Source organism: Enhydra lutris, unplaced genomic scaffold (genome assembly GCF_002288905.1).
Source record: "Enhydra lutris kenyoni isolate GAN:26980312 unplaced genomic scaffold, ASM228890v2 scaffoldscaffold37, whole genome shotgun sequence".
Classification (NCBI taxonomy): domain Eukaryota; kingdom Metazoa; phylum Chordata; class Mammalia; order Carnivora; family Mustelidae; genus Enhydra; species Enhydra lutris.
Window position 1 is genome coordinate 14081561 of NW_019154121.1, and position 72089 is coordinate 14153649.

The 72089-nt window shown below is 38.8% G+C and overlaps 1 protein-coding gene across 3 annotated transcripts; it reads right to left on the reverse strand.

Annotated features, from left to right (window-relative positions):
* Positions 1-2753: 2753 nt before the first annotated feature.
* Positions 2754-31840, reverse strand: LOC111154493 (embryonic ectoderm development). Of its 3 annotated transcripts, XM_022514107.1 has the most exons (13): positions 31444-31817; positions 26041-26193; positions 23577-23669; positions 21043-21108; positions 19861-19986; positions 19121-19202; positions 17224-17315; positions 15388-15521; positions 13508-13613; positions 12296-12370; positions 4644-4802; positions 3846-3919; positions 2754-3089 (listed from the first exon to the last, which is right to left on the reverse strand). In XM_022514107.1, the coding sequence occupies exons 1-13, from the start codon at positions 31555-31557 to the stop codon at positions 2963-2965; spliced, it is 1401 nt and encodes a 466-aa protein (XP_022369815.1). In that variant the 5' UTR covers positions 31558-31817; the 3' UTR covers positions 2754-2962. The 3 variants fall into 3 exon arrangements, with proteins under 3 accessions (XP_022369815.1, XP_022369817.1, XP_022369814.1); XM_022514109.1 differs by lacking the exon at positions 12296-12370 and having other exon boundaries at positions 31444-31840; XM_022514106.1 differs by lacking the exons at positions 12296-12370; positions 13508-13613; positions 15388-15521 and having other exon boundaries at positions 31444-31630.
* Positions 31841-72089: the final 40249 nt, after the last annotated feature.

Sequence of the window (72089 nt, forward strand, 5' to 3'; positions counted from 1 at the left end):
AACTAGAGGGTATTATGGTGAGCATAAGAAGTCAATCAGAGAAAGACATTTATCATATGATCTGATACGAGGAATTTGAGAGGCCAGGCAGAGAATTGTGGGGTTAGGGAAGGAAAAAATGAAAGAAGATGGATTGGGAGGGAGATAAACCGTAAGAGACTCTTAATTTCACAAAACAAACTGAGGGCTGCTGGGGAGTGGGGGGGGGTAGGAAGAGGGTGGTTGGGTTATGGACATTGGGGAGGGTATATGCTATGGTGACTGCTGTGAAATGTGTAAGCCTGATGATTCAAATACCTGTACCCCTGGGGCAAATAATACATACGTTAATAAAAATAATTTAGAAAAGTAAAATAAGAAAAATGGGGAAAAAAAGAACATGCCCAAAGCACCAACTCTCTCCCCACCCACTCCTACCAAGTCGAATTATTACTTCTTCAAACATTGCCTTGCCTTGCTTTTTTTTTGGATATGCAATTACCTCTGGACCTTTTCATTTTATGCAATATAGTTTTTAACTCCTCATATTATTTCCTTCTTTAACACAGTGCAAGTAATTTCTCAGGATCTCTTCCAGTTCACTAACCTCTATTCAGTTGTGTCTAATCTAATTAAGATTCACTTTTACTTCAATCATTTTTCACTTCTGAAAGTTCTACTTGTTTCTTTTATAAATCCTCCTGGTCAGTCTTGGTATTCTCTAACTGCTTGCTTATTTTTGTAATTTCAGCTTTTATTCATTTCATTCATTCAAGTATTTATTATTTATTATGTGCAAGGCACTGTCCTAAGTGCTGGGGTTATACCAGCAAAACAAAGCAAAAAAAAAAAAAACAAACAAACCACAAACCACCTTTATAACGACTACATCCCCGTGGGAGGAGAAATACAGCTAACCAAAGTAAATTATATAGTATATTAGATGATCATTGAAATGTTCACTAAGCAAGCCAGTAAAGGGTGGAACAAAGGGTGGAGTATAAGTGAAGAGAAGCAGTTTTAAATATGGCTTTTACATCTTCTGATAACTCCAGTATCTGAAGTCCTTGGTCGTCTAAGTATATTACGTACTGTTTCACCTATCAGTCATAGCATGATTCATTGCCTGATGATCTTTGTGAGCTATTTGGCTGACCTAAATTTTCAGCCATCTTAGAGACCTCCTTAAGTGTTTAGTTTCAATATCTAGTATCCACAGCAAGAGTGGGCAAACTGTGGTTTATGAGCCAAAAAATGGCCCACTGCATGTTTTTGTTAATTTTATTCAACACAGCCAGGCCCATTCATCTATGTATCATCTGTAGTTGCTTTCACACTATGGTAGCAAAGTTGAGTGAATGTGACAGAGAATGTATGGCCTTCAAAGCCTGAAATATTTACTATCTAGCTGTTTACAAAAAAAAAGTTTGCCAACTGCTTATCTACAGATATACACAGGAATTAAAAAAAGTAAAATGGGTACCAACATACACTGCTGGAGCAAGTGAATCTGGTAGAACCTTAATAGAAATATTCTTCCACTGACTAATTCTGACAGACGAGTGTGGAAATAATCAGAGGTACATGAAGACTTGTATCCTGGGCTAGAAGTCTAAATATTATTTATAATAGCAAACAACCAGAAATAATGAACACATCCAGAAAGGTATTAAATACTATTAGATCCATGGAAATGCATGAAATTTATAGGAACAAGGCTCATGAATCTGAATATTTGATAAAATTCAGTCTTGTATTTTACCTGGCACCCCTCATTTTACTTTCTCCCTTCTCATTACTCAGGTTTTCCTTATTCTCTCTGCTTCAGGTTAACTCCTCCACGTCATGTTGGTTCTATCTCTTTGGGGATTTTCTGGTCTTTTATATCAGTCTCATTCTTGCTGTTTCTTCTTGTTCATAAATATTTACAAAGCACCTTATGTTTGGAACAAAAGATCAACTACTCTTAAGTCTGATTCCCACAAACATAACACTGTACATATTCCCCATTTCTTTCATTTTCCATTCACCTGCATTCAAGCTTCTATGTTCTCTTCTCACTTGCTCTTACGGTAATATTTCAATTAAGATTTCTAGGGGCGCCTGGGTGGCTCAGTTGTTGGGTGTCTGCCTTGGGCTCAGGTCGTGATCCCAGGGTCCTGGGACTGAGCCCTGCATCGGGGCTCCTTGCTCAGCGGGAAGCCTGCTTCTCCCTCTCCCACTCCCCCGCTTGTGTTCCCTCTCTCGCTGTGTCCCTGTCAAATAAATAAATAAAATCTTAAAAAAAAAAAAAAAAAAAAGGATTTCTAATGGTCTACCTGCAAACCAAATAGCAGTATTTTTAAAAACCATTCAATCATTATATATTCCAACTCTATAAATTTTAAACACAATTACTATGAAGTTATTACAGAAGAAATAAGAAATAAAAGACATAGTTAATACAATTTCCAGTAAAAATAAGTATTAATATTTAGGGTTTAATGTATGTCAAGTACTGTTCCAGCTGCTTCACTTTGATCATTTGATCCTTAAAAACCCTGTAAGGTAGGTATTTTCTTATCCCTGTTTCACACAGGAGGTAACTGAGGTAGATGTTAAGTTACTTAGCTCAGCTCATAGATGCAGAGCCAAGAATTAAATTCAGCTTAGTTCTAGAACTTAACTTAATCACATTAAAGAGCTTTCTTTAGTTAAAAGAACTACAAAAATGATCATTACAAAAAAGGATGTACATTTCTTTTTCTCACAATGAAAACAGACTAACACAGAGCTTTACAAAAATAAATTTTTATTAAAAGCAGTAGAGTCTGAGCAGGAGACAGTACAAAGAATGTAAACAATGTAAACATCACTACATTCAGCTCAGCCTGATTGAATGCTGAAAGACAACTCTAAATGCTCTATGTGCCCTTACTAGCAAGATACAGTAATTCTATTATACACAGAAAACACACTCTAATTTTGATTAAGAAAAAGTATTTTATCGAAGTCGGTCCCAGCGCCAAATACTGGCATCATCACAAACAGCTATAAGAATACTGCTATCCCTGCTAAAACTGGTTTGTCTAATAGCAGCACCACATTTATGATGAGTCAATGTTGTACATCTAGGAAAAAAACAAAACAATAGTTTAAATGCCAGTCATTAAAAATGTTGTATCAAATTAAACCAGTGAATTAGAAAACAAATAGATGTTCTGAGTCATATGGAAAGCATTTAAAACATCACTAAGAGCTCAATCTCTAATTTCATAAAACTTGGGTATATTTTTAATTAAAAAAAAAAATTTGTCACCACAGTACTTATGATAAGCAGTCATTATGAGAACACAAAGTATTTTAAAATAACTGAGTCATGTAAATGTTAAAAATGATTTAAGAATGGTACTTCAAGTATTAATTACTTCCTATCTATTGGCATTTGAGTAAAAAGACAGAAATTATCAGTAAAGGGACACCTGGGTGGCTCAGTCGGTTGAGCATCTGCTTTTGTCTTGGGTCATGATCCTAGGTTCCTGGGATTGAATCCTGCACCGGGATCCCTGTTTGGTGGGGAGCCTGCTTATCCCTCTACCTGCCACTCCCCCTGCTGATGCTTGTTCTCAATCTCTCTCTGACAAATACATAAAATCTTTAAAAAACAAAACAAAACAAAAAAACCCCACTTTATTTTTCCCAGAGAGAGAATGCACACAAGCAGGGGAGGGGGGCATGCCAAAGGAGAACCAGACTCCCCACAGAGCAGGGAACCTAATGCAGGACTCTATCCCAGCACTCTGGGATTATGGTCTGAGCCGAAGGCAGATGCTTAACCAACTGAGCCACCCAGGCGCCCCTATCAATAAATAGTTCTAAATACTTACTTGGCTTTATGAGGATCTTCTACTTCTAAATCCCAAACATAAAGTTTGCCAACCTGATTGCCCAATGCAAGCATCTGTATAAACATATTTTTAAAAAATTCAAATTATTAAATAGGCTACAGGGCCTTCAAGCATTCCTAAGACATGTTCATATTTCAGAAAAACCTCAGCTTTAGCCTATGGCTATGCTCATGATTAGTTCTTTGCATCTTGTATTTCTGTAAATGGGGATAATAGCAACTAATACTTCAGAGGTGTCCTGAGTAAATTAGAAGGCATTTTACAAATTTATGAAGGACTTTACCATTTACATAGTTAGAATGTACTCTTTATTCTGCCTTAAAGAATTATAGCAACAGCTACAGACAGCTTCTCCAGTTTTCTGAGAAATAAATACCCAGATAATTTGTTACTACAAATTCTTAACACAAGTCTCTTTAAAATTTTAGATAACTATTACTTTGCCCCACCTTCCACGCTGATTTTTCTCCAAGCTTTTATATAAAAAAATCTACTTAAAAAGTTTAACACTCCAATCACCAAACATTAAATCTTAGTAACAGATGTTATGGAAAGTAAGCACCTCACTGCCACCACTGACACCTGTTAACTACATTTAAAATAAACATTGCAGATGGTGAGCAGAACCACAAAGATAGAATAAATAATATCAATCGCCAAAGTAATCAATATAAAAGATCAAGGTAGATTCTTAGAGGAAACTGAAGATGGATGCACAACAGAGAAAAGTGAAATTTTCAATGGTCTTAAGTTTAAAATGTAAAAATATGTTGCTACCTTTTGCCAGAAATCCATAGAAAACCTCATGTACCAAATGTCACACTGGCTGTAATCGAATCGCCCAAGAATAGTCACATTAGACTCACTGGGTTTAATTTTATCTATATCATCTTCCATTTTCCCAGGTTTCCAGCACACAATGGCATTTTCACAAGACTTTAAAAGAGAGAAATGAGAAAACAAGAAATGTTACATACAGAACTGAATTTTAAATATTAAAAACAAAGCCCTTCTTTATTATCTTTTTAGAATTGACAGTCTTAAAACCTGGTTACCCACCTACTAAATACAGTGATATACATTCATTTATATTTACAGAGTCAATGTCCACACTTGCAGACAAGAAGTCATATTACAACAGAATTTAACAATATTCAAAAGCATTATGTATCTGGAGTATTCATTCTGAAGTCACAATTTCTCTTCCAAACCAAATTCAGCTCTAGATACTGTGGCATCCAGACTTGAGTGTTCTATAATGAAGGTAAAATTACAGAAACTCTATACAAATGCATAGCTCTTCAATATGGCCCCTGCTTAGAGGCCTTAGAGATCAGATTATACAGAAGGCAATAAACTCAGTAGTTTTAACATCAAGACACTTATATGGCGATAGGACTGAGCTAGACTAACTTACATCTTCCTCATTCTATAATATCATTATCTTTGCATACATTCTCGTTAAGCAGCAAGTGATAAGGAATACAATGGAAGAAAAACTGCAACACGGTGGGCACTATTTATATTAAAGGCCAGTGGTGTGATAATGAGGGACATTTGGCAATGTCCCTGGCCTTTGGTGGGTGGACAAGGAAAGATGCTGCTGAGCATCCTACCATGTACAGGATGGCCCCTCCCATTAAAAAAATGATCTAGGCCAATTACCTCAACAGAAACTGAACTGAGAAATGCCTGTGTAGTGAAAGAGTGCCTGCTGGAGTGTTACAGGGCACACAGTCCAGGCGATTCTGGTTTGGTCCCCAGCTGTGTCTGGTTCACTGACATATGAACAGTTTAACAGCAGGGCCATAGGAAGATTAGGGAGACAGTACCCCCCCTTTTTCCTTTCTCTGCCTTTTTTAGATTATATAAAATCCCAGGGCTATATATCTGATACATAAGTTTTTTAAAAAGTACCTTAGATTAGAGATCATCTACTTTGATAACCTAACTAAATGCACAATTGGACTGATAGCCCATAGACTTCCCTCAAAAAACTCATCTTGATCCCAACCCTACTGTATCAGAATCTCTACAAGGGAAGGCCGAAGCAGAACTATTGTGACAGAGTTCTTCAAGTGCTTTGCACTGATTACACTGGTAAAGGATTCTTAATTAGTCAAGTCCCCTCATGAACTAAAAACTGAGGTAAAGAGAATTTGTTCACTATAATGGATGACTGCATTTGAAAATTATCTAGATGGGTGCCTGGGTGGCTCAGTGGGTTAAGCTTCTGCCTTCAGCTCAGGTCATGTCTCAGGGTCCTAGGATCAAGCCCCGCACGGGGCTCTCTGCTCAGCAGGGAGCCTGCTACCCGGCCCCCCGTCTGCCTCTCTGCCTACTTGTGATCTCTGTCAAATAAATAAATGAAATCTTTAAAAAAGTCATCTAGAGAGCTTTTTAAAATTACAGATTCCCAGGTCCTTTTGCCAGATTTAGAATCTCTGGGACTGAGGCCTAAGAATCTATTTTTACAATGTTCTCCTAGTGATTCTGATGCAGAAATAGATTTGTGACCACCAATATAGTTCATTCAGGTCAGCTTCCTGAAACCTAAAGTGCAGAAATCTCTTCCTATATTTGACAAAGGTCTAAGAAAAGAATTTTAGAGCTAGTGGCTTTTTACTTCTACTTCCAAAACGATGGGGTAGGTGTACTTTTCCCCATTTATCCTCACTACAGCTTAAAAGACTAAGTATCAAATATAAAGCAAACATAAGACTTTGAAAGGTAGAGAGAAGGCAGACTGGATAGGAACCTTGGGACATGAAGGATGCTGAGTTCCTTGGTTTTCTTTGCCTAATTTATGTATCCCAGACTAGATGCTAGAGAAGGCAGCAGCTCAGCAATCAATACCCATGGGTTAATTACAAAACACCCACAACAAAAGCCTGCTCTAACCAAAGAACCAGGAAAGTGACAACCTAGCAGGAGAGAAAATTTTCAAACATTCTATTCCAGGAAAACACCACAGAAAAAAACTGTGGGCTCACCCTCGCATGAACCACCAATGGCCCATTGGGGAGCACTTCTCAGGTGGTACCTATGTACCTCAAATGCATACCCAACCCTCCCTACTCCTGACTCTACCTGCCCCTCATCATAATGAGGTAACTTTGGTCTTCTTCTCTTTGCCTGGGGTGGTATCAGAGGAGGCCCAGCAAGAGTCAGCTTGTTTACAATCATCCACAGCCCTCAGTGTCAGTGGAGACCACTTGGGAACAGTAATGAGACGCCATCATCTCGACTTCCCCACCACTTGCCAATGATGAAGCAGTGCTCCCCTTCTCCAGCTGAAAATTTATCAGAGGAAGACTGCTGCAAAAGATCTAAATAAAATAAGATGCAGTCTTGTAGTGTAACACTCAAAATACCTAGATCTCAATAAAAAATTCACTTGTCATACCAAGACTCAGAAAAAAATCTCAACTTTAATGCTAAAAGACAATAAATGCCAACAATGAGATGCATAGATGTTCAAACTACCTGACAAGGATTTTAAAGCAGCCATAATAAAAATGCTTCAATGAAAAAAATGCTTCAATAAGCAATTACACACTTAAAATAAAAAGGTCTCAGCAAAGAAATAAAAAGAATCAAATTGAAAATTTAGAATTGAAAAATATAACCAAAATAAGAAAATCACCTGAAAGGCTCAATAAAAAAAGAGTCAATTTAACGTCTGAAAAACAGAAACTACCCAATCCAAACAAAATGAAACAAACCTAAAAAAATGACAGTCCCAGGAGTCAAATGAAAGATCTAACATTTACATCATTAAAGTTCCAAAAGGAGAAGAAGAGAATTTGAATAATGGCTGTAAAACTTCCAAATTTGGGACAAACTATCTCCAAAAGTCATAAATCTATTACAAATATAAGGTGAGTGAACTCCTAAAGATAAACTCAAAGAAATCAAGGTACATCATATTCAAACTTCTGAAAACTAAAAAGACAAAGAAAAAAACCCTGAAAGCAAGTAAGACAGAACACCTTATGATTAGGAAAAAATAATTCCAATGATGGCAGGTGTCATCAGAAACCACAGACCCTGGAGACAGGGAACCCAACATTTTTCAAATGTGTAAAGAGAATAACTGTCTATGTAAAATCCCATTTTGAATGAATATACCTTTCAGGAATGAAGGAGAAATGAAGACATTCTCAGACGAAGAAAAATGAAGAATTTGTCACCAGCAGACCTTTCCTAAAAGAATGGTTACAGGCAATTTTATAAACACAAAGAAAATAATATGAGAAGGAATCTTGGAACATCAGAAAGGAAGAAAAAACAATGGAAAAAGCAAAAATGAGTAAATATTCTCCTTTTCCTCTTGAGTTTTTAAATTACGTTTGATGGTTGAAGCAGAAATAGTAACATTAAAAAAATAGTAACATTTTTTTGATGTTGTTCTCAATTATAAAGGGAATATTCAAGACAATCAAACTATAAATAGTGGATAAAAGAAAGTAAGATAAAGGAAGTAAGATTTATGTAGAGAGGCTACATAAATATATTTTTATATTTGTGTTTGCATGGTAGGCATATCTTTGAGCAATTTTTATCTTTTTTTTTTTAAGTAGGCTCCATGCTCACCATGGAGTCCAATATGGGACTTGAACTCACAACCGTGAGATCAAGACCTGAGCTGAGATCAAGAGTTGAATACTTAACTGATTGAGCCACCAGGCCCTCTGGCAATTTTTAACTTTTAATCTACACACATTTTATACTTAAAGTGACTTTCTTACAGATAAAGCATTAATAAAAATACATAATATATAACAAAAGGTAACAAAATAGTTAATAAATATACATATATAATATCTAGAGGAAAAACCAAAAAGCTACATAAAGAAATGTACTTCGGGGGCCTGGGTGACTCAAATCAGTTAAGCACCTGCCTTTGGCTCAGGTCATGATCCCAGGGTCCTAGGATTGAGCTCTACATCAGGCTCCCTGCTCACAGGGATCCTGCTTCTTCCTCTCCACCCTGCTCATGCTCTAATAAATCAATAATTCTAAATTAATAAATCAAAATCTAATAAATCTTTTTTTTTTAAATAACTAAAATCTTAAAAAAGAAAAAAAATGTATTTAATATTACAGATAAATCAAATGGAATTCCAGAGGTACCTGGGTGACTCAGTTGGTTAAGCATCTGCCTTCAGCACAGGTCATGATCTCGGGTCTGGCTCCCTGCTCAATGGGGAGTCTGCTTCTCTCTCTCCCTCTCACCCCCCTCCCCTCAAAGGTTATGCTCTGTTGTGTGCTCTAACAAATAAAAAAAACCTAAAAAAAAAAAAAAAAAAAAAAGTGGGATTCTAAAAAATGTTCACATAGAAGTACCTGGCTGCTTTAGTCAGTAGAACATGGGACCTTTGATCTAGGGCTTGTGAGTTCAAGCCCTACATTGGGCATAGAACCTACTAAAAAAAAATGTTTGCATTACCTAATTTACCTATAGGAAATTAGGGGAAAAGCCCAGATAAAAGAAAAAGAAGAAAAAGACAAAAAGATTCCAGTCACCAAAACACAGCAATAACAAGCCAACCACCATAAAATTGAAAGCAAAAAGGGAAAAAAAATCCACAAGTACAGCTGGAAACATCCCCATCTCTCAACAATTGATAAAATACATAGACAGGGGATGCCTGGGTGGCTCAGTGGGTTGGGGCCTCTGCCTTCGGCTCAGGTCATGATCCTGGGGTCCTGAGATCGAGCCCCACATTGGGCTCTCTGCTCTGCGGGGAGCCTGCTTCCTCCTCTCTCTTTCTGCCTGCCTCTCTGCCTACTTGTGATCTCTGTCTGTCAAATAAATAAATAAATAAAATCTTTAAAAAAAAATACGTAGACAGAAAAATCAATGAAGCCATAAAGAATTCAACCTCACCATCGACCAACAGTACCTAACAGACACGGAACACTCCACACAAACAGAATTACACACTCCTTTCAAGCTCCCACAGAACATACCCAAGAGAGTGTCATAAAACAAATCTCAAAAAAGTTTAAAAGAACCCAAATCACAAAGAATATGCTCTGACCACAATGGAGTCAAACTAGGAATCATTTAAAAAATCTCCAACACCTAGAAACTAAAATTCATATCTAAATTAGTGAGATGCAAAAAAATAAAAAAATAAATTAGGGAGATGCAGCTGAAGAAGTGCTGAGAGGAAAATCTATAGCATCTAATACTTATCTTAGAAAAGTCTCAACGCAATAATCTGAGCTCCCACACCTTAATAAATTAGTAAAAGAGCAAAATACACCCAGGGCAAACTAATGGAAGGAGAGATAAAAAATTGAGGAGCCTTTACCAAGACTTACAAAAAAACAGAAGACATTAACTACCATCTCAGGAATGAAACAGAGCTATCAGAGACCTTACAGTTGTCAAAAGTACAGTAAGAGAGTATTACAAACAACTCTACACATCAACTTTACCTAGGATGTAGTCAATAAATTCCTCATATAACACAAACTACCACAACTCACACAATATGAAATAGTTAATTTGAACAGCTCTTTTAACTATTAAGGAAATGGAATATTTATCTTTAAAACTCTCAAAAATTTCTAGGCCTGGATGACTTAACCAGAGTATTCTAACAACCATTTATGAAGAATTTCTATATTTCTTCCAGAAAATAGTAGGGAAAACTTGCCAATTCATGTCAATAAGTCTGTGTCATCAATGCCAAAACCAGACAAAGACATTACAAAAAACTTCAGACTAGTATCACAGCCTCATTAATACAAACAAATCTTTAACAAGATTATCAGCTATTAGCAATATATATAGTCACACACTATGAATAAATAAAATTTATTCCAGGGATACAGGACCAGATCTATTTAAAAAAATTAAATACACTCCATACAGGCTAAGGAAGAAAAAGCCACCTGATCATATCAAATGATACAGATAAAGCATCTGACAAAATTCAACACCCATTCATGATAAAATTCTCAAAAAATTAATTGTAAGAGGGACAGTTCTCAACTTGATAGAAAACATCTACAAAAACCATATAGCTAATATACATAATTGTGAAAGACAGAATTTTTCCCTTTTAGTACCAGAAATAAGTCAGGAATGTTTGTTTGATCTTAACACCACTATTCAACACAGAACTGGAAGTCTGCCAGTGAAATAAAGCAAGGTCAGAAAGGAAGACATAAAACTGTCCCTATGTGCAGATGACATGATGGTCTACATAAACACTCCCAAGTACTAGACCAAAAAAATCAGGGGATTCAAGGTCAGTATGAAAAATTAATTGCTTTCCTGTATACTAACTAGCAGTAAACACACAGAAATAAGGAATACCATCTATAATCACTCAAAAAAGAGCAGTAGTTAGGTATAAATCCAACAAAGCATGTACAGGACTTGTATGCTAAAAGCTACAAAATGCTGATAATAAAATCAAAGATCTAAATAAATGGAGAGATATACTATGTTCATGGACTAGAGAGCAGAGCAAAGACATTAATTCCCCATCAAACTGATATACAAGTTTAACAAAATACCGGTCAAACTCTTCCCTGCCCAAAAACCCCCCAGCAAGATTTTTTATAAAATGTAAACAAGATTATTCTAAAATTTAAACAGAAAGGCAGGAATCAAAATAGCTAGAACAATTATGAAAAAGAATAATAAAGTGGAAGAAAACACCTAACCAATTCCAAGACTTATTACAGAGCTACATTAATCAAGACTGTGTATATATAGCAGTGGTAGAGGGAAGAGAACAGAAAAACCAGAAACAGCCTCACACAAGTAGGCCAAACAATTTTGACCAAGGTACAAAAGCAATTCAAAGGAGAAAGAATAGTCTTTCAACAAATGGTGCTGAATAACTGGATATCCAAAGGCAAAAAATGAACTACTACCTAAACCTCATACAAAAATTAACTCAAAATAGATCATACATTTAACAAAACATAACACTGGAACACTTTTAGAAGAAAACAAAGAAAAAACCCTTTAGGATCCAGAGCGTGAAGAGCTTTTAAATGTAACATCAAAAGGATAATCCATAAAATTTTTTCAAACAAAAATCAATAAACTGAAATTCAACAAAAATTAAAATGTTTGCTCTGCAGAAGACCCTGTTAAGAGGATGAAAAGACAAGCTACAGACTGGAAGAAAGTATTTGCAAACTATGTATCTGACACAGGATTTATATTTAGAATATATTAAGAACTCTCAAAACTCAACAATAAAAAAACAAAACCAATCCAATTAGAAAATGAGCAAAAGATATGAAGAGACATCATCGAAAAGGATTTACGGATGGTAAATAAGCATATGAAAAAGATGTTCATCACTAGCCATCAGGGAAATGCAAATTAAGACCACGATGAGATATCACTACACACCTATCAGAACAGCTAAAATAAAAAATAGTGACAATACCAAATGCCGGCGAAGATTCGGAGACACTGGATCTTTCATACATTGCTGGTGGGAATGTAAAATGGCACGGCCACTCTGGAAAATAGTTTGGCAGTTTCTTAAAAAACTAAACAAACTTAACCATGACCCAGCAATTGCCATTCTAGGCATTTATCCCAGAGAAATGAAAACTTAAGTCCACACAAAAACCTATACACGATTGCTTATTAGCAGCTTTATTTGTAATAGCTCCAAACTGCAAAAGGACCAAAATGTCCTACAATAGATGAATAGTTAAATAAACGGTGGCACATCCATACCATGGAATACTACTCAGCAATAAAAAAGGAAAGCCATTGATACACACAACAACTTGGATGGCATACTGAGTGGAAAAAAACAATCTTAAAAGGTCCCATACTGTAACATTCTTGAAATGACAAAATACGCATGTAATAAAATGACAACATAGAACTATATGCACACACTGTACAAGGTCAATTTCCTAAATTTGATATTATACTGCAGTTATGTGAGATGTATGTAGAAGATATTGGGTGAAGGGCAATATGGGACCTCTCTGTACTTTCTTTGAAACTTACTGAGAATCTATTATTTCAAGATCAAAAGTTAAAAAAAAGAAAAAAAGAAAAAAAAAAAAAGGTATAACTATACCTGTAAAGCCAAGAAAAAAAATAAGTCAGGCTCTGCCCAAGAAAATATGAAATGCCCTGAAATCCACATCAAGAAAAGAAACTGGACAGCAATTTTTCCAAATATGACAATCCTAAATGTTCAGATACCATCACCAACAACTACTCTAAATTATCAGCAAAAAAATCAACACATTAGAGAGCAGGGGTTGGCAAACTGCAGCCACAGCCAACTCCAGCTATCTGTTTTTGTAAATACAAATTTACTGAAATGGACACAAACATAACAAAAAACCCATTACTGACTTTAGATATTCGTTATTTTATAACATCGGATATCAGAGAAGAATCTCATCTTACAAGTTAACATTTTTTTCCTTTATTGCAGAACAAGTTATAATAATTCATCAGGATGTTATATGCTTAAAACAAGTTTCCAAATCTGAGACTTCAAGGAAAAAAAAGGACTTTCCCATCTGCCATCCAATTTACCAAACTATAAAAAAACTGTGCTCCCTGCAAGGTTCCAACTCACACAAACACAAACAACAGAAGTACAGCTTAACAGCTGTTAGCATACCTTGGAAAGTATCAAATCACCTAACCATCGTACACAATCGACATAATTCCTATGTATGTCTCTGGTGGAAAAGTCAGGAAAGTGAATTTTCTGAGAAATAAATGGCCTGCAATGGAAATGTCAAAAGTTAAAAGAAAAAAGAATGTAGAATCACACTCATTTTCACTTTCAGATTTATTGACTATTAATTTTATGTTCCTAGAAAACTGCAAAGCTTCTCATTATTGAGACCTGAACTCTCATTTCATGTATTTGTTTCTATATTTTTTCCATTATCAGCTCTCAATTCAATTTCATCTTATGAAATTTCATTTATAAGAACCGTAGCTTTCTTACTATGATGACCAAAATTAATCACTTCAATTCTGGCTATCCTAACCAATAATAAGCAACGTCTGAAGCACTAAAAGATTCTCACAGAAAACATTAAACTATCTATTCAATCCTTTATATTTAAGCATCAACATATCTAGATTATTTCAAAAGATAGTCACTTTTCTAGAAACAATGACATCATTCCAAAGGCTGCTAAAGATAAGGTTAGAGGAGAGCCCTGCCTTGAGCAACAATTTCTAAAAATGTTATCTGACAGGAATTTGACATTTATTAAAGACTTTTCCCATATTTAGGCAAGTAAAACATAGTGCTATTTTTTTCCTTAAAGATGTTTTTGAGAAGACCAAGCAGAGAAGTTGCTACCAATTCTATACTTACTTAAAAGTATACCTAACATTTCTAATCTAGTGATTCAGATTTATACTGAAATAACTGTAGAAGAATGATATGATGCCACGAATTAGTTGTGTCTTGGGCAACTCACATGTCCTCTCTTTACTTTTTTCTCATATGCAAAAAGGATGGTGGGCTGAATCATCTCAAACATTCTTTCCAGTTCAAATTCTGGGAGCTTTTCTTTATTAAAACATTAAAATGTTATTAATGACCTGATACAAATTCTTAACTCTGTTATAATTATGTTAATTACTTTTTTAGCCAAATATATATGTTAGTGCATTGAAATATTTGTTGGTTATAAATTTAACTGATAACCTATTAATAATCCGGTTTGATAACCAGAAAATAAATGCTTTTTGTTAAAACAGAAGTACAAAGTTAATATACAGACATACCATAGTTACAATGAAAGTGTTAATAGCCTGATGAGATTCTGAAAAGACAGTTATTGAATTAAGAATTGAAGCATTTCAAAAATATATTAAGGGATATCAGGCTGGCTTAGCAGGTGGAATGTGCAACTCTTGATCTTTGGGGTTCTAAGTTTGCGCCCCATGCTGGATATAGCGATTACTTCAAAAAAATAAAAATCTTCATATATATATATATATTTTAAGAAAACTGCAAGTTCCCACTCATAGTCAGTCCCATGAAGCAAGGCTCCTGCTTCTGAATTTTCTCCATCTAAAAAAGGGATCATCATTTAAAGGAAAGCATTACATTACCATGAAATAAAGCCAAGAAACCCATTTAAAAAAATTCATGATCTACTATCTTGACTTTGGAATTTAAAGTGCTCACCAATAATACAAGTAATCTTATTCTGAAGGGCCCTTTACCCTATCCCACAGCAAGTTTTAAGCAGCTTTTAAAACTGTTATAATGTAAATAGTCAAGCATATGCATACCTAAATAAAAGTGTAACATACTACTAAACTAAAAAACACAATTCAAAGGGGATTTTCCATAAACATTAAACTAAAAATAAAGGGCTTTGATTTTAAAAATCTTATGGTATATAAACTTATTCAAAGAAGGGCTTCTAAACTCGATGTTGGGACATTATGTAAAAATTTTGGAAAAAGTAGAATGCTTCTATACAACAGCATGAAAAAACAAATTGTTTTCAATAGCACAATTGTTACCTGTTAGTTTTATTTGGGTTATAATCATAAGATTCCTTAATTGCATTCATCATTCTCTTTGAGTTGATCCTCCAAAGTTTAAGAGAGTGATCCATACCACAGGACATTATTTTTTCACCCAAAAGATCATAATCCTGTATGTAAAAACAGAAAAGTTTAAATATATAAAATTGCCCAAATTAAGACTACCCAATTTTCTTTTCTTTTTCTTTTTCTTTAAGATTTTATTTATTTATTTGACAGAGATCACAAGGAGGCAGAGAGGCCGGCAGAGAGAGGAAGGGAAGCAGGCACCCACCGAGCAGAGAACCCGACTTGGGGCTCGATCCCGGGACCCTGAGATCATGACCCGAGCCAAAGGCAGAGGACCCAACCCACTGAGCCACCCAGGCACCCCAAGACTACCCAATTTTCATCTGATACACAGCATAATGAAAAATTTTTTTCAAGTCACACACAAACATTCTGAGTTTATCTATGTAACCCATAAATCAGTTGTTATTACTTCCAAGACTTATTTTTTCAAGATTTAGTTTTAACTGATTTGTCATGATTATAGTATATGAGTTTACACAATATATAAGAAAGTAAATTGTTTGAATTAATTTTATCTATTTTATCTATCCAATTATCTTTAAGAAAGATAAGAAAATATTTCTTTGCTTGATTCTGAAGGTAAACTGAAGTAAAACAATTCTTCTATGACACAAAGATCTGAGTAAGTTTGTTAGAGTTCTTTGTCCAACCCTGATCAAAAAATGAAATCAATAGCTATAAACTATACAGTCAGTCCCTGAACAATTGAAATTTTACTTTATCTGTGTAAGTCAAAATACTTGTTATATTGGTTTTAACTTCAATTTTTTTTTTAAAGAGTTTATTTACTTGGCAGAGAGAGACACAGTGAAGAAACGGAACACAAGCAAGGGGAGTGGGAGAAGGAGCAGCACACTCCCCGCTGAGCAGGGAGCCTGATGCTGCCGATCCCAGGACTCCAGGATCATGACCTGAGCCAAAGGCAGTTGCTTAAAAAATGAGCTACCCAGGCGTCCCTAATTTATAATTCTTAAAGGATGGTAGTCATGGCTCTTAGAACACATAAAACCAGATGGGAGAATGCTGCTACAAGTTTTAGAAAATCCAAGGTGACAAGGTAGCTGAAGGTAGGTGTGATTCTCAAAAAAAGCATAAAAACTCCAACAACAGAAATATTTAGTACCTCCAAATAAAATGCTACTGACTTCAAAACATGGTGCCCCCTGCATAGTTTAATATGGAAGAGCTGTAAAACCACTACATAAGCTATAAATGGAAAGTAAATAAAGCTAAAATAATGTAAAAATACTAGCTGACTAAAAATACCAACATCATATCACTAAATCGATAAACATAATACATAAATATAACACCATGACAAAAAATTATCTAAGACTTAGCACAATAAAACAACTTCCTAAAAATGGATTTTATATTTCAACTTCAAATAAAAGATGAAAGTTGATCTCAACTGCTAACTAGCTTAACCTTTTTCTTTAATAACTGAAAACCAACAAAACAAGAGTTGTCTTGGTGTTGTATGACTGAACAAGTTTATGGTATTTTTTCATGAGAATCCAGGCACTGGTATAAATTACAAAAGTAGAGATAAAGCACAAAAAGCCTTACTTGCTTAATTCCTTCATCTGTAAAGTAAAAACCTTGTCATATCACAAGTAAATAAACTGAGTGCCTAGCAGGCTATGTCAAATAAACCATATACTTTCTTGTAAGAGTTCCATGGGGATTGTTCAGAGGTCTATACACCTGAAGGTCATTGTCCTGCAGCTTTCAACTTACAGCACTTAGAACTTCATCTCTGTGCCCTTCTACGCCTCCAAATATTGCCACCAGAGTGTCTGTCTGGATATTCCACAATCGTAATGCATGATCTAGTAAAGACATAAAAAAAATTTTAAATGGACTTTTTTTTTTTTAAAGGTTTTTATTTATTTATTTGACACAGAGAGAGAGAGATCACAAGCAGGCAGAGAGGCAGGCAAAGAGAGAGGGGGAAGCAGGCTCCCCGCCGAGCAGAGAGACCGACGCGGGGCTCAATCCCAGGACCCTGTGATCATGACCTGAGCCGAAGGCAGAGGCCTAACCCACTGAGCCACCCAGGTACCCCTTAAATGGACTTTTATCATTCATTTACTCTGGACTCTCAAAACCTCTTTAAAGAAGTAAAAACTACAAAAGTTCGGACTCAAGTAATGCACAGTGAGAAGTAAGAATGGAAGCTACATTTTCTAATGACGTATGAGCTCAAACTTTCCAGATGGAAAAAAAGCACTTATGTGATCATAAAATATGTCTAGCTTATTTGCCTCCAATAATTTCCTTTAAATAATATCCTAATTTGATGGAGTTATGCTCCTGAGATAACAAATACTTAGGGATTTGACAGAGAACAAGATACTGAAGTTTTTCCTCCACAGAATCCACATTTACAAATTGAAAGGGTGAGCCTGGTGGTGGGTATTATGGAGGGCACATATTACATGGAGCACTGGGTGTGGTGCATAAACAATGAATTCTGGAACACTGAAAAGAAATAAAAAAAAAATAAAAATTTAAAAAATACCAAAAAGGGTTGTCTTTACTGTTGAATTGTTAAGATGTTTTGATATAAATCCCTTATTAGATACATAATTTGCAAAATATTTTCTTATATTCTGTAGGTTATCTTTGTACTTACTGACCCAAAAGGGGAAGAGTACGGCTAGGGAGTTGTGATAATTAGAGAGTGTGGCATCATGACCTATATGACTTGTAGAGAAATACCTGGGCCCAGCTATTATCAAGAAAAGAGAAAAAGTTATCAGCTCTTAGTTGTTGATTTCCAAACTTAAGCCTTGGTAGGTAAAGGAAAATCACAATGAAGCATTTTCATGGAAGAGTTTTAATCTGAGGACATCTTTTAGTATGAGCAGATTGTCAGATTGTGGGGGAAGGTTATAGGTTTGAGAAGCCTTTAAGAACAATAAACTTGACTAGAATAATAATGTAGAAGTAAAAAGAGAACAATCAAGAACAGAATGCAGAAATAACAGCTGATTTCAGAGAGCTAAGAAATTATTAAGAGGCTTGTCTGAACCCTGAATAAACTTATAATGCCAATTTAAGCGTACAGAGGAAGGCAAGGCTTTCTTTATGCATATGGGAAATATTTCAAAGAGCTTATGCTGGAGAACTTAGCATTTTAAGGAATTCTATTAGGGACTCCTTTATAAAATAAAAACTTCATGTATGAAAAGCAATACAGATTCTCAATATATTTTTTCTTATTACACAGCCAATCAGTGATAAGATTTGCAATACTATTTTTTAAATTCTTAAAAATGTCCTAACTTTGGTGATCTGCCACTTAAAATTAATAAACTTACTAAAATAATTCAACTGAGGATACATACACTACCTAATACTAGAGTATTAGTGTCATAATACACTACTGTTAATAAGGGTTACACATACTTAACCTTCAGTACAAATTATTTATGTCTGATGTTAACTATTTCACAGCCCTTTTACCTAATTCTTGGTCTGGAGATGCTACTGTAGCCTGAGATTTTTCTACTAAAGACATACTTTATAAATTCTTTTTAAATTTCGTTTTAATACCTTAGGACTCTTTGTCCCTTAAAAAATAAAATCATTCCCAAATAAACAGGACTAAAGAAACATTTGCTTCTCTTACCTTTACTTACTGACAGGAGAAGATTTGGATCTCTTGGGTGGAATTTCAGTTCATTGATTGCATTTCCATGGCCAACATAATGCTACAATAAATTTAGAACATTCAGCTTTCATATTAAAAATCAATAAATTCTTTCATTAATCTTAAAAGAATGGAAAAATAGTTTCACTTAAATTAGTGGTTCCCAACCCTGGCTGCATATTAAAATCACCCAACAAAATTGAAGGGAAAAAAAGATGCTCAAGTCCTATCTGCAGGTATTTTGATTTGACTGGATCAGCTGAGACCCAAGGAAGGATTTAAAATATCCTTAGATGATTCTAATGTGCCCCAGGGTTAAAACCTTCTGATTAAAGTAATTTGCAAAACTTAGTATCAAATTCCCAGGCTTTACATTTCGGTTCTTTATAAGTCCTTGACTCTACATCCCTCATTAGGATGTTTAGAAAAAGTACTCACTCTTTCCCTATAGTTCATTTAGAACATTTCAGAATAAGGCAAGGGAGGAGGGAAATAATTTTTTTAAAATTGCACATAAAAACTTCCCGCTTATTCCATAATTTGTATTATCATATGTGACAAAAGTCTCAAAGACCAGTCTAAAGGAAGCAAAAAGCCAAGTATAAATCAAATTAGAAACTGTACAGATAATGATTCTACTGGTTTTAAATTAAAAATGACAAGTTTTCACAAGTATGTATTCAAAAAAGGGCAGATCTACAATTTAACCAAAAACCCACCTTTATGCACTGCATTGTTATGGGATTAATTATCCTAATTATGCCTCTAGATCCAGCCACAGCCAGCAAAGGATGGCTTGTATTGCTATCATATGTCCATGCACAAGTGTAAAAATTTTCATCAGCCTAAGAAATGCCAGTTAAGAATTGTAATTTGTTTTTGAAAAGTAAACACATCAATGATTTAGGTATATACTACATGGAAACCTCTAAAGAAGTGCTCAAGTTTCTGACACAGAAGTTCTCATTTTCTTATATTACCATATTTAAACAGTGACCATTTCAGGTCTACAATCTAAACCAAATGGTCAAACAAAACCAATCCTTCCACTCAATTCTGATTACTATTTCGATGCATAATTACTCAACTCTGTCATTCGAAAGCAACCGTAGACAATGCAAATGAATGGGTATAGTTGTGTCCCAGTAAAACTATTTACAACAACATGTGGCTAGGCCCACAGGCTATAAATTGCTGACCCTTCTTTTATCCCAGTATGTCTGACTATGCATGTCTATTCAGTTTGAATAGCGTTAACTATGAGTTTTCCACCTTTTCCTGTGAGACCTGCCCAATATGGCTACAGTTCACTTCTTTCCATAAACTACTGAAGACTGAAGATCCTTGCCTTTTCTTTTTCGCTAGGTTTTTGAAATGATCTGAAAGAAACCCGTATCACCAACCTTTGTCTAACCTTTTGGCTTTTTAAGCCTTTCTTTTTCTTTATGTGTTCATGTTTTGCAATATTTTATTTCCTAAACAAACTGTATGTGTTTACTTTTCCCCTATAAGCTTTGTTGTTCAAATACTTGGTATGACTGCCAGTCATAGCTTCTGATCAACCCCAGTTCACTAATATTAACTACCCTCAAGTGATAAAATTCTAAGCAAGGTCAAAGAAACAGGAGGTTGTAGCTACTCTTTGCTAGCATTTCTATTACTAGATTTCCAATGCTCATCTCTAGCCACTTCTCCCCACTCTCTCATATCCACCTTACAATGCGTTTCTAGGATCAGGAAAATTAAACTAGATACGAGGAATCTCTTGGGTGATAATAAAGGAAGAGCACTGGTTAAAGGACAGTATAGCTTAAGGGAACTAATTAATTTAGAAAAGTTTTGGTGTACTTATTGAAAGTCAATTTCTTTAGCAAAGATATTAAAAACTCAAGAAAGGATACATCAGCATCCACATAAGATTGCAACAACCGGATTTCTCCTTGTGAGTGACATTCATATAAGGTAACCTAATAAAAACAAAAATATAGTAAATTTAATCTCAAACACAGAAACCACATTCTTTTCACCTCTGCAACATATTTTAGTCACAAATGTGTCTTAAAGATTCTACAGAAACTGTTTTAAAATAGTTTCTTTAAACTTAAGGAAGCATTATAAAGCTTAACGTATTAGATAACTTCCTGAGTATATTAAATATTGTAGTAATAATAATGGTTTCTAATTCCAATGTTTTAATTTTAGATCTCATTCATGTAATTGCCCAACTCTTCAAAGTGAATACATCTGAACACCTCAAAGTAAAGTTGTAATTTATCATTTTTTAATTAAGCTCTTAAAGTCTTTGGGTAGTTTAAGAATATTTACATATTAATTACATATAAGAAAGCTTAAAACTTGCCTAAATAATGTTTTTCTCATGGACAGCTCATTAAATATTAACTTTCTGATGTATGGTGGTCCTTTTTATTTGCCATATATTCTTAAGTTAATATATACACTGTGTAAAATTAAACTTTAATAAATTTCTTTCCTTTTTTCTTTAGAGCTTATAGTCATGTTAGCAATTACTTGTTAATTTTAATAGAAGTATCTAAGAACTCCATAAAGATACTATAAATTATCACTATTAAATTAATAAAATCGCTACAATAGTTTAAAAATATTCCTTATGAGTGCTAAAACAGATTATCTCCTAGAAGATAATTTTTCTTTTCTTAAAAAAAAAAGTCCAAACAGAACTTTTTACAATTCAATGAACTATGTAATGTCCTTCCATGTCATTTTAAATGAAACTAGGGATACTTTTTATTACAATACCTGAACATTTAAATAAACACACTGAAGCACAAATTGTAACTAATTCCGGTATTATCATGGCCAAGTTAGTGAAGTATAATCTTAGGTTTATAGTGACGTCTTAAAAGTAGATTCCAAGTAATTAATGCACTATGTTCCCAACTAGGAAAAAATAACCTGATCTTTTCTTGAGCCTGTTATCTTTCCCCACGAATTTTTTTTTCCGAAGAATTCAGTAACCAGACAACTATAAGCAGGCTACATGTCACAAGCCACATTTGGCTGAACACCAAGAAAAGCTGTTATTCCATGTTACCAACTGCAGTAGCCAAGTTTCAAATTTTCAGGATTTCAGTGACCTAGTAAAAGCGCCAGAGCCTTAAATGTAACGAAACCTTCCTTAAAAGAAGTTTTATAGGAAATTACCTAAAGCCAAATTTTACTTTTTAGAAAACAGGAATAGAGAGGATCTAGCCCAGAATGGATGCATGTGTGCTTGTTATGATTCTCGAACTTGCAGGAAAAAAAGCCTGGAAATATGCTGACATTTGAAAAATACTGAGCTGACAACTCCCTTGTTACCAAGTTAACTTTGTTTGAGAACAGAATACAAACACTGAGAAACAAAAAACAACTACAGAAAACAGTATGCATTAAAACCGCATGCTTTTATTGCCTAAGAAACTTAGTACAACTACTAAAGAAGTATAAAATTTTATTTTACTCAAAGTAACAACTTATGTACCGTCTCTCAGATTCACTCCTCTTCACCTCTTAGGTTAAGAGCAGAGGAAGTGACTTGTATTTGTTGCCAACCTGTATCTAATTAGTCAATCGCCTGTTTTTTATTTTCCCCCAAATACAATAATAAATTTCTATGTTGTTCCTCATAACTCTTAGTACAGTATTAATGGATAACCAGAATGTTAGCTAATGTAAACTTAGTAAGAGGACAATTTTTCCCTGAGGTGATTTCAATTTAATAACTAATTCCAAAGCACTCCCTAGAAAGCACTAAGGACTCTTCCTGTTCTCCATTTATTTAGAACTGAAAAGAATAGTAAGTCTTTGCAGTCCACCAAGCCAGCCCCTGGTTTAACTAAAAAGTTAAATAATGGTTGATGTTAAAATGTGCCAACATGCTTCTTCCCTACACTTCTCTCAGCTCAAGATACTTTTGGCTTCCTTAAATAAAAACAAATCTAACAGATTTTTATGGCAAATAGTTAAAGTACTTTCAATAACTAATATATAAAGCCACTGGATTTATCCTTTGCATTTACAGAGAGCCACTAAGTAAGTTTATTATTTTTAAGAAACTACAGACTTTATATCCTAATTTGCATGATACACAACTATTAAAACTGCTTCCAAAAATAGGAGTCAATTCTTTCAGTCACACACACAAAAATATTAACAAGGACAAAATATAAACAGAAACAACTGATAGTAATATATGAACTCTGAGAACTGAGAGTAATATATGAAAGCTATATTTTCAGTAGTGAATACTAGGTTTTAAAAACTTTAGTTTTGTGACAATATCTAGAATATTATATAAGGATTACTGTTAAACCAGCTATGCCAAATTTACTTCAAAATCATTACACTTCAATACTATAGTAACACCAGAGTCAAATAATCAAGCCAAATGCCAAACAGACCCCTGAACACTCACTCTGTTGCTTCCTACAGTTGCAAACACTAATGGATCTCCTTCTTTACTGTGCCAGTTAAATTGTACTCCAAACAATGGTTGATTATGATCTTCCTGAAAAATAATAGTAAAATAGAAAAGTTACTATAATTTAGAAACAAACGAATGGTGAACCCACCATTTCCCCTTACAACTTTTTTTTCCCAAATGTAGACCACTATTTAAATCAGAGGTCAGGTAACAAGTTCTCATCTATGAAAACACTCTGATATTTGCCTCCTACTTTCTGAAACCAAATCATTGGTTTAAGAAGAATCACTGATTCGGGGCGCCTGGGTGGCTCAGTGGGTTAAAGCCTCTGCCTTCTGCTCAGGTCATGATCCCAGCGTCCTGGGATCGAGCTCCACATCAGGCTCTCTGCTCAGCGGGGAGCCTGCTTCCCTCCTCTCTCTCTGCCTGCCTCTCTGCCTACTTGTGATCTCTGTCTGTCAAATAAATAAAAATAAAATCTTTAAAGAAAAAAAAAGAAGAATCACTGATTCTTCTGATTCAAAATTAAACTGGATAATTGTTATAGCTGCATTTAATCTCTTGGGACATAAGTACATAATTTATGTTTCTCAAATATGAAAAGAACAAATACACCAAGAGTTAGTAAAGCTTCTCTAACATTTACTAAACTTTATTAGGTTTAATTTTTCCTTTGTAAAGTGAACCATATTATACTCCATGCAAATCTCCACTTTCTATTACTCCTATAGAAACAATTTCAAATAATCTTGAATTTAGGTCCTTAAAAAAAAAAAAAAATCCCAAGAAGTTTTATAATGAACAAGAGTACCTGAGCACTGGGGACCAAGGAAGGCAAAGGACTGTAAGGTCAGTTACCAGGATGCTATAATGAGGTGCATAAAAAACAAGTACAGGTGACCCTTGAACAACAGGTTGGAACTGCACAGGTCCAATTAAGCATGGATTTTTTGGATACCTTTCTTTTCTTTGCTTTTTAAAGATTTTATTTATTTATTTGACAGACAGAGATCACAAGCAGGCAGAGAGGCAGGCAGAGACCGGTGGGGGGGGAGTAGGCTCCCCACTGAGCAGAAAGCCTGATGAGGGGCTCGATCCCAGGACCCTAGGATCATGACCTGAGCGGAAGGCAGAGGCTTAACCCACTGAGCCACCCAGGCGTCCCGCAAATGTATTTTCTTAAATTTTCTTTGCTCTACCTTACTTTAGTATAAGAATGCAGTATATAATATATACAACACACAAAACATGTGTTAACCGACTTTATGTTATTGGTAAGGTATGTTACTGATTTCTGATCAACAGGAGGTTATTAGTAGTTAGGTTCTGGGGAAATCAAAAGTTAAACTTGGATTTTCAGCTGCACAGGAGTGGGGGTGGTGGCACCTTCAAGTTGTTCAAGGGTCAACAGTATTCACTTTATTCGAAGTTATTTTTCAGCCTTAGAATTTTACTGGCAATCTCCTGGCACTGAACATTAACTTTCACATTCACTTTTAAAATGTAAAACTTTGATTTTTTATCCTTTGAAAAGCCACAGCTTTAGGCTTCTGAAATACTTAATCAAATTATTTAAACAGTTAAAACCAACACCTCCCAAGTACATTACCTAAAAAACAGGTGAAAATAACTAAATATTAACATAAAACTATAATGGACACTTTTTTTTTTTTAAATATACTAAGATTTATTTCCCTCCTTTTAAGAGAATTTAATTTGGCACACTAAGCAATGTATTTTGCTACACAGACAGGAAAATAATTTCCATACAGCCAGAGCTTCTAATGCTTTCTGAATACTTTACCTAAAAGTATATTCAGATACTTATAAAAGATTCTAACTTACATATGTATAAAATAATGCAATGCATACTTTTGCTCAGTTTAAGAAAAATACTCCTAAATTAAAAAAACAGAAAATACATAATATGTAAAGGAAAATATTTTGAATACATATCACTAATCCTTCTTAAAATAAAAATGCTATTGAGGAAGTAGTAATTTAAATAACTCCAAAACCTTGCCTTCCCCAAATATTGAATAGTAAGAAAATGTTAATGTATACCTTTTCCTTTGAAAACAATTTCAAGTAACACAAATGATAAGGATTAAATATTTAAAAACTGCACAAGGACATCTGTTTCAATTTATGCTGACTGAAAGTTAATGGGTCACATTCAGTTCTTATCATGAAGAGGTATCAGGAAGTGGCTTTGTTTTTAAAGTTTTATCAAAATAGGAAGAATAACATAGCCCAAATCTTTTTTTCTGAATGCAGAATATAAAGAAAACCTAGTAGTACTAGGCATTACCCACTGAAATTAGTCTATGCTACAAAACAAAACAACTTTCAAAGTACTCTAATTTTAAAGTATTTTCAATGTGCATAAAATGTTTACCACTGAGAAATAATTCTGAAGCCTGGCATTCAGCCCACAGGATCTTTCTGCACATACCTTGAGACTATTTACACACTTGAAAGAATATTTGCATTTCTTGGACTTCCATTTTCCCTTCCCCCAACTTTTCCTTCCAGGAGCATTTGGTGTATTTGTAGGTGTATCAGGGCGTTCAGTGTTTGTGCCACTTTCTATACTGACCGCATCGTCCTGTAAGCAATAAATCAGGAAAAATTCCATGAAACAAAACACTGTATGTAGCAGAAAATGACTTTGTGCTGGGCAGCTGCTGACTGACCTTAGTGATTAATAAATTCTGCAAGAAATGGAAAAATATATTCCTGTCTCCAAACAGGATAAAAAGCAAACCAGCTAAACATTAGGATTTATAGACTTGTGTTATTTCAGCAACAATACAGTCGAAAAAGCTAATCAGAATATTGGCAAGAATAATATTGCCTTTAATAACAAAGCACTGGTCTATGCCAGCCACCTTAGCACACTGGCTTAGTTCATCTTTACAGCTCTTCACAGAAGGTACTGTTAGATAAGGAAGTGTTGTTTAGAGAGCGTTAAGTGGTCTCTTGCTACTTAGAGCTGCTGGGATTCAAACCAAAGCTGTGACTCCTAAATCTGACTGAACTACATGTCTTCGTAATTCATTTGACAGCTGCTCAGCTTGGAGTACAGCGGTTAATGGGCATCTTAGGATGACGGAATGCTGGTGCTTCTTATTTTAGATGTAGTTTCTGAAAATCCTGTTATTGTTCAAACTCAGCTTAATTAGAATACAAACCATTTAGAATTTTTAAAAAATTCTACATATTCTGTGCTATTTACAAGTGACATTTGCCTCACAGCTCTTATGTAATAATGATACTTATAGAATTCCAGAAACTCTCCATAATTAAAGTAAAATCCTTTCAAATGTAGAAACAACTGCAGGAAACCATGAAAATTCACTTAATTTATACCCTATCTCCAGTCCACAAAATACATTCTTGGCCCTCTAATCTAAGATTTAACTACCTCCTTTGATTACATATTCCAATGTGTTCTCTGGAATAAAGAGATTTATTTAAACCTATCGCCTTAAGGCAATAGTTCCTAAATTCATTCCAGAGGAAGGCTTTTTTCATGGAATGCCTGTTAATATCTATTAGAACAAGTCTAGGAAACACAGCCTTAGGGGCTATTTCTAAATGACTGCTTCCTAGTTTTATGTTTACAGAAGGTAAAAAATTAACTGGAGTGTCAAAAAACATATAAAAAAATTCATACAAATTCCCTAAAAACTGTGTGGTATTACACAACTGTTCTTGGGGTGATTTTCAAAATTTCAAATGGTTCCTACCTTTTAAAAAACTGTAATTGTTATTCTCCAATATTATCAATTAGGATGAAAAAACCAGATAGATAATACATAGCAGGTGCTCAATATCTGAACTGTAATTTAATATAAATATAATCAGACATTTGAAAATGTAAAATTCTAAAAGTTCAGTTCCTAGGCTGAAATCATGGTTTATATCTCTTTCCTGCCCTCTTCACAGTTTCACACAGTTAACACCCAGTGTAGAAAATTAACCGTCTTTCAGTGAAAAACTATGCACTATCTTATGCACACCTTTCCACATTACAGATTCCAGCCTTCTTCATTGCCTTTGAACAATTTTATAACTCTTGTTATACTGTGAGTAACTGACAGTTGTGTAAATTCTGTCTCCAAAGGTAGAGGCTTAAAATGTCTTCCCTTCCACAATGGAAAAAACTTTGGTCTCCATCTGCAATTTCACCTCTACATTCCTTTAATGTATAAATGTATACTGTTTGACTCACACGTGCCTGTTCCCTCATATGAGTGTAAAATAAAAATTTAACATCTTTTACTTACCTTTCTCTGAAAACTGTCCTTTAACACTAGAGAAGTAAAATGATAAAACTGACATTTATTCACCAGCTTCTTTACTTTCTGGCACAAAATTCAATTGCTAACCAAGAAAACACAAAAAACACTGTTTTGTTTTTTAACTCTGACCACTTACCCATCTCCTCCAAAGGAAAATCACGAAAGAATCAAATGGAAATGCAATGCAGTCACAACGCTTTAACTTTATCTTTAAATTAAAATCAAACCTTCGCTGAGTATCTGTGTACAGGCTGACTTCCACCATGGCCCCTTCTCAAGGTACAGAATGATGAAATGGCACTACCATCTTCATTGGCCAAACAAGCAAGACAGGGAGAGTAATTTGTCCCTTAATCTTGCCATGGGTTACTTAAGCAAAGTCTAAGTCTTCAGATTCAGCCCTCTACTAGGCAACCATTAATACTCTTATAGAAGCTACATACTCTGCAAGTCATGAGACCTTTTAAAAATTCAATAAAATGGCATATACACATACAAAAAACTTAAAATATGTCCTTTCAATTCTTTGATTCATATACATAGTAGTAACTGCTCAGATTATTCCCAACTCAATTCCCAACTCAAACACCACGTTCTTTCCTCACTTGCTTTTGGCCTTCTCATCACTATTCAGTTCCCTCAAGAGAAAGACCACACTGCCCGTTTAGCTTTCTCTGAACTCATTTTCCTAGAGTTCTCTACTATCTTTCCTTACTGCTTCCTTCTAACCTAAGTCCTGGATCTGGGATCTTTGGGTGGAATTCTGAGGGCCTGTGAATTTAAATGGCCACACAAACCCACTTAATTTTCACCATCTTTAACTGAAATTTAACATTTCCTTCTATTAAATAAAGGTAATATACATGAGACTACTACTGTAGCTGTCACTTTCTCATCACGGAAATCAAGTATTTTCATATATTCTATTAGATGCAGATCTCAGAAAACTGCCTTATGTCCATCATTACTACCAGACCCCCTCCTAGATCTGTTACTTAATGTGCTAATACAGAAGCACTGGCTGGCTGGGTCTGAGAAACATAGAACTTTTTATCTCCAGCCTTTGAGTTTGAGGCCCATGCTGGATGTACAAATTAGCACTTGACCATTTTATTATTAAAGCACTCTATTAAAACAAATCTTAAATTTGTTTTGAGAAATTTTTATAACATATTTCATAATTTTATTATTTTGTTTGTAACTTTATACATTATATTTTATAAATTTAAAAATGTTGTTCTGAGAAGGCTACCCAAGATTCATTGAGGTGGTCAAGGCACTAAAAAGGCTTAAAGTCTCTACATAAATGAGGGAACCAAAATAAAGGCTTCATCTACTGTTTTTCAGTAGCTTCAGAATGCAAAGAATATATCCTCCTTAAGGGTCTACCAAAAAGGCTTTCCATTTATTTGGTCCCCTGAAATCTTCCTCAGTCTAAATAGATGATTGACATTTTCATTACATTTCTGCTTGATTATTTATTTAGTATGTGCTGGGGCCAGAAGCAGAAGTCTTCACAGTAATTTCTCTTCAGATCGCATAAATAACTCTTGTATAGTATTTCTGGGGCAGAGACTCTTTTAAGCCCTTTACCTGTATTATTTCATTTAGTCCTCACAAATACTATTTGAGGTAAATACCATTATTATCCCCATTTCTAAGAAATTAAGGAAACTAGATCAAGTACCTTGCTCAAGGTCAGGCAACCAGTAAGGAGTAGAATGGGAACTTTAACCTAACATGTGGATCCAATCTGTACTCCTAACCGCTAACCTAATCTGCAAAGAAAAACTTCTATTTTTATTTTATGTTTTTCAAGATTTTATTTTATTTCTTTATTTGACAGAGAGTGCGCCCACGAGCAAGGGGGTAGCAGGCAGGGGGAGAAGGAGAAGCAGACTCCCTGCTGAGCAGGGAGCCCTGCAGCACTAGCTCCCAGGACCCTGGGATCATAACCCCAGCCCAAGGCAGATGTTTAAAGACTGTGCCACCCAAGCGCCCATAAAATATTTCTAAGAAGCAGAAATAAAACAGGCTCCAAGGACTGAAATGAAGAGGATCAAAAACGTTAGAAAGTATAGATTGGGAAGCACAAACCAGAAAAACTTATGTTTATGTTTTTATTTTTTTTTAAGATTTTTAAAATTTATTTGATAGAGAGATCACAAGTAGGCAGGGAGGCAGGCAGAGGGAGAGGGAAGCAGGTTCCCTGCTGAGCAGGGAGCCCTGCAGCACTAGCTCCCAGGACCCTGAGATCATGCCCTGACCTACGGCAGAGGCTTAACCCACTGAGCCACCCAGAGCCCCCGGAAAAAGGTTTAAAGTAACGTTCAACACCTAAACTTTCCAGAAACTTCAAGTCCAAATCCCAAAAACTGACAAGCCCCCGAATATCTTTCTCCTGTCTACAAAAATTCTTTCCCATCTCTTCAGTGAAAATTTTGATTATGACACCACTCTCTATATATGCTTGTTAGTGAAGTAATGATGTAGAATTTAGTAACTGGGTGTGTAAGATAGCATTTATTCCTAAAACTAGCCCAACTGAGAAAATGAAAAATTGACATCACCCTCCAACAACACTTTATAAAGATTTTAAAAATATATTCAGATATCACAGGAGGTTCACATTTGGATAACTTTTGAGTGAACTGCCAAGACACTTCGCTGACCTTATTTGATATAAACTTAAAACTGAAAATTAACGTCACTTCATTTATTACTGGCAACTTACCTAAACACTAGATGATTACCGAGATCTATTTCAGAGTATTTTTTAAAAAATATCTGATTCCAAAAGCCTTACATTTGCAAAGCCACGAGCCCACACCTAAAGACATCGTCTTTACCACTGTTGCTTAAATCTTCCAAGTCATCCCCTTCATTTTAGTAAAAACTTTAAAAATAGTAACCGACTCTTATTACATCAAAGGTGGTTTCCCCCTCCGACTCATAAGACGACCCTTTTCAATTCAGCTCCTTCGGAAGAGAAGCCGTCTGTCAGGCATACCCCAACTCCACCCGCAGGACAGGAGCAGACATAAAATCCCACCTTTAGAAGAGTCACCCAAACCCCCTAAGCCGAAGATCTAACTGCTCTTTCCATCCTGAAGAGTCTGTAAGGGTCGAAAAGTGACACAAACCCTAAATTTCTTAAGAGTCGCTAACTCACGCTGGCTCCTCCTTCCAACTTTCTCAGAAAAACTTCTAACTTGCCTTTTAAACTACTGGAATCTCAGATCCGCTCTCCCCCCAAAATCTCCCAAAGGCCCAACCACGCAAAAGGATCTCACAGCGGAACCCTTCAAACCCTCCGCCTATCACGCTCTCTCTAAAACCCCTCTCCTTCGCCAAGTTTCTACTTGCTCTCGGCCCCTGCTCAAAATCCCCATAGAGACAAGTTCGATTTTCTCCTCCACGCCCGCGTTTTCCTGACGGTGACACCTCTCCCTCCCCCCCACAGCAGCCCGCCCGCCCCCACGCCGAGTTTTAAAAAGAATTTAAAACTTTCATTCCAGAGTCCCGTCCGCACTGCTCTGGGCTGCACTCACATTCTCGTCTCCAGAGAGGTCCGGATTGCTGTTCTCGTCGCTACTCAGCTTCTGCTTCTTGGCCGCAGGCATGTCTGTTCCCGCCGGCGCTGTCGACACTTCCCTCTCGGACATATTCCTCCGCCTCCCTCCAGGTTCCTGCCGCCTAGGGCGGGGCCTCCGCCACACCGCCGTCAAGCAAGCCCGGCCGGAGCCTGCCGCAAAGTTGCCGCTGCCGCCGCCACCTCCACCGCTCCCCCCACTGTCGCAAACCGCGCCCAGCCGCCGAGGCGGGCGTGCGTGCGACCCCGCCACACTGCTGAAAAAGGGGCGCGCGTGCGCGCCCTCCCGCGCAGCTTCCTGGCTCTTTCCCTTTCCCTGCTCCCGTCTTGCCCTTTTCCCGCCGCCCTCCCGGCAGTTTGCACGGAGAGGTGAGATCCGTTAGCTATCAAGAGCAGTATTTCGCACGTCCCCTTTCCCTACTGCCGTCTCGATAAAGAAGAGGCGGAACTCAAAGGGATGCCCCCTCACCCCCTTCCTCCTTCCAAAGACGTTTCAGCCGCAATCGGCCCAATCCTTCGATCCCCGACCCGCTGCAAGGACTCGAAAGTCTGTAGAATGGACTAGACCACCGATGTCCCAGGGGATGGGGGAAGATACGAGAAGTCACCTCTTGCTTTAGCGACGTATGCCAAGTGTCCTTAATCTTGAACTCGGAGAACAAAACTCTCACATTAGTCATTGGAACTGCTGAAGATCTAGTGTTTCGTTGTGACTAGGCGTTCGAAAACTGGAGAGTGCCTCTCACTTGCCTCCCCCATCTAGGAAATGGAAGTTGCCAGTTAAGACGTGCGCATGCGCCGGGGCGTATTCTCGCGCTGGGTCGTCCAGACCCGCCTCCCCGTGCCCCTCCTCCTCGAAATCTTGTTTGCTCAACCAGGTAGTCTTCCACCGGGTTTCCGTAGCCCGGGATGGATTTCAAAGCACGGCCGAGTCATAGTGTCTGGACTCGTTCTAAATTCGTGATGGGTATTTAATATGATGAATATTTATTTCAATCAATGATTATTCTCACCCCGTTGTGCCAATATTGAGTATCATTTAATATAGGAATATCCTGCAGTTAGCATTTTAGACTCCAATGAGTTGCGGCCCAAAGTGCTCGTTTTAACTGTTAAAAACATGGTCACGGCGCTGAACAATGTCATGGCCTAAAAATCAGTGGTTAGCTCCAACTTTGTATAAGAATGTGAGGCTTAAACAACGGACAGGATTTGGGGACATTACCAGATACAATAAAATTTTAGTAAAGGCAAACAAAACTGTTAGACTTCACCAAAATACTTGTTTCTGTTAACTATATCTGTGCGCTTGACAGGTGTCAAGTAATACTGGCGAACCTTGTAGGTTTGTTAGATGGTTCATAAGTCCCATAGTAAGCAGGAAAAGGAGAACCATGACAAGAAATAAAAGCCAGGCCCTCATCCCCTCTTTGGTAGATCTTAGTTATGACTACTTCCTGGGCTTCATTGTCCTCTTATGTAAAGATGAGGAAATTGGAAGCGACCTGACATTTCTTGAACACCTACTTGATAACAAATTTTTTCAGTTAGACCTCATCACCCAATGTATAACCTGATAGAGCGCCCCATCCAATAAAATTACGTGTACTTGAATTACTTCTGCATGATGCCTTAAGAGGGAGACTATCAGTTTCATTATCTGCAGATTGCAAGTCACTTTTCTTTTGGAAACCAGGAGAGAACTCAGTTGAGAATGAAAAAAAGGAAGGTAAATCAAAGGAAGGGCAGAATAAGAGGTCTCTGCAGTGCAGACTCGGGAAAAATAAGGAAGTTGAAAAAAATTAAAAGTTCAGGTCTTAATAATAATTGCAGTTATTTATTGAACTCTTCTAATGTGCCAGACATTCCTCAGTTGGTGAGAAAGATATTAGACTGGTATGGAGTCAGCCACTGAGAAATTAACATGTACTTAGTATGATATATTCATGTGCAGAGACAAACTTCCCCTATCAAGAAGATTGTGAAATTTTGCTCTACAATTACAGGATAGTTAACTAAAGCATTTCCAACCTATATTACTCTGTGTATCTGGGATCTGTGGGAGCTAGAAAATGGGAGTCAAATTCTGGTCATAAAATTAGGACAGTTGTTCAACATCTGAATAAAGGACATACGTGGAAAGAAATTGCCTCTAGGCATGCATGTTATCTGTAACAAAGCAAAAATGTTTTTAAAGAATTTTATTAAAACTTGGAGGAATATTTAAAACTTTTTTCTGATGAGACAGGAATAAATGGAAATTAGTTAATGCTTGTTATTACCAACGTTAAAAAATTATTCTGATACTTGTTAAAATAGTAAGTAAGTTTATTTAGGACTATAGTAATAGGTATCAAGACTATTACAAAAAAAAAGAAAAAAAAACCACCCAAAAACAAAGAAACAAAAAAAGACTATTGTCAATAGGAAAGAGATAGGGCTTAACTCCAAAATGCAGCAAGGACAAGTGGCGATTTATAATCAAGGAGCAGAGATGGGGGTGAAGGAGCTTAAGGACGTACCACCCACAATACGCTTTTTGAGTTATATTGGTTATTTTGAGCGAAGTCACTTGAACAAAAGACTTTCTCTGAACTCCTCTTAACTGCCTAAACACAGATCATCCAAGAAGAGCGCAACTGTCATAAATCCCCTCTCCAGGAGTTTCATCAACCAGAGAAGATTGACTCTTACCACAGAAGAGGAGACTAGAAGTCACACCACATCCAGACACACTTTGTTATGAACTGTCGGATCTCACATTGATTGTAAGGGCCTATTCATCTTCCAAAAAAATCATTTACTCTCCCCTGTGTGACATACATCTCCCATCCCCTTCCCCTACTGAGATGGTATAAGCTCAAATCTCAGTTTTGGGTATTCACTTTTTGTTCCCTGTGGTGACCCTGTGCATGTTATATGAAAAATTAATAAATTTGTATACCTTTTCTACTATCTTTGATGCACTCAGCTATCCAACCTGGGAGAGTAGAGGGAAAGGCTTTCCTCCCCTGTGGGAAGGAAGAGGGTAGATGAAAACTTAGGAGAAAGAAACATTCAGGGTAGGAGGATTCTTTTTTTTTTTTGTTTTTTAAGACTGTATTTATTTGACACACAGAGAGAGAGATCACAAGTAGGCAGAGAGGCAGGCAGAGAGAGAGGAGGAAGTAGGCTCCCCGCTAAGCAGAGAGCCCTATGTGGGGCTTGATCCCAGGACCCAGAGATCATGACCTGAGCCAAAGGCAGAGGCTTAACCCACCGAGCCACCCAGGTGCCCCCTTTTATAACTTTTTTGATGAACGTGCCATGGTAATAAAAATGTTAACAAGAGGGAATCTGAGTAAGGGGTATACAGGAAGTCTCTGTGCTATCTTTGCAACTTTTCTGTAAAATTATCCCCCATATGCCAAAAATCCTGTTTTTTTCTTTCAAATTTTTGTTTAAATTTTAATTAGTTAACATATAGTGTAATTTTGGCTTCAGGAGCAGAATTTATAAATAATACCCAGTGCTCATCACAAATGCCCTCCTTAATGCCCATCACCCATTTAGTTCATCCCCCACCCAAAACCCTTCATCAAGCCAGTTTGTTCTCTATAATTAAGAGTCTCCTACAGTTTGCTTCCCTCTCTCTTTTTTCAAAAACCCTATTAAAAAAAAAACAACTATCTCATTAAACTATGGAAAACGCTAGCAGAAATACCCTTAGCCTTCAAATAAAGGGTTCATTTTTTTGGACAAACTTTCAAAGATCATTTATTTATAAGGAAAAGAAGCTTAACAGCCTCCCTTCGTATTGTCTTCCAGTATCATGCAAGCTTCCAATCAGGAAATGAGTTTCAAAAGCTAAATTAAGTCCTTCCCATTTCAGTTGAAGTCTATTTCTCATTCATTCAACATTTTTTCTGTCTCTTCTGCTTCATAAATAGCAGCTGTTCATCATCACTCAGGCACTGTGTAATCATATGCTTGCAGATCCAGTTTTCTATGAACTGAACATCATATGGCTTCTTTGAACACTTTAAAATCAATCAGGAGGAATTTACTGAATGCCATTTATGTGCAAAACATTATGGTAATTGGGTGTGGGGGTGGGGATTAAAAAGGGAAAAATAAGACACAGTCCCTGCCTTCAAAAAGCCTAATATTTTTCCAGCATTAAAAAATGCCTCATGCAGACTTTCTGCCTGCATTTTGAGACTAGCTCTTCCCAAGAAGGTGCTGGGGCTGGAGGAAAGCCATCAGAGTCATGGATTCTTGTCAGCCCTGACATCCTAATCCTTAGGACCTTGCCTGGCTCAGTGTAATCCTGTCCCCAGAATGCGTCTTCTAAAGCTTTCCAGCTGAGGGAGGGTCGTCCCCCTCCTCCTGTCTCTTGGGCGTGTTAATAACCTCAGCATACCCAGGCTCAACAGCACACTTCAAGGCTCTCTTTCCAGATCCAGGAGGTAGATGGGGTTTTGCTACCTCATCCCAGCTTGGCAGGTGAATGAAGGAAGTCAGGAAGATGGAATGAGGAGTGTAGAGCATGTCCCCAGGTGTAAGATATTCCTAGACTGCAATTCAACTTCTCATCAGTACCTTACCTGGCATTCTTCTCTCCAAATGTCCCAAATGTGATCTTAATATCTTTGCCTCAATTAAAGCCTCTGAAGGGAGATGCCAGTTATTAATGACAGCTGTTGAGTCCCCTCGTTTCCTGATTTGGATAAGCTGCCCCTTGCCTCAGTTGGCTACATGAAACCGAATGGAGCTGCCTGGTTATATTAATATCATTTTTTCCTCCTCCCACTCCCTTTTTGATTTTCCTAATGTTTTCTTTCTTTCAGTCTGATTCATCCTCTTTTTTGGTACCTATGGATCTGTAAAATATTTCCCTTTTCATCTGTTAGTAATACTGACCAACTCCAATATAAGCCAAAACCTTCTCTGATTTCCCTGTACTTCCCCAAGATTTTAGATTAATAGTTGAAAGATTGTGTCCCTACACCACTGAAGAAAAACAGGTCAACCCCTCGGAAGTGAACTTATGCTCTAAAATGTAGGTGAATTGTATGTAAATTATAACCTACCCAATATCTAGGTGCTTTTGGGGAAGGCTTAAACCATAAAAGCAGAGGTTGAGAAATTACAGCTTGTAGAGGCTGCTTTTAGGCAACCAACGTGAGCAATGGAAACCCGAGTATGGTAAAAGGGCCCATACTGACCACCAGGCCATTGGGCAAATCGCCTCAAAATAACCATAAGCCCTAGCTGACCAATGGGTTACTTACACCTGGGCACAGATACAAAAAAAAGGAAAATTCATAGATTCCCATACCTCCTCACCTTGTCCCCTTCACTAAGCTCCCCACCACCTGGTCAACAGTCTCTCCTCTGCTGCTTGGCCCGTGTTCCCTTGCAGTATATTCAATAAACTTCTGTCTCCTTCATACTGGTCAATTCTTTCACCCCCTGAGCTGCTGGCCTCCACCTGATCAGGTCACCCCACATCTGGTGGACCCTGCATTTGGTGGGGAGCCTTTGTCGGCCGCCACACTCCCCGGATTCTCCAGAAATTTCTCAGGACTTTCCCTTTGTGGACCAATTCTAGTACTTTTTGGGGAATTGACAACGTCTGGCCGAGGTTGTCAGCGAGGGTCTGAAGCCCCAGGGGGAACCAGCGGGACTGACCTTGCCGGAAATGGTGAGGGATTTCCACTCCTGTCCTTTGGAGGGATCCTTCCCTCCCTCTCCTTTGCCGCCCTTCAGCAGTCTAACCCTGCTTATGGGTCAAATGTTTGACGGCCACCTATTTTTGTAAATAAAATTCTAATGGAACACAGCCATGTCGGTTACGTATTATTTATGGCTTCTTTTGTGCCACAACAGCAGAGCTGACAGAAGCTATATGGTCCTCGAAGGCTGAAACATTTGATACCTGGTCTTTCACTGAGGAAGTCTGCTGACATCTGACTTAGGCAGAGGTCAGAGTTTTCTACTTCTGAATAATTACCCAGGTGGAGAGGTGGCCATCTTTAAATCTCTGTGACATCTCCAGAGGCACTGTGACATGAATGCCCCGCAGCCCATGACAGAGGGATCACAATCCTTAGAGATTTGTTGGGGGCAGGGGTGAATCCATCTCCCACTGAGCTGCTGCGTGATTTGGGGCAATTGTTTCTAGCTTCCCTGGATTTGCGTCTTGGAGAAAGGCACCAAATGCTTTGAGTAGAAAAGGATTATCTGATACAGGCATTAAATTAGGATAATTCACCCTCAGACTAGTTCTCTGATCTCTGGCTCCTTGCACCATCTTCACTGCTTGGTTCTTCTAGCTGAATGCGGAGCGGTGATCTCTAGCACCTGCATTTCAGAAATGCTCCCTGAAGGGGGCAGTAAAGGCCACTAGTGAGCAAAGCGGAACCGCTGGAGAGCTAGGAGTGTTCACTGAAAAGGGCAGGAGGAGAGTACAGATGGAAGCAGCCGCCCAAGATGCAGGTTGTCAGCTCAGTCTCCCCAACCGTGGGACCCATGGGGCCCGGGGGCAGAAACTGAACATTTCCAATACTTGGTTACTTCATCTCTGAAATAAGGTAATAGTACTACCTAATTCACAATATATTTAATGCCCCTAGTACTCTACCTGGCATAATACATGGGGTCCTTTAATATTATTTATGTAATCATTTAAAAAGCATATTGAGAAAAAAAAACCCACAGGAAACTGCCTTTAAAAAAGAAAAGCATATTACAACACTGTATAGACTTTGGCCCTAATCCTGTTAAAAATATGTACACACCCATATAGACAGTAGAAAAGATACATGAAGATACTCAGAAGCCATCTTAGGGTAATGGGGTTATGAGTCATTGATAGATTTTCTTGTACCTTCCTGCCATTTTGCAATTTTCTGCACAGAGCGTAGGTTTTATTACCAGAAAAGAAGAACCGAAAGGATAATCATGACTGAGATTTTCCAAGAACTTCCTAGAGGACAGGACAGTGAGCCTGGGGAAGCACCTCCAGGCCAGAACCACCGGACAAATCACCATCTTGGGTTGTGCTCTGCGGTGCAGGGACGGGGACAACTTGGCATAACATGCTGTGATCTCCCAGAGCAAGGGGCTCGATCTTCTTGCTTAGTTTCTTCATAGTTCTCCCTGTAGGAAATACATGGCCCTCCCAAGGCAGGCACAGTTCTCCTCTGGCTCTCCGGGGCCTGGGTCTCTGAGACCATACCCATTTTCTTGCCTTGCAAGACAGACACGGTGACAGGTTTGTTTTCTGGCTTCTCTCCAGGACTCAGGGGGCAAGGAGACCCACCTGGCCCTTCTTGCAGGGGGCTAATGAGGTTCCAGAAGCATTTCTGACCCCTCATTAAGCCCCTTCCCCAGGAATATGACAATTGAAAGAACCAGGGGAGGAAAAGAAAAAGGAACTTGGGTGCTTTTCATGAGGGAATGCAGCAAGCCCAAGGGAAGTGTCGTTGCTGGCATGTGGCAGGCGGGGTAGCCTTTCATGGCCTTGTCCTGCTTGATCCCATGGAACCTGCTCCCTGGGCCACTGTACTGGCACAGGAAAGGCATCTCTGGGGGCAGCCCAGAGCCCAGTGTCAGGGCCTTCTTAGCTTGAGGCTGAGCTCTAGCAGTCCCTCTTTGGCTTTGAGGATATGGGGAGAACAAGACACATCAACTTCCTAAGGTGACTGGGCATATCTGGGTCCCCACCTGTATTTACCACTATGGTGACCTATACTAGGAAGTCTCTGCCCTGTGCCTCTCTTCACTGGACCACTCAGATCATGCATGCATTTTGTTCTCTCCTGGCTGGTCATTTTTATTCCCCCAAACAAAATAACTTTGTTTTTCTAGTTAAAAAAAAAAAAAAAAATAATGCTATGAGAAGCCTGGGTGGCTCAGTTGGTTAAGCGTCTGACTCCTGATCTCACCTCTGGCCTTCATTTCAGGGTCATGAGTTCAAACCCTGAGTTGGTCTCCATGCTGGGTGTGGAGCCTACTTTAAAAAAATAGTAACAAAATACATTTTATTTTTTTTAAATATTTTATTTATTTATTTGATAGAGAGAGATCACAAGTAGGCAGAGAGGCAGGCAGAGAGAGGGGGAAGAAGCAGACTCTCTGCTGAGCAGAGAGCCCCATGCGGGGCTCGATCCCAGGACCCTGAGATCATGACCTGAGCCGAAGGCAGAGGCTTTAACCCACTGAGCCACCCAGGCGCCCCACAAAATACATTTTATAAAATGATGTTTAAAAAATCCAACTATTGATGAAAATGTGAAAAAGGCAAGTCACAGAACAATAAGGAGAGTGGGGTTGCATTTAAAAAAATAAGAAAAAATAATGAATTTGATTACATAAGCTTAGAAGAAAATCTTAAAGAATGCATGTCAAATATTAACAGTAGTTATACCTGAAAAATAGGACTGGTGGGGAAAGAGAGTTTCATTTTTGTCTTTATATGCTTCTCTGTTGTTTGAATTTCTTATAATAAGCCTGTTTTACTTTGTAATTTAAGTAAGTATATAATTAGAAATGAAAAATAAACATTGTCTAACCTCCCCACCAAAAGTCTCATGCATTTAATAGACATTTACTGATTACCCTGATTACCCACTATGTGTCAGTCACTATTCTCAGTGTGGGGAATACCTGATAATAAGCAAAACCAGACACTTTTCTACTGTCACAGAGTTTACTGTCTAGTGGGGGAAAACAAACATTAACCAAATAATCACACAGATAAATGTAAAATTACAGCTGTGATAAATACTATGAAGGGGAAGTATAAGGTCAGGACTGCTGCTAGCCCATATCATGCCCGTGTGCTATTTTTTAAAAGGTGTCTCCTTGGACAAAAACAACCCAGAGTAGGCAGAGCTTAGCAAGCTGACTATGCCTCTGATGAATTAGAAAAAGTCATCCCTTCTAGACTGACACAGCCCTGCTCCATATGCAAGGCTTTGTGAGTGGAGTGAAAATTGGATTTCATCTACTAGCATTTCAGCTGGGAAAACTTATTTAGATGAACATCCTGCACAACTGTACCCAGCAGCCCTACAAAAGTTTTCATGGACACCTATAATGAAATGAGATTTGAGAGGATTTCTTTGAGGAACACACAGAAGAATGAGAGCTGAAAGAAGAATGGGAGCTAACCAGGTGAAAGGGAAGAAAGAGAAACATTCTTAGGGAGTGGTAATATCATGTGCAAAGGCCCTGGGACGGGATAGGAATATATGCCTTTGGGGAACTAAAAGGTAATTGCTGATGAAGGACTGAAAAAGTGACAGGAGCGATAACAGTTTAGTCTAGAAAAGTAGGTGGGAGATCAGATCCACAAGGGCCTTGTAGAGATCTTAAGATTGATAGGCAAAAAAACTTCTGCTGATAAGATATATACAGAAGGAATTAAAATAGCAATACTTTATTTTAGTTTCCTGTTGGTACTTCATTTATATACAGTGAAATGCACTGGTCTTAAGTATACAGTTTGGACACCTGGGTGGCTCAGGCATTAAGCGTCTGCCTTTGGCTCAGGTCATTATCCCAGGGTCCTGGGATAATGGGATAATGGGATAACATTAGGCTTGAGCCCCATGTTGGGCTCCCTCTTCCATGGGAAGTCTGCTTCTCCCTCTCCCACTCCCCCTGCTTGTGTTGCCTCTCTCGCTATGTCTCTCTGTCAAATTAAAAAAAAAAAAAAAGTCTTTAAGTATACAGTTTGATGAGGTTTTGTTTTATTTTTTTAAATAGGCTCAAAAACAGGATTGAACTCACAACCTTGAGTTCAAGACCTGAGCCAAGATCAAGAGTCGGACGCTTAGCCCATAGAGCCACCCAGGCACCCCCAGGTTTATGAGTTTGACATAGGCATAAACTCCTGTAATCTGTTTCCAATCAAGACATAGAACTCCATGTGTGTTTCTAACAAACTCAATGTGATGTCTGTGCTGCAGATCCAGGATGCATACTTTGAGAACTACTGGTCTAGATGATAAAATAAAAAATGTGTCATAAATAGTTTCTAGAAGTTTATTCATTCAGTAAACATTTCCTTTAATTACCTGGTCTTTGCCAGGCATTTTCTAGGTGCTGGGGACTCAAAAAGAATTAAAACCTTCCACCTCTTCTCTAGTAACTTATAGTCTGGTAGGGGGTACCTAGGTAAGCCAGCTGGGTATTTCTAGTTGTCTGAGAAAGTCTGCTCCCTAAATAATGGACAAAATATTTTAAAAGAGAAAACATTCTTGGTTTCCAAAGTAGATAAACCACTAAGTAGAAAACAAGACTTGTATAATGGATCCTATCCTAGGCATAGGATTCCTCACTGCCACACTGAATGAACAGATGATCAGTAAGATCTACTTTATTGGGTGTTTTCCATGTGTCCAGTACTGTGCAAAGTACTTTCCATGTAGCTTGACATTGAATCTTCTCAATAACTCTATGACGCTAGGACTGTCTTGTCTATATTTTATGGGTAAGGCAGCTATATAGTCCAGAGAGGTTAAGGGACTAGACAAAGGCCACTCAATGAGTAGGTGAAGGAATCAGAATTCAATCTCAGATCTGGTTGACCCAAGTGGTGGTTCACTTGCAGCCTTCTAGCAGAAAGCAACTTTCATAAATCATTTTAGTGCTAAAAAAATTAACAAGTTCTATAGTAGAAATAGTCAGTACAGAACACAGTACTATGATAGGACAGCTAGGGCAGGAAATAATTTTAACTGGGTGGAAATACAAGAAGTCTTCATGAAAAGGTGGGAATTAGCTTGGAAAATAAATTTTTCTCAATGTTTCCCAAATGAAGTCTGAGAGGCAGAGATAATCTAGTGGAAGCAAATGCTATATTCTGAACATTAGAAAAGCACACTGTTGTGGACAAAGGAGAGGGTATTGGGATCTGCTCTAGTCTGCATGAAATTTCCCTAGTGATTATATAGTGCTTCTGCTTATTAAGTACTACCTTACCTTTGTCACTGCAACTTTCTGGTTTCCTTGCTAATAGGAAGAAAGGGCCCTAAAGAGCAGACATTTTAATTTTAGTCACTGCAGAGGAATATTCCACAACATTACCTTGATACTTGGGTACATGGTTTGTAAATAGGTATCTTGTTCATTTGGAAGGGGCCGGATCGTGAAAAGCCTTATGCCACTGGTCTGGAAGTAATGGTGGCCAAAGAGTTTTCTCTGTGGAAGACATCAGGGAGTAAGGTTGGATGCAGTGAGGTGAGCTCCAAGGTGATTGCAACACTACAGACCTGGAATAAGGCAGTGCCAATGAAGATGGATGGAAAGTAAGGGGTTGTTTCCAGATGCATTTAAGAAATATAACCAGGGCGCCTGGATGGCTCTGTCAGTTGAGCGTCTGACTCTTGATTTCAGCTCAGGTCATGATCTCAGGGTCATGTGATCAAGCCCCACATTGGACTCCTCACTCAGCGCGGAGCCTGCTTGTTCCTCTCCCTTGGCCCCTTCAACTCCCACCCCTTGCCGCCCCTGCACTCATGTGCTCTGGCTTTCAAATAAATAAATAAATAAATAAATAGATAGATAAAATCTTTTCTTAAAAAGATTTTAAGATGTTTTTAAAAGTCTTTTAAAAAAAGATTTTATTCATTTATTTGACAAGAGAGAAAGAGAAAGAAAGCACAAGCAGGGGGAGAGGGAGAAGTAGACTTCTTGCTGAGCCAGGAGACTGATGTGGGACTCAATCCCAGGACCCTGGGATCATGACCTAAGCTGAAGACAGATCCTTAGCTGACTGGGCCACGCAGGCGCCCCTATATAAATAAAATCTTAAAAAGAAAAAAAGGAAATATAACCAACAGACTCAGTAATTCATGGAATGTAAGGGTGAAGACAGAGGCACAGCATGACTCAGGTTTAGAGTCTGGCTGACTTCCTGGTTGGTGATATCTCTAAATAAGATAGGGAAAATAGGAGGAGAAGCAGGTGGAATTTTTAGCTTTAAGCATTGAGCAGATAGACATGTAATTTTATTTCTCCCCAAATCTAAATATAGTCTCCAAGGGCAAATGCAAATGACAATGGTCTATTATTAGTGTAAGGAAGAGTTAGTTCAAAAAATGGAGATAATTCTAATGTCTTGTTCTTTCAAGAGTCTTGTGTGAGCATTAAATAAGACAGTATGTGTGGAAGAGCTTGAAACATTATTGCACGGAAAATTGCAAAATAATATATTAATTTTGATTCGTGAAATAAAAGATTGCTCTTGCTTTAAAAACCAGCCTTGATTTTAAAAATAGCATCATTTTATATGCAATTTCCCCCTTATACGATTTTGAAAAAAAAAAAAGTATGAAGTGTGAAGAAAAAAATAATTGTGATTATAAATGACTATCTTATGAGACGCTCAGTGCCCTTTTCGAATGTAAATCAAAACCATCAATGTCCCAGGTGCCTGGACTCCATGGGTTAAGTAGGCGTCTTTGGCTCAGCTCCGGTCATGATCCCTGGGTCTTGGGATGGAGCCTCACATCAGGCTCCCTGCTCAGCAGGCGTCTGCTTCTCTCTCTCTCTCTCTCTGCCTCGGCCCCTCCCCCTGCTCCTGCTCTTTTTCAAATAAATAAATAAAATCTTAAAAACAAAAAGCAAAACAAAACAAAAAAACAGTGATGTCCCTACTTGAAAACACTATGACAAAAAGAATCAAGGAAGTTGAACTAATTATCAATATTCATCAAAGGTTTGCTATAGGGGCACCTGGGTGGCTCAGTGGGTTAATTAAGCCTCTGCCTTCGGCTCAGGTCATGGTCTCAGGGTCCTGGGATCGAGCCCCACATCAGGCTCTCTGCTTAGCAGAGAGCCTGCTTCCCGCCCCCCCTCTCTGCCTGCCTGTCTGTCTACTTGTGATCTCTGTCTGTCAAATAAATAAAAAATATTAAAAAAAAAAAGGCTTGCTATATACAAGACACACTGCAGGATATGTTTCATTTAATTTTCACAACATCCTTGCTCCTCTATTTTACAGATGAGGAAGATGGGATGGAGAAATGAAATTACTAGCTCAGCACAGAGGTGGCGAGTGGTGGAGTTAGGTGTGATCGCACACAGCCTAGCTGTGTGTACTGAGCTCTTCGACCCTGTGCCATATGGCTTCCTACTGTGTCATCAACATGTTTATCCCTGCGGGGGGATGGACCTGAGTAATATTCTTTTTTTTTTTTTTTAAAGATTTTATTTATTTATTTGACAGACAGAAATCACAAGTAGGCAGAAAAGCAGGCAGAGAGAAAGAGGAGGGGAAGCAGGCTCCCTGCTGAGCAGAGAGCCCAATGTGGGGCTTGATCCCAGGACCCTGGGATCATGACCTGAGCCGAAGGCAGAGGCTTTAACTCACTGAGCCACCCAGGCGCTCCCTGAGTAATATTCTTTATTTCTCTCTTTCTGCTTCTCTGTATTTTTGGTAGTAAGCATACATTACATTGAGGTTATGAGAAAAGGGTTATTCTAATTTAAAAAGCAATCAGATAAATGAAATTTATTTTAAATAGCCCAATTCTCATTCAGTTCCTGAAAAGAACACCTCTCTATCTAATTCTGATTTGAAGCATTAGGTACACTGCTGTTCAAAGACCGAGTTTTGTCTGGTGTGTGGTTCATGGTGTGTGCTTAATTCTCTGAAAAATAGACGACGGTTATTGCCGGGTTAATTAACTGTCATTATCTTAGAGTCTGGACTATTACAGATAAATGTGCAATTCTGAAATAAAACTTTAGCTGTCAAAGCCAGAGAAAAAGGAGTGTGGGGTTTTTTTGTTTTGTTTTGTTTTTAACATTTGTAACCTTTAAATTGTCTGAAAAATTGTTAATCAAGCTTAAGAAATTCTCTATTATCTATAAGTTAAAGTCAGCCCCACAGTCCCGAGATCGGATGTTTAAAAGAAATGAGAGGTTAGCCTCTTCGAAGTGCAAAACTGCCTTCTAATTCTCTTTGTGAGTATTCGGTTTTTCACTTTCCCTGTTCATCTTGGTTTGTTAATGTATGATGTCTCAGGGGCATTACTTTGTTGGATGAGATAGTGCTGTTTTTGTTGGAATAAGGCAACATCGGGATGTTTTTCTGTTGAAAGGATAATTAGATAGATTAAATTACGTGGACTTTGCAAAACAACATGAGGCACTTAAAGGGAAACAAAAAACAAAACAAAACAAAAACCCTTTAATACAGGTTACGCCTGGATCCCCTGAACTTGACACTAATCCTCCAGTGGCACATATAACCAAGGCTCAGAAAGAAATAGACTTTAATGCAAATATGCTTTATACAAAATTACTTGCTGCTTTTGGTTTGAAGATATGTATGTATTTAAAAGTGTCTGAGAGAACACTGAATAGGTTGAAGGTACATAGCAGTTTTTTTCAAGTGAATATGAGTAAAAAAAAAATGTGTTTAAAAAGGGAATAGGAACTGAATCAGAAACTGTACCTTCTGAATTTACTCCAAATTGGGTTCTTTCTTTATTTTATTTCTTCAATAAAACAAAACGTGACTTCTGGTTCTTTGGACAAAGACTTGTTGGAGCTAAGTTCAACCATCCAGAAGGCTCAGAGTGAAGGCTGCGAGTCGAGGTTTTGATGAGTTACCTGTAAATGAATCAAAATCACAGGGATTATGTGCACATGAGTTTAAATGTGCAGAGGAAAGATACTCAGTTAAAAGCTCAGGGGCATTCCAGGGGCACCTGGGTGGCTCAGCAGGTTAAACCTCTGCCTTCGGCTCAGGTCAAGATCTCAGGGTCCTGGGATCTGGGTCCTGGGATCGAGCCCTGCATCAGGCTCTCTGTTCAGTGGGGAGCCTGTTCCCCCCTCTTTCTTTGCCTGCCTCTCTACCTACTTGTGATCTCTCTCTGTCAAATAAATCAATAAAATATTTAAAAAAAAAAGCTCAGGGGCATTCTAAAACTCAAATACTTGAGATTTGAGGTATGCATTAATGAAACCATGGCTATCCATCTCCAGAATAAATGTGATAATATGGCAAATGTGGAAATGTGGATAAATTTGTTTTTCCATTCAACATTTTGTAAATCTTATGCCCATGACTAAGGATGCTAGAGGGGTACCTGGGTCGTTCAGTCAGTTAAGCATCTGCCTTCCACTCAGGTCATGATTCCAGCGTCCTGGCATTGATGGAACCCTCCATCAGGCTCCCTGCTCTCCAGGGAGTCTGCTTCTCTCTCTCGGCCCCTTTTCTCACTTGTTCTCTTAATCTCTCCCCCCCACCTCTCTCTCTCAAATAAATAAATAAAAATCTTAAAAAAAAAAAAAAAGAATAAGGACACTGTGTTAGTCAAGGTTCTCCAGAGAAATGAAACCAATATAGAAAGAAATAGAAAGAATTTGGGGGAGAGTTAAGGAATTGGTTCACTCAGTTATGGAGACTGGAAAGTTTAGTCTGCAGTTCAAGTTCAAAGGCCATCTGCTGGCAGAATTTCCTCTCACTTCCCGGAGGAAAATCTTTTGTTCTACTCAGGCCTTCAGGTGATTGGTTGAGGCCCACCCACATTACGGTGGACATTCTCCTTTATTCAAAATCCATTGATTTAAATGTTAATGTCATCCAAAACACCCTTACACAAGCATCCAGAATTTTGTTTGACCATATATCTGAGCACCGTAGCCCAGCCAGATTGATACATAAAATTAATTATCACAGATGTCAAGTTGGCTGATTTTTGTCTTCTTGATAAAGCAATGCCATTTCAGGTGAATGGATAAAATCCACCAGCAAACTTTTAGAGCTGGAAAGGGCACAGGAGACCTTCCAATGGTACTTCTCAGTGGGGATGCAATTAGCACTGGGGAGCCAGAGTAATTTTTGTATGTGTGCCATTGCCCCAACCATGGAAAAGCATTTACCGCCCCTGACCCTAACCTCTGGTTGTAAATACCTCTCCCAATCAATGCACCAACCACAAAACCATCTCAAAGCTTTCCAAACACTCTAAGGTGGGCATAACACTCTTCACGAAGGATTATCCTCTACCTATCCAAATATATTTGACAAGGTTACCTTTTTAGTATATCTCATATGTAGACGATTCCTCTTTTTTCTGACTTGACAGTATAATTAATTGTATCAGATTATTTCATAGTAAATAATGTGACTCTATAATTACACTACCTAAAATAGGTTTAAAATGAAAGCTCTCATTGTATAACAAGTTATACTGTACAAAAATGGGTAAGGGTTTCAGTCATAAAACTACCAGGATTTGATTAAAAATGTATGTATTTTTGGTATTAAGCTAAAAGCATGGATAAGTTTTAAAAAAAATGCAGCTTTGAAAAATTTTTGAAAAACAGATTAGTTGGGGAAGCATTAATTCAAAGCTTGTATACAGGAACATACTGAATGTGACCATCCATTCTGTGTCCCTCCTGAAAGGGAGCATTTCTGGAGTGACAGCTTTATTTTGGTTAACTAAACCTCACTCTTTAGATATGAACTTAGATGTCACTTGCTTCAGGAAGAGGTCACAAGGCAAGTGTACTTCATTGACATCTCCTATTCTTCTGCTCACAGAAATCATCCTCATAAAATATAGTTGGCCTTTCCACCTTCCTCACTGAACTGAAGGCTCTGTGAGGTTAGGAACTGTGTGAAGATTGTTTGCCTGCCTTTGTACTCTCAACATGGAGTCAAATGTCCGGCACATAGTAGAAGCTCAATAAATATGTGTTGGATCAGTGAATGAGGAGCAGCACAAAGAAAGCAAACTTCTATCTTTATTGAAAATTATGCACATTATTTTCCACTGTGAAGCCTAGGGAACAGTAATATTTTATCATCTGCGTGTGCTACCACTCCTCAGCATTGCGCCCGGCATGCCTAGTGTCTCTCATGCTTTATAGAGGTATAATTTATATACAATAAAGTGCCTTCATTTAAAGTACACAGCTCAGTGAGTTTTGATGCCACCAAGACATAGAACACTTCCATCATCCCAAAAGTTCCCTTTGAACACATCTTCCCCTCTCCACCTCCAACCTAGGTAAACAGACTTGTTTCCTATCACTATAGATTAGTTTGCCTTTTCTAGAATTTTAGATGAATGCATATGTAATTTGCTCCTTTTTATTGCTGAGTATTTTATTAAATGAATATGTAATAATGTGTTTACCCATTTCCTGTTGATGGACAATTGGGTTGTTTATATTTGGGGGTTATTATGTGAATAAAGCTGCTATGGACATTCATGGACAAGTCTTTGTATGGACATATTTTTAAATTTCTTATAGACAAATTGCCTAGGAGTGAAATTCTGGGTTATATGGCAAGTATATGTCTAACTTAATAAGGGACTATCAAACCATTTTCAAAGTGGCTGTAGTGTATTTTCATTGCCACCATCCACATATGAGAGTTCTATTTGTTTTACATGCTTCCCAGCAGTTGGTATTGTCAATCTTTTTAATTTTAGCCATTTTGGTGGTTATGTGGTAGTATCTTACTATGGTTTTAATGTCCATTTCCCTGAAGACTAATGACGTTGAACACTCATTGATTATCCATGTATCTTCTTTGGTGAAGTGTCTGTTCAAGTCTTCAGATTTTTTTTTTAAAGATTTTATTTATTTATTTGACAGACAGAGATCACAAGTAGGCAGAGAGGCAGGCAGAGAGAGAGAGGAGGAAGCAGGCTCCCTGCTGAGCAGAGAGCCCGATGCGGGGCTTGATCCCAGGACCCTGAGATCATGACCTGAGCCGAAGGCAGAGGCCTTAACCCACTGAGCCACCCAGACGCCCCAAGTCTTCAGATTTTTAAAAAGTTGTTTGCCCTTTCTTTTATTGAGTTGTAAGAGCTCTTTATACAGTCTAGATACAAATCTATTGGCTGATACACATAAAATGTTTTCCCTAGTCTTTTTTTCAGTTTTTTCACTTTCCTAATGATGTCTCTTAAGTAGCAAAAGTTTTTTTAACTTTGATTAAGTTCAAATTATCAATTTTTTTTTTAAGATTTTATCCATCCACTTGACAGACAGAGATCAACAAGTAGGCAGAGAGGCAGGCAGAGAGAGGGAGAGGGAAGCAGGCTCCCTGCTGAGCAGAGAGCCCGATGCAGGGCTGGATCCCAGGACCCTGAGATCATGAACTGAGCCAAAGGCAGAGGCTTAACCCACTGAGCCACCCAGGTGTCCCCAAATTATCAATTCTAAAATGATTTCTTCTTTTTTTGGTTCTGTCTGAAGTCACAAACATTTTTCTCCTATTTCCTTCTAAAAGTTTTATTGCTTTAGCTTTCACATTTAGATCTACATGACATTTTGAGTTAATCTTTACATATGATGTAAGATGAAGACTGGGGTTTGATTTTTTCTTTTTTTTTGCATATGTATATCTAGTGATTCCAACACAATTTATTGGAAAGACTTCTCTTTCCTCATTGAATGCCTTCGCACCTTTGTCATAAATTAACTGACGACTAACGTGTGGTTCTTCTTCCAGGCTTTCTATTTCATTGCATTGGTCTGTATGTCTATCCGTTCACCAGTACAACACTATCTTCATTACTCAAGCTTTACAGTAAATCTTGAAATCGGGTATTGTTTGTCCTGAACTTTGTTCTTTTCTTCATATGTTTCTTTTGTCATTTTAATGTTTATCCCAAAGATGATCTTAATTAACAGGACCCAGGCATAATCCTTGCTTCCTTTCATATCCCCTGATGCCTTAAACCATCTGTAGAGCTACAGAAATAAAGGATCATGCTTTCCTTACTCTGTTATATCTAGCTTCTTCCCTGCCCCAGGAGAATACTCTATGCTTCGACCAGGAGACTTTTTTCACTTACCAATGGCTAAAACATGTGGGGTTTTCTTTATGATTTTACTTTTTTAAGCAATCTCTACACATAATATGGGGCTTGAACTCATAACCCTGAGATCAAGAGTCACATGTTCTACTGAGTCAGCCTGGCACCCCTAAAACTTACCTGTTTTTTAAAAAAAGATTTTAGGGGTGCCTGGGTGGTTCATTGGTTGGGCCTCTGCCTTCAGCTCAGGTCATGATCCTGGAGTCCCAGGATGGTATCCCACATCGGGCTCCCGGCTCGGCAGGGAGTCTGTCCCTCCCTCTGACCTCTCCCTCTCATTCTCATTCTCTCTCTCTCTCTCTCAAATAAATAAATAAATTCTTTAAAAATTAAAAAAAATTAAAAAATTAAAAAAGATTTTATTAATTTATTTGGGAGAGGGGGAGAGAGAAAGAGAGCATGCACGTGCATTTGAGTTGGAGGAAGGGCAGAGGGAAAGAGAGAGTCTCAAGCACACCCCACCCTGAGCCTGGAGTCTGAGGCAGAGTTTGATCCCAGGTCCCTGAGATCACGATCTGAGCTGAAATCAACATTGGACGCTCAACTGATTGAGCCACCCAGGCGCCCCCCTAAAACCTGGTTTTAGGGGGGTGCCTGGATATCTCAGTGGGTTAAAGCCTCTGCCTTCGGGTCAGGTCATGATCCCGGGGTCTTGAGATGGAGCCCCGCATCGGGCTCTCTGCTCCGCAGGGAGCCTGCTTCCTCCTCTCTCTCTCTCTCTGCCTGCCTCTCTGCCTACTTGTGATCTCTGTCTATCAAATAACTAAGTAAAATCTTAAAAAAAAAAAATAAAAAATAAAACTTGGTTTTAATAGAGAATGTGGTAGGTCATGAGATGGATAAATGAGGTACTTGTATACATGCTCGGGTTAACTGCAACAAGAGGAATCCTGTGCAATGTTACAAAAATTATTTTGGGATGAAAATCATAATAAATGGGCACTCCTGGGTGGCTCAGTCAGTTAAGTGTCTGCCTTCGGCTCAGGTCATGATCCCAAGGTCCTGGGATTGAGTCCTGCATCTGGGCTCCTTACTCAGTGGGGAGACTGCTTCCCCCTCTGCCTGCAGCTCCCCCTGCTTGTGCTGCCTCTCTCTCTCCCCATCTGACAAATAAATAATCTTAAAAAAAAAAAAAGAAAATTATAATAGATGAAACATGTCCTTATTACCCATAAGCTTAAGTCTAAACTTGTTTACCCAGCATTCTTGTCTCATGAAGACTTCATATACGTGATGCTCCAGGAAAACTGTTCAACACCTGTGTTCTATAGCTTCCTCATCTGTATGCTCTGAGGCTGCCATCTCCTGAATGCCTTTACCCTCATCTCAGAATATCTCAATTTTCTCCTTCTACAAAGTTTTTTCAGTCTTATCAACCAAAAGTAATTGTGCCCTCTCTAGATCTCTCATAACACTAATTTTTATCTCCGTATTGTATTTATCTTAGGAATACAGTAGCTTACATTTATTGATTACTACGTGCCAGACATTGTGCTTAGTCCTTAACATGCATTGTCATTTTTAATCATCATAGAAACATGATAAGGTAGACATTATTATGATTGAATTGACGGATGAGGAAATAGAGTCAGAAAGAGATTAAGTAATGTACTCCAGGCCACATGATTAGTAAATTTTAGTGTTAAGATTCTAAGTTCTGACTCCAGGACCGATGTTCCTAACTAATATGCTGTTGTGTCCCAGATAGTGCCTATTTGAGGCAGTTGGGTGGCTCAGTGGGTTAAGCCTCTGCCTTCAGCTCAGGTCATGATCCCAGGGTCCTGAGATCAAGTCCCACATCCGGCTCCCTGCTCAGTGGGGAGTCTCCCTCTCTCCCTCCATCTGCCTCTCTCCCTGCTCATGCTGTCTCTCTGTCAAATAAACAAATAAAATCTTTAAAAAAAAAAAGGAAACAACAAATAGTGCCTATATTACTGGCCTCTCAGAAACTCTGGTACACTACCAAAGGCTATCAGTAGTCCTCTTTGCACATGGCCAACTAGAATACTGGAAGAAATGCTGAAGACTTTAACATTGCTTCGAGGTCCCACAGATATAATAAATTAAAATCCCTTGAACACAAAAAGATGTAGGAAGACAACCTTCAGTTCCTGAGGAGGATGCCCCAGACAGGATGGGAAGTTACACTTTTCTTTGCCTCCTGATACAAGTTCTGTAAGGTTTTGAGTTGGCACAGTTGGTGTCACTAAAATAGCCTTCCGTTCCAGTCCTTGGGGAATTTGGTAAAACTTCTTTGTCAAGAAAAGCTACAAAATAGGAAGAGCTAGACTACATTTTGGTCTTTCTTTTTAAAAATATAATTTGTTTTGAATAATGAAAGTAACACATGTACATTTTGTATATTTGGAAAATAACAAGAAAACCACGAAGAAGAAAACTCTTCTATAATTCTACCACCCAGAGGGAACCACCATTAATATTTGAGTCTTCTATTCTTATAGTCTTTTTTTTGAACCTACAACATGAATATACACATATTTGGAAAATGTAATGATACCATGTTATGGTTTTGTAGGCAATTTTTATAACAGCATATGGTGAATATTTTCCTAAAACATAATTTTAATGGATCCATAGTAATAAACCATAGGTATAGCCAAAATTTAATTAACCACACCTCAATTGTTCAGCATTTAAATTGTTTCTGATCTTTTCATATTCATGCAAATATATGTTTATATCAGAGTATGATTATTTCCTGAAGGGGAGGAGAGGCTAAATCATTCATGCAAAGTTACATTTCACTCTGGTAAAGTTGTATAAGTTAACACATGTGGAGTTGGGTTCCTATCTGATGACTAAAAGATCTGTAATTCCGGGGTACCTGAGCGGCTCAGTTGGTTAAACAACATCTGCCTTCGGCTCAGGTCATGATCCCAGGGTCCTGGGATTGAGTCCCACATCAGGCTCCCTGCTTAGCGGGGAGCCTGCTTCTCCCTCTCCCACTGCCCCCTGCTTGTGCTCTCTCTCTCTGACAAATACATAAATAGAATTAAAAAAAAAAAAAAGTCTGTAATCCCTTAGGGGCCAGATCCTAAAAGGGTTGCCAGAATTGCAGGGGCAGATCCCTCCACTGGGAGCTGGAAGAGCAGGGGTTCCAAGCAACAATGAGAAAATACAAACCAAGCTTTTCAACTTTCATACCAGAACACTAACTTTGAAAAAAAAAAAAAAAAAAAGAACACTAACTTTGCCATACGTCACCTGTTTCTTGGTCTATACCTCAAAGTCCATGGATCAACAACACAAAATACATATACTTCAAGTTCTCAACAGTGATGTTAGCCCTAATCCAGCTAATTAGCTGTGCCATACCCCCACCCTGGGCTGGATGATTTGTGGGCAGAATCCATTTCTGATTCATCCTGATATCCTCCATGCCTTCACACTCAATATTTTCTGAATGAATGAAATCAATTCTATTTTCTGTTTACTACCTTAATTTAATTGACTTTTTTAGGGCCTTTCAAGAAGGTAAGCTCCAGAAGTTATTACAGGGATTGTTACTTTACCTGCAGTGAGAATAGAATTGGACCAAATGAAACCATTTTGACAGGTTGGAGCTTCTAGGTAGAGATCTCTTGCCCAGGCCCACTAATCTACCTAAGTAAAGAAATCTTGAAATAATCATGCTCAAACCCGCATTTGAAATCTATTCAATTGCAACACACTTGTATAACTTGGTTTTATAGTATATATATCAAAGTTTAAAAAAAAAAATCCCTGTTCATACCAGCAGGAGAAATTTCAACAAGATTGGGGTTGAAACTTGGTGACCAAGTTCTATTCTTTCAGGTCAAATTCCAGTAAAACAGTTTTCATTATCACAAGAAGGATTATAGCAAAAAATTTTCCAAGCTTTTATAGACCCATAATAATAATGTTCTGCCAACATCCACTATAAGAAATGTTTTGTCAGTATGTACTTATCTCTAACACTCATTTATGCCACGCTCCTGAGAACCACATGGAATCTCCGTCACAGCCAGTACATTTGCATAAAGAAAGAAGATTATGTGGGGTAGAGCAAGGCCTTAAGATGTCCCATAGTTTTCTCTCTAATGATTTTAGTACAGAAAAGATAACTATATCGTTTCTGATGCCTTTTTTTTTTTTTGAAGATTTCATTTATTTATTAGAGACAGTGTGTGTGAGCAAGAGAGCACAAGCAGGGCGCCTGCGTGGCTCAGTGGGTTAAGCCGCTGCCTTCAGCTCAGGTCATGGTCTCAGGGTCCTGGGATCGAGCCCCACATCGGGCTTTCTGCTCAGTAGGGAGCCTGCTTCCCTTTCTCTCTCTGCCTGCCTCTCTGTCTACTTGTGATCTCTCTCTGTCAAATAAATAAATAAAATCTTTAAAAAAAAAAAAAAAAAGAGAGAGCACAAGCAGAGGGAGCAGCAGAGGGAGAGGGAGAAGCAGACTCCCTACTGAGCAGAGGGCCCGATGTGGGGCTCAATCCCAGACCCCGGGGTCATAACCTGAGTAGAAGGCAGAGGCTTAACCCACTGAGCCACCCAAGTGCACCATCTGATGCCTTTACTATGAAAGTCCCGAGTGCTTGTACCCTCATGCAAGCAAAGAGTTAATGTTTCTTTGCCTGTGAATACTAAAGGATGGGGTTGGGGTTTTAGACTAAGTGTTAATAAAGACCGGAATTTCAAGGTGATGGGTTTTTTTTTTTTAACTTCTCTGAGCCAGTGTTTCCTACTGTGTCAAAAGCAGGGGAAAAGTGAGAATTGCAGGAGGCTGATTGTACTAGCATCATTTCTTTCCTACTTCTGTTTTCCTGGCTTTGCTAGTCGGCAAATCATAAGAAATTTGGAGCCAGCATGGTGGAATGAAGATCTGTGGTATTTGGGGAAGACTAGCATTGGGGAAGACTATTTCTGCTATTCAAAAACTGTGAAGCCAGGCACCTGGGTGGCTCAGTGGGTTAAGCCTCTGTCTTCGGCTCAGGTCATGATCTCAGGGTCCTGGGATCAAGGCCCGCATCGTGCTCTCTGCTCAGCGGGGGGCCTGCTTCCCCCTCTCTCTCTGCCTACTGCTCTGCCTACTTGTGATATCTGTCTGTCAAATAAATAAATTTTTTAAAAATCTTAAAAAAAAACAAACTGTGAAATCTTGGGTTAAGTCATTAAATGAGCTTAAGTTACCGATACTATGGAACTCTGATAACATCTGCCTTAAGTAGCTTGTATGATTGCAAGTAAGACAAAATTACTTGAATCCTTGTTGTCCAGTTTATTTAATTTTCAAATGTTCATGAAAGGCCTTTTCTTCTTTGCTTGGCTCCTTTTCCTCCACCTATTACATATTTGCTCCCATTTCTTAGAGTTCTGCCATACCTTACTTTTGTTGTATCAGTGAATATGTAACTATTCTCTTCTCATAGCTTCAGCTATGAAATATATGTTGATGTCCGCTATTGGTGTGTACCACTCTTGTTGAACTTTAGATTTACATATTATACTGCCTATTGGAGATGACCATCTCAGAAGGTCAAGGTCAAGTTTGGCCCGCATATAATTTTAAAACTTTGAATTAGTTCTCAAAATTTCAAAATTGAAGGAGGTCTCTGGTTTGCCTGGAGAGAGCAAAGGCATAGCGGCATTGAGGCCATGTTCTGGCAAAGTAAAATCAACCAGTGCCTGGGGCTGCTCATCCCCATAGCTGGACACAGGTCACCTCACACCTCACACTCCAGTTCACCTCAGGCCCTACCCAGCCAGCTGTACTCATGGTAGGTATTTGAGTTTGCCACCTTGCAAGTTAAGGAATTAATTAGATGGATGAAAGAATAACCCGATGGAATAATTAAATGGATTAAGGAATAACTCAACGATCATGTGGCCAGGACCGAAATTACCTCACCTGACCACGAACTCCTTCGGGCGTGTCTGAAAGAGTTGATGTGCCTCTGCTTGGATGCAGAGCTCAGTATTTATGAATGTCCATAAGTAGAAAGTATTTGCCTAAAGACCTGCAGTGAATTCCTTATAGTTTACTGATTAGGTTGTGCGCTTTTTCATACATATGTTTCCTTTTGCTTAAAATACCCTCTTCTTCCTAATTCATCCTTTTCTCTTAGCTCATCCTTCAAAATTTAGCTTCCCGGGAAAACTTCCCTCATCCCCCAAACTGATTTGGTTGCACTTTCCCCCACATTTCTGTAGAATGCTTCTTTTATCGTAGTCTCCAATTATAGATTTTGTTCTAAAATATGTTCTGTGATCTTTTATTCAAACACGATTGGGAACTTCTTGAGGGCAGATTACGTGTTGAGTTTTATTCCTATCCTATAGACCTCTTTTCACTTCCTCATAGAGGTCTCCTTGTATACCTAGTGTCAGGCATGCAGAAGGCTTGCAACAAATACTGGAAGGATCAATGATTGAAATTCTCCATCAACAGACTGTATCTGATTTGCTTTCTGTTGCCCTGTCAGCAATAATTTTGTCAGTGGTGGTATATAGATGGACCGGGTCTGATTTATTACCTTAACTGATCAATTTATTTACCGTTTGTGCTGGAAAGTGTTTTTTGGGGTTTTTTTTTGATATGCTAAGTGTTGGAGAATAGGAGAAACAAAGAAAGTGCAGGTCTAAACTCTTAAGTCTTAAGTAGGGCCTAAAGTTGTTAAAAGGCTCCACTCCTCTCTTCTGGGAAAACACAGTGCCAGAATATTTAATTTAGCTACACATTCTCATGAGCATCTGTAACATCTGATTATCAAATAAATGACTCAGAATAACATGGTATTGGGCTTACATAAAGTGGGGAGGGGACTGCTGTAATTACTAAGTGAAGACAGACTGATGTCATTAATTTGCCCATGTAAGAAGTTAGTGGGAAATAAATTGAGATGAAATGCAAGGGTAACCTAATAACTTATTATTACCTTTGAAACCTTGGTTAATATCATCATTACAGTCTACTTATTAACTGTATATACCCCTACATTTACATCCTTAAATTTATTCCCACCCTTGGTATCACAGAAGGATCTTTGGTTTTGTTTATTCCTGCCGCAGAGCTCCTAAAACCCTTGGAATTTCTTGGGATAAGAGTGATAGGAGTGTCTTTTAATGAGGCTAGTCTTGGCGAGCCTCTAGATAGCTTTAGCAAGGGGAGCCAGAAAGACCAAGCCTAGTTTAGTAGCTTGGAAATTTCAGCCCTACCTCCTGAGAGGGGAAAGGGGCTGGAGATTAAGTATAATCGCCAACACCCAGTGATTTAGTCAGTTATGCCTACGTAATATAACCTCCATTAAAAACCCATCAACAACAAGGTCCAGAGAGTTTCCAGGCTGGAGAACACCTCTAAGGGCTAGGGGCATGGCACAGGGACAGAAGCTCCTGCGCTTGGGACCTTTCCAGACCTCATGCTATGTACCTCTGCATCTGGCTGTTCATTTGTATCCTTAATAGTAAACCTGTGAATGTAAGTAATGTGCCTTCTTAAGTCCTGTGAGCCATTTTAGCAAAACGTCCAACCTGAGGAGAGGGTCATGGGAATTCTCCATTTATGTCTGGTGGATCCAAAGCACAGGTGGTCTGGGGCTTGTAATGGGCACCTGGAAGTGGAGGCAGTCTCGTCGGGGCTAAGCCCTTTCACTTAGGAGATCTGATATTAACTCCAAGGAAATAGCACCAGAATTGTTGGTCACCCAGCTGGTGTCAGAGGTAGGTAGTGTTGGGAAAGACATCGGATATGTGATGTCAGGAGGACAAAACCTCTCATGCCCTTAATCGTTAGATTGATCACATCAGGCTGATCGTTAGCGGAACTGCTAAGTTACTTTAAACGGTCCCTTTAAATCTGTATGTCAATTCCTTTTCCCCATTGCCTTTCATGCAATATTATTCACTTGCTCCACAAATATTAAAACCCTGTTATATGCCAGACCTATGCTGGGACCTAGGGAATAGTGGGAAGCAAAACCAGATATGAGTCCCCACTCTCAGGAGCCTAGTGATAAAAACAGACATCCATCAAAGAACCACATATATATATATATGTATATGTATATATATATATATATACATATACATATATATATATATTTACAACTGTGGTAAATGCTGAAAGTGAGAGGTATAAGATGCTCTGATTGTTCTCATCAGAAAAAGTATGACACGCTTTCCTAAGGAAGCTGGAATCTAAAGACCTGTAGGAGGAGAACTAAGTGAAGGTGTGGGAGTGGGCAAACTTAGACCTTGCTTCTTGCAAAGTCTTCTGAGGCTGAAGATTCTTTTTCTTCTCCCTCCTCTTTCAGCACCCTCCTCCTCTAGATTTCCGCCCGCACCCCCAACAATTTGGCTTCTATTAAGAGCCTCTCAGAATATACCTAGAACAGCATCAGAAGAAAACATTTCATAAGGCTTCTTTTAAAAAAAAAATAACAGATAACAGCATTAGACGCTCAGTAAAGAAAGGCCCCTAACTTCTCATAATTGAGCACAGTACTGGTCTCCTTATCGGTTTCCTTCTCACTTCTCAGGAGGACCCCCAACTGGATGTACCTGGCATTCATCCAGCTAGGGCCTCAGGGATTGCAAAAATTCCTAATAGAGCTATGACCCAAGACTATTGGATGGCAGTGGGAGCAACTTACTTTGCTGAGTGGAGTCACAAGAGATTTAAAATAGGTTTTGAAGGGTGAGGAGGAGAGGGGATGGCAGGAGAAAGGAACATCCTCAAAGGCACAGAGGAGTAAAAGAACACTTATTTGCAGGGACTGAGGGTAGTTTGGAATTCTCTTAAGTAAGTCAGGAAAACATCATAATAACATAGTGAAACTAAATGCACTTTCTAAAAATACAAAGATCAAACTTCAGTGAACTCTAAAAGTCCCATAGGCAGCAGTCCTCATTTCTCTAAAATCCTTGGTAAATGAGTTGTTGCTACATGTATTAATCTAAACATCTGCAACAGTCCTAGGTTCTAGAATCTTTAGTTCAATTCCTTGGAATCTGTGTATTTTCCTGGCATACCTTATTTAAATTCTTTCCCATTTTTTTTTATTGTCTTCCAAGTGTTACCCTTCTTTCTTGCTTACCATGTAGAACAATCTTTGTCAGATGATTTCCATCTTCCCAGACTGTGATGTAGTTGACTAAGAGTTTCTTTGGCATAGCTCTTTCCTTTTAGTTGCCAGACTGGAAGCTTCTACCTAAAATGGCACATGGCAAGGGCTAGAGGAAAAAATATCAAGAAAACAGGTTCAGCCTATGAAGAGAACCAGCCGCTGAAAACTTCCATTAGGAACACATCTAGAGGGGAAAACAAATGTTTCTGCAGTACTTTTTTTTTTTTTTTTAAGATTTATTTATTTGACACAGAGAGAGAGAGACAGTGAGAGAGGGAACACAAGCTGGGGGAGTGGGAGATGGAGAAGCAGACTTCCCACCCCGCGGGAGCCCAATTCTGGGCTCTATCCCAGGACCCTGGGATCATGGCCTGAGCTGAAGGCAGCCCCTTAATGACTGAGCAACCCAGGCGCCCCTCTGTAGTATTTTGATTAAACAAGTTGTATAGTTCTGTATTGTTACATCACCAGGCAAATATTCCTGTGTGTGCCCGTTTTCGATGAATGTGTGTGCCCGTTTTCAATGAATAAAGAAGGCAAACCTTTCTTAAAATTGAGAATGTTGCAGAATGTTTCCATTTTGTGTGACGAAAGGAGGCATCAACAGGTCTTAGCACACATCTGATGCTAGGGCTCTCCAGTGCAGTCTCAATGCTATCTTGTTTAGTCAGCTATCGGGAGCCTAGATGGGGAGATGCTCATACAGTTTCATCGTGGTGACAAACTCAAGATGGAACCCACTCCCTTGATTCTCTGGAGAGTAGTTTCATGGTCATTTAGGTCATTAACAGCCACGTGGGACTTGAACCCAGGCTGCTGATCCTTCATCAGTGTTCTTTCCACAGCAGGCTGAGATTCTCGTGACCTTTCTCTTCCAGTCCTGTTTCTCTTCTTTCTGTCTTCTTTCTTTTTCAACAGTGTGGTTATCTCTGTTCTTTGAAAATGGGTTGTTTGAAATCATCCTTCAACAATATAACTCAACATTTAACAACGGATCATCTACTGCACACTAGACCTTGATACTGTGGTAGGCATTTGGTTGAATAGAATAAGATAAGCAATGTAGAGATAACTAAAATACAAAGGAGAATACAGGAAGGCTTTGTAAACAAGTTCTACAGGATTTCAGAGCTGGGTGTGGGGAAGCTGGCCTGTGACTTGGGCTTTTAATGAATGGAAACGATTTTCATGAGGAGATGAGGGCCCAGGGAAGGAAAAGAATTCTAGGTAAAATGAAGAGCAATAATAAGGATAGAGAGGAAGGGAACATGGGGGAGAGATGTCAAGTAGAATATGGCTAACAAAGTACTTATATTAAAAGAGAAAATGTGAGACAAGATGGAAACATAAACTGCGCTGTTTAAGCAGCTAGCAAGGAGAACTTCCTATTATAGAGATCAGAGTCGCTGAAATACGAGAGGATAGAAGCCGCAGTCAGATGTCTCCTGATCAGGCTAAAGACAGGTCACCTAGAAGCAGGCTGGAAGTGGGTGGAAGAAGGCAAGCAATTAACTAAGGTTGCTGTTAAGATGGACTGTGTGGACTGAAGTCAAGAGGGAGGCTGAGACTCTTACTAGCACACTCCTACCTCTAGGGGGTGCTCAAGGCTTCTGTCCTTCATTCCAAAGAAAAAGGAGCTCAAGTGAATCTAGAACAAAATGGAGATTTTATAGAAACTTCTGTGGGAGATTGTGTTGGAGGAAGAAAGTCATAAATGGAGGTGGGCTGAGAAAATATTTTCCCCATCAATCATCTCCGGGGATCCTTAGCTTTGTTTAGATCTCGTAATGTACTTATCTTTTCATCTCTTCTCTGCCTTGTGTTTGGTGTCTGCTGGGACATTCTGAGTCAGAAGGGCAAAAATATCACTGGGGAGTCCACATCGTCCAGCTCGATAGGATCTGGAGCCAGCATGAGCTGGCAATAAAGATAACGGGCAGAAAGCCCCAGTGTCCTTTGTACATATGTCTGGTGGAAAGCCTGTAACAGCTCTGTGCATGATTCAGGATCTGGTCAGATTGTTCCCACGTAACTGTAATAAGATGTGCATCTGGTGTGGTCACATACGTCACACTAGTCACTGGGACTTTGGAGGCAGGATCTCAATGGGCAGAATTCTTGCTGAGAGAGTTCTTGCTCAATGCTTCAGCTACTGATTACCAACAGGCAGAGACAAAGGGCTATTTCTGACACCAGAAAAGGTGTCCTTGAGAGGCTGAGAATGCAAAGGCACCTACCTGCACCGTGGTGCAGCTCTGTCCTTCATGGTGAGGGAGAACCTGCTTTTGACCAGGATTCACTTCTGGGACCAAAACAGTCTCATCAGCAGAAGCCTGGAATTGGAAGAAATGCAAAGCCAACTGTGAGGCACACACCTTCTCTAAAATGAAGGCTATCTTCTTGGACAGACTCAGTCCCACTTAATTTAGGAGTGAGAAGCTGGAAATGCCAAGAGTGATGGCATGAATCTAGGACCCTGGAGAGATGTTTAACCTACAGGAGTGAAGGAGGCCTGTGAATGACTTACAGGAGAGAGATGACAATACTGTAAATTCTTAGTTTCACCAGTTCACAGTGGTGTTTAGGTGCAAATCTATGGGAAAGCAGACAGCCTACATGGGTATAGGACTTACCCTAGCTTGTGGGTATGTCAGAGAGGTATAATTTTAACCCTAGTTTTTATTCATATATTCAGAAAGCATTTTTTAAAGGTTTTATTTATTTATTTGACAGAGATCACAAGTAGGCAGAGAGGCAGGCAGAGAGAGAGGGAGAGGGAAGCAGGCTCCCTGCTGAGCTGAGAGCCCGATGTGGGGCTCGATCCCAGGACCCTGAGATCATAACCTGAGCCGAAGGCAGTGGCTTAACCCACTGAGCCACCCAGGCGCCCCCAGAAAGCATTTTTAAAACCATCTTCCATGGTCCAGTTATAGGAGTTACATTATTATTCTAGCATGCCATCTGATATTCTTTTTTTTTTTTTTTTAAAGATTTTATTTATTTATTTGACAGAGAGAAATCACAAGCAGGCAGAGAGGCAGGCAGAGAGAGAGGAGGAAGCAGGCCCTGCTGAGCAGAGAGCCCGATGCGGGGCTCGATCCCAGGACCCTGAGATCATGACCTGAGCCGAAGGCAGCGGCTTAACCCACTGAGCCACCCAGGCGCCCTGCCATCTGATATTCTTATACGAAGGTGCATGTGTTCTGGCCCAACAAATCTTTTATTTTATTATTTAACGTACTCCTAACTTTCTAATTTAATAATAATTTTATTTCATTATCAAATCCATAAATAACTAATGCAGAATATTTGAAGACACAAAAAACACAGTGTAAAACAAAAATTAGCCATAATTGTATCAAAGATAATTTTGGTGTATGCACTTTTACTGTTTCTGACTATATATGTGCATGTTTTAAAATAAAAATCACCATGATATTTACACTGATTGTAGATTTTTCTTTCTACTGACTAATGAGTATTTGTGAACTTTTTCAATGTCAGCAAATGATTTACATCAAGATTTTTTTCTTTATAACTTTTTTTGTTTTTTAAGATTTTATTATTCGACAGAGAGAGAGAAAGATCACAAGTAGGCAGAGAAGGAGGCAGAGAGAGAGAGAGAAGGGGAAGCAGGCTCCCTGCTGAGCAGAGAGCCTGATGCGGGGCTTGATTCCAGGACCCTGAGATCATGTCCTGAGCCAAAGGCAGAGGCTTAACCCACTGAGCCACCCAGGCGTCCCTCTTTACAACTTTTTAAATTTTAAAGTATTAATTAGCTGTACACTGTTGTGAACTTAGAAAATGGAAAAAAATTGCCCAGAAGGAAGTCAGTCATTGAGAATCCTATCATTCAGGGATTAATTGCTTTTGATATTTTAGTCTATATCCTGGCAATCTGTTTTTAAAAGTTCTATAAGTAATAACTAAATGTATTCTCACTATAAAGTTTCAAATGATACAGAAATATTTTACTTTTTACTTTGCATGTAATAAAAATCAGGTCATTGTTTCTTTGAGTAAACTTTTGTCTGTATTTATCTGTAAATGAAATACAGAAAAGTCTGAAAGGAGGCATAAATCACTGGGCTGAAGTCAAGATGTGAGCAGGGCCACTCTCCCAGAAGAGGGCTCTATGGGACACTCTGTCTCTTGCCTCTTCCAGCTTTTTTTTTTTTTTTTAAGATTTTATTTATTTATTTGACAAAGAGACACACAGCAAGAGGGAGAATACAAGCAGGGGAGTGGGAGAGGGAGAAGCAGCCCCCCACCCCCTTGCACAGCTGGATGTGGGGCTCCATACTGGGACCCTGGGATCATGACCTAAGCCGAAGGCAGACACCCAACGACTGAGCCACCCAAGTGCCCCAGGCTCTTCCAGCTTTTAAGACTTTCAGCATTCCTTATTTTATGGCTGCATCACCCTAATCTTCAAGGCCAGCAGCTTCAAATCTCTTGTGTTCCAATTCCTATCACCTTCTTTGATCTCTCCATCAAATCTCTCCCTGCCTCTCTCTTAGGAAGACCCTTGTGATTGCATTTAGAGCCCACCAACAATCCAGGATAATCTCCTCATCCTTAACTTAATCACATCTACAAAGCTTCTTTTTCCAAATTAGGCAACAACTGTAGGTTCCAGTGAATTGGGCGCCAGTATTCAGCCTGCTAGACCTGTCATCATTATGTGGGGATGGAGTGCTGTGAGTCAATAGGAAGAAGGGAAAGGGGAGACTGTTCTAAGGACACCAGCCCTAAAGCCCGTTCCACTCCTGGGGGGTAGGGGGAAGACACATGATAGCCGGAGTCATTGGATCAAGAAGAAGTTAAGTTGCTGAATGGTCAACTGAGAATGTGTCTGACATGGCAGAACTAGGACTGGAGCCCACAGTGGAAGTTCAAGGCCAGAGCCAGAGGCACAAATGGATCAGAGGACAGGGGAGGAGGCCATAGACAGGAGCCCTCCCAGAAAGATTCCTAACCTCATCATCAGCGTGAGAGAGGTGGAAGGACTCAAAAGATGGGACTTTGGTGCCACAGGGAATTTTCCGTGTTCACAATCCATCTGCTGACTTAATACCTGCTATTGACTGTATTCTGCAAATTAATCTTTTCTATAAACCTGTTTAAAGTGACCTGGTTAGAGGTTGAGCCAGACCTGCCTGTCTCCTCATGAATACTCAGGGTGTGTGGGAGGGGAAGTAAGCTGATGGGATCTTTAATAGGTGATTGGTGACTAGCCGGAGACCTTACAGAAAGACTATACCAGACATTAAGTGTTTCACGGAAACACCCTTCTAAGGGCTGAGTCTGTCATTCTGACTAATTGGGGGGCTTACAGAGATGGTATATTTTTCTCTGAGAGGCTAGAACATTTCGGAGAGCTTGAGCAGATGAACGTCTGTATGAGTGTTGGTAGTGGGTGGGGACCATTGTTTCAGCCAACTCTCTTCACCAAGAGCAACCGTAGTGGAAGATCAAGCTTTAATTCGAAAGTCTTCAGAGATGACTGGGCTGGATTTCCCCAGCCACATACGGGAGAAGCCTCAAGGAAGAGGAAAGGGAGAAACACTGTGGTGACATGGAGGCCTTCACCCATTTCTCGCCCTGCTCTGGGCATTTCCTCCACTGTGAGCTGGTGCTCTTGCTGCCCTCAAAGGGCCTCAGCTATTTTCTGAGTAAGATGGAGAAAGTGTTTGATGATTAAGTGGAGAGAGGGTTGAGCTGGAACAATGATAGGCCTCATGTTGGGACATTCCAACCCTGAGAGAGGAGGGGGGCTGAAAACCAGTGGGAGGGGAGAGAAGGAGAGCACATATGACCCAGAGTAGGGCATTTCTCCCCAGAAATTGATAGTTCATATGCACAGATATTAGTCATTTAATAAATGAATCTTGTAACCCTCTTCCATGAGGGTATCAGTAAAAACTATACTAATAAATTCAGATGCCTTAGGGTTAGGCATTATGCTTTTCCTTTTCCTGGAGTTCTTTTCTCCCCCTGGAAAACTCCTCATCCTTCAGCATTTAAACCTCCAATATGAAGTTCACCCAACACTTCCAGATTCTTAGCACCTTTCAATTCTTACATCCTGTGGGTCTTCTTTATTCTGGTGATTCAGTAATATTCTTGAGGAAGATTTACAAATTCTATATATCTGAGTCCCACCCAGATTTATTAAATTAGGTGGGACATAAGCATTTGCAGTTTTTAAAACTTAAAATGGTTCTAATTCTGAGGCTGAGAACCAGTGAACTATCGCATCATAAGCACAATATGAATTACCGGAGTATAAAGACTATACCACTTTCATCTTGTTTCCCTGCCTCGTAGTGTAAGGGCCTACTTAGCCAGAGCGATTTCAGCTTGGTTAAACAGTGATTTTGTCGTTTATGCAGTAAAACTTAAACTGACCTTGTGCCCCCCCCCCCCCAGGGGAACTTACTTAAAAGCAAGTCCGGGAAACCAGTAAAATATGGTCGACCAGTCCCTGATAACAGAGCCCAGACTACAAGGACTAGTCAGGCCAAGTGGAGACATCCAATCAGTACAGTGCACATACTGTCTCCCTAACTACCAAAGAATGTGGGCCCCGCCTTTTGGGCGCCCATTCTGACCAAGGTGATAGGCTAGTTCAAATATCTACTATAGAGTGAACTGTAATTCAATTGGCCACCCGTGTGTGACATAGCATGACTATGCAACTTTCTCTGTGTGTTACAATCTCATTGGCCACCTGTGTGTGGCCAGGCTCAACCACATGGCCTTTGCCCTATAAAAGTTAGTCTGTAAGGCTGGGAGGGGTCGCTCTCTCCGTAAGAGGCGGCCCCGACCAGTCGGTTTGATTCTCGATGCTTGGCGTGAAATAAAGCTTTGCTTGACCTTCGCTTTGTATCAGTCTCATTCCTTTGATCACGGACCCTAACAGTAGCATGTTGTAAGTACTCAGTAAAAGTTTCTTGAATTTATTGAAAGAATTAGACAGCAGAGAGAGCTGAAAAGTATATGATGTGGCAGAGTAAGTTTAATGAAGGATGTGTTCTAGGGCAGGTCAGGTCAGGAGTGCTGAGAGTCCCTGGCATTGAATGAGGTATGAGCCCAGAAGGGGAAGCCTAGAGTGAAAGATACTAAAAGAAGAAGTGGGTATCAAAGCCCAACGTGGCTTAGTCTACATTCCTTTGACATAAGATTGCTGCACAGCTGGAATGGGATCACATTTTGAATAACCTACTCAGGACTGTGGGATAGACATTGTATCAGGTACCCTTAGTGGGAAATAAGAGATGCTGACAAGATGGACTTTTTTTTTTTCCTTAAAGATTTTTATTTATTTATTTGACAGAGAGAGATCACCAGCAGGCAGAAAGGCAGGCAGAGAGAAAGGGGGAAGCAGGCTCCCCGCTGAGCAGAGAGCCCGATGTGGGGCTTGATTCCAGGACCCTGAGATCATGACCTGAGCCAAAGGCAGAGGCTTTAACCCCCTGAGCCATCCAGGCACCCCAAGAAAGAGTTTAAAAATCTAGCTAAGACCAAACTGAAAAACAGTCACATAACAACACAGCACTTAAACTTAATGCTTTACCATTTGTGAGGGCTTACTACGTGCCAGTGTTTACATTAAGCACTTTATGACTTAATTGAAAACCATTACTACAGCCCTTCATGAAGAAATGCAGGTTTGGAGAGCATAAGTAGGTTGTTGAAAGTTATAGGGTCAATAAGTGTTAGAAACTGGATTTGGACTCAGGTCTAGCCGACTCCAGAACCTGTGATTTCATGCATGACACCTCTAGCCTCCTTCCCCGAATCGATCTTCTGCATAGCCTCTGGTCTAAGTGATGAACATGGTAAATCCTACCATGTCTTTGAGGCTTGAAACAGTTCCTGACTCTTCACTGCCTTACAGAATGTGTTAGAAAATGGAGTTTCTGCAGAACCAAGCAGAGAGGTGACTGAAGAGGACGGCATTGATATCAGGGTGGCATTGATATCAGCTTCCAAAAGTGATGAATGAGCTTGAAGTTTACTTGAAGGAAGTAAGGAATACGGAGGAGAAAGAACAGAGCAATATTAAATCTAGACCTGAAATGTTTGAGGAGAAAAAAATCTCAGATTCACCTTTATACTTACAAACTCATTATTGAAAACCTCACCTGATGGCACAGTTGTGACACATGCACACACAGAGTCAGAGAACCTATGAGATTTTGCTAAATACTAATTTTTCAACAAATAGATAAAACAAAAAGATTAAAAAGATATATTTAATCAGGGGTGAGCTGTTTTGACTCACAACACTTTTGACACCAAATGTATGTTTGTTTGTTTTTCCTTCACATCAATTCTCTGATTCTTTGGACACCAACTGGGTGTGGCACAATTCAGTTCTAACACTAACTTCCTGAAGTTAAACTTCATAGGTTTAAGGGCTCAATCCTACAAGACTGCTTCAGATGCCAATTCCAAGTCCCAAGCTGCCCCTGTGTGCTTCTGAACAAGCAGGTATAAATTGGGGATTCCCACTATGCTCTTCTTAGGTTCAAAAAATTGCTAGAACAGCTCACAGAACTCTAGAAGTCACTTCATTTGTGTCTACTAGTTTATTATAAAGGATACGAATGAACAGCCAGCTGCACAGGTACACAGAGCAAAGTCTGGAAGCACCCTGAGTTGTAGGAGCTTCTGTCCTCGTGGAGTGGGGGTGTACCACCCTTCCCATACCTCCATGTGTTCGCCAACTTGAAAGCTATCCAAACCTCATCTTTAATGGGTTTTTATGGAGGCTTTATTGCATAGGAATGACTGATGATATCATTGGCCATTAGTGATTGAACTCAATCTTTAGCTCCCAGTCTCCCCTGCCTGGAAGATTGGGGGTTGCCAGGCTTGGTCTTTCTAGCCAACCGCCACCACCCCGCCATTCTGAAGCTACGAGGCCCCAGCCATTAGTCATCTCATTAGCATACAAAAGACAATCCTATCACTCCAAGGACTTAGGAGCAAGGGACAAAGACCAAACACTTACTTTTTATTGCACACCAAGGCATCTCTTTGCAGAGAAAGAATGCTGCTTTCTGTTCTCTGGTGGTGTTAAGTATGATGGACTCATCCTGAAATTTGAGCCAGAAAATTCATGTAAATAACTGAAGTCAAAGTACAGCTTTAAATGCCTGTTGACTTAACTTAGGCTAGAACTCCATTCAGATGTTACATATGCACATTTGCAAGGTGTATTTGATACCTGTGCTGTGGGGTTGGGGGTGGGTGGGTGGGGAGGGTAGCGAAAGGATAACCCTCTGCAGCTCTTGCCAGTTTTATCTTCACTTGGAGTATTTCCTCCCCAGATTTTTATGTTACATGGACTTGTCTCATGATGGCACCATTGTGACATGTGTATAGGCTGGTCACACCCTTTTCAACTGTTGTTTATTTAAAGCCCTCTCTCCTAATGGACTGGGCCCAAAGCTTACCTGTTTCCTCCCAGCTTTAGAATGGAAGGCAAATAGTGAGGCTTCTTCTCAGGAGATTTTCTAACTTTTGCCATTGCCATCATTACTTCTAGTCACCCAACCTGAGTTATGATCAGTAGCTCACACACATATACAGCCAAGATCTATGAGCGGCATTGTACTGTTTAAACTTATGTTTTATAATCATCTCAGCCACTGTTTCTGGATGACTATTGTTATGCAGACCTCTACCACATTACTGCTAGACTACTTGTGTTGTATTTATATAGACTACTTGTTCTTATATTTCATTTGGTTCTTCTTTTGGGGTAGTTTCTTTTCTATTTTATTTCTTAATGCATAGGATTTACGTTTGCATACCTGAGACACTGATGAAGAAAAGGTTAGTTTTACATTTGAATGACTGGTAAGTAATATGATTTTAGTTGGTATTTATTAAAATAAATAAAAGAATTCTTGTGGGATTGTGTGAAATCAGTTTTCTTGTGGCGTTATACTCACACAACAAATGAATAGACTAAACAAAAGCATTTCCGTGCTTAACATTTAGCAGCAAGTCCATATTGCTCACTAAATGTTTACTGAGGACTTACTCTGTACTTACTGTGGGCCAGATACATGGGGGGCAGGGCTCATAGGACACAACAAGATGCTGGGTGCTCAAGTAAGGAAGACAGTGGCAGTCCCCATCATTCTTTGCTTAAATTCTTTGGAGGGCTTTGGGTCCAAATTGGTTTAGAATTTTCCTCTCCTGCCCAGAGAACAGGCTGAAAGAGCCCAGAAAGGGGAGAGAAAGCTTTAAGAATCCACACTAGGCGGTCGCTCTGGGCTTCTGCTTTGACTTCTTTGCTGTCCTACTCCCTTCAGTTCATGTTTCATATTAATTATTGCTGGTTTTTCTTCTCAACTTTGAGTAAATCCTGGCTTTGTCTCTGGGTCTCTACTTGAAATCCTCTCAGTTCCATTCTCTGCACCTTAAGGAGAAGTCTCACCCTACCAATAACCAGACCTAGTTTCTGGAACTACAAACCCAGAGTGGCACTATAGTTCCCACTTGCCTTGGAGAGGACTTGGGACATGATTCATAGTTTTGCAGTTAAAATTCCTTAGTTTAACACACAAAGCCCCTTTAGATCTGACACCTGCTCGTCTTTCTAGCTTTGTCCCTTGCCATCCTTCACCTTGTGTGTTAGGCTTCAGTTGTACTGAACTTCTTGAGCAGTTTCTGGAACAAGTAATTTTATTTTCCATCTCAGAATTTTTTTTTCTACCTATGAGCAAGACCCTAATAAGTGTGAATTGCTGAATCAAGATATATCCAAATGTTACCAAAACTCAAGGTCAATTTGGTCACATACGAGAATCATCAGTGCTCAACAATTATTGAGTATCTATTACATGCAAATTACAGCTTAATCTATAAGGATGTCATGATTTAGGGAGGAACCATATAGAATCCTGAGGCGGGGAAGTCTGTGATAATTATATTAGAGGTTCAAACAACATTCTATGGGATTCTGATGGAAACAAAAGTTGATTCTGATTAGAATGATCAAGTCAACAACTTATGGGATGAAAACAGTCTGTGCATATCAGGATAACCAGCTAATGAATGCTGGACAGAACAGAGAGTAGATTGAGTAATAACAATTACATGTCAGCTGGTTATTTTGCCCTGCAATGGCCTTAAGCTCTGAGTGATAAGGAAGTGAGAAAGTAGAAGAAGGAAGTGTGGCAGGACCTAGAGGGAAGGAATTTATTCTTGTAAAAGAAGGAGGAGAAGTGGAACCAAAGGCAGGAGAAAGAGGGGTAAAGATCATGGGTGTAGTATCTTCCTGAGTCTCTTTAGTTCCAAAATTGGGGAAGGAAAGAAGAGAGCCAACCATGGAACCAAAGGAAGGCTTAGTGTCAAAACAAGGAGAAAACACAAGAAATAGAATGTTTCACACAGGAACTTTGCTATGGTACCGCTGCTTTATAAAATGTTTGTACCAGGAACGTTTTACTTATGATACAGATAAAAGGGTGGCAAAGCCATGGTTATAGAAAAATGTTTAAGGGAAAATGTTATTACGGTTATTGTTAGAACTATTCACAATTCCCACTCTCCATTAATGCTTAAGAGAGTATTGAACTTCCCACCTCTTTCAAGACTGATGTGGCTACGAGGCTTTCTTTGGCTAATAAAATGTGAGTGGGAGGGACAAACAGGCTAGAATGAATGAGAATTAACTTTTTACCCACTGAGATTTGGGATTTAAGTATAAGCTAAGCTCTTTCCTAATGCAATTATCCATAAATGAAAAGATTCCTAATATTTTTGTAAAGAAAGATTTGTGGGACAAGTTGAATGGGTACTACAAGAGATGGAAATAATATAATGCAAGACTTATGATTCTTTTTTTTCCTTCCAATAATTTACCTATACATTTTTCTTTTTGTAATATTCTCCTTCATACACAAGCATCCACTTTTATGGTTTCAATGACTGCCTTGGTATGAATCATTTAAGAGCTCTATGTATCTAGCCCTGAGAATCATATTCTCATTTCTAGCTGCCTACAGAGACATGCTCTTCTTAGAGGACAACCGCTTAAACTATTCAGACATGTTCATGTCTAAAAATGAAACCATGAAACTCCCCAACAAACCAACTGTCCTCCAGAGAAAAACCCATCCATCCTTGGGGGTGAACTTAGCTTGCTTCCCTGTCTTTTTCCTTGTTATTCAATGTCTTCTTCAAAATGCCCCTCACATTTACCACTTTCCCTTCACTCACACTTTAGCTACCTTGCTCTGAACTTACTTAACTCACACCTGAACCATGGTCACAACCTCACTTCCCTCCAGCAGTATCCACCCACCAGTCCATCCCAGACACTCTTCAAGGACCCTCTTCAACCCTTCAGTCTTGTGTCCAACATTCTCTGCAGTGCACTCATCCAGTCCTCTCCCAATGCTTCCCAGCTCTTGTGCTCAGGCCAACTTCTTTGCAGTGCTGTGTAAATCACTCTGCTCAGTCTTACCTCACTACTCGGCTAAAGATTTTACTGCCAACTGGGCAAGTATTCTAACTTGCATCTTCCTAGTCAAAAATCCCATCCACCCTGGGGCTCCTGGGTGACTCATTTGGTTAAGTGTCTGACTCTTGATTTCAGCTAAGGTCATAATCTCAGGGTAAGA

What these genes read in the sequence shown, in the direction of transcription:
- LOC111154493 (XM_022514107.1), bottom strand. Translation starts at nt 31,557, where the DNA reads ATGTCCGAGAGGGAAGTGTCGACAGCGCCGGCGGGAACAGACATGCCT. An exon ending in GTGATTTGATACTTTCCAAG is followed by an intron (nt 12,371 to 13,507) that starts GTATGCTAACAG and finishes ACTATTTTCCAG; the next exon opens with AGTGGCCGTGCCATTTTACA. An exon ending in CTATGGATTTCTGGCAAAAG is followed by an intron (nt 3,920 to 4,643) that starts GTAGCAACATAT and finishes ATGTTTATACAG; the next exon opens with ATGCTTGCATTGGGCAATCA.